This window comes from Bradysia coprophila, unplaced genomic scaffold (assembly GCF_014529535.1).
Source record: "Bradysia coprophila strain Holo2 unplaced genomic scaffold, BU_Bcop_v1 contig_197, whole genome shotgun sequence".
Taxonomy (NCBI): Eukaryota; Metazoa; Arthropoda; class Insecta; order Diptera; family Sciaridae; genus Bradysia; species Bradysia coprophila.
In genome coordinates, this window is record NW_023503460.1 from 1,105,446 (window position 1) to 1,164,161 (window position 58,716).

Here is a 58,716-nt window from a genome sequence, read left to right on the forward strand (position 1 = left end):
GAGGCAATGAGTTATAGGTCGAAACTCCGTTGACAAAAAACGACCGCAACTGAACGTCAGAGCCGACTCTTTTCAGCAGCAGGTCGAACGTCCTTTTAATGTGCGTAGGGTTCAACGAATCAGACAGGTAGCGGTGTTGTTACTGTTTGCTTCCAGAAATAATGCATATTTACTGGGAAATGTGAATCCCTTAATTCTAAACGAATGTAACGAAAACCCGAAAAAACGGATCTTGCACTGAAACTTCGACTCTTCCACTTAGCGATTTTTTACCATTCTTACAGCTTCCGTTTGTAGACATTCTAATTACTTGGAAAAGCTTCAGTGAATAATGACTATGACTCCTAAATTTGGTGTACAGCTACAGCCGTATTTGAAATTGTAAATGAAGTGAATTTTCCACCTAGTTTTGTTTGTTTTTTAATTTCTTTGCGTTCTTTTAAGGACAACGGCAACATTACGATTTTTATTGGACTAGATTTTGTTGTTTATTCATGAGCGGGCAATATTTTTTTTGTGTGCCTACACACTAACTGAGATCGAGAAAGAGACAGACAAAAAAAGTTGATGTTCTGCTGTTTCTTCAAATGTTACTTTATTTGTAATCCAAACTGTAATAATGTTATAATTAGTCACGATAAAATCGAACACGGAAAATTTGTCAAATAGAACGTTACTCTCAAACAAAGATAATTGTGTTTCAATTTCAAACGAAGCCATCTCCTTAGAAACTATTTTTTTTACAAGATTTACAGTTATTTTATGAATATTAATTTTAAAATTTTGTTTTCTTATAATTGTTATTAACTCGGTTTTTCAAATAGGTATTATGTCGTCAAATTTTAGGTTATGCCTTTTCATTTATAAAATGCTTTCCACTGCACTTTTATAGTTAGTGATCTCATCTCGGATGACCATTAGATCTTCGATAGCCAAACGATGCTTGCGACTTTTCGTGTTCTTATATCTAGCGCCGTTTATCAACTTATCGACGATGTAATGCAACCATAGAATGTTATTGAACGGTTCGAAGCGTTGCCAATCGTTTTCCAAATTACTTTTCATTAAACGATAAATGTCAAATTGATAGTCACCATGAGCCGTAAATAATTCTTGGTCATTTGACAGGTCATTATACAGGACAATCCCTTCGTAGAGCATCCGCGAGAGAGTGTAATCGATGATTGTTACTTTTATGCCTTCCGAAGGTATTTCAAACGTATTTCCATTGAACTTAAAGTTGACAAATTTTTCGTCAGTTGGAGACAGTAATATGTTACCCCAATGCAAGTCTCTATGTTCAAATTGTAATTTTTTTTCTGCAATGGCAAGGGCTAATGCCGTCTGTAAATAAACAAAAATAAAATCATTGTAATTGTTCGTAAAGAAAAGTATTAAATGTATTTTGTGCAAAGCCCATAAATTTTCCCAGTCACAAGACATTTTTGACTCAGAAAAAAGGTGCAAAAACTTTTGTGTACAGGCGGTCCCAAAACGTCACATTCTCTCACCACTGGGACGAAATAGTATATTATGTTACAATGAACGGTGCGTTTTTGTCCCAGGTGGTGAAAACGTCTAAAACAAACACCTTTTTGTTCAGCAGTGTGACAGTGTGACATATACCATTTTTGATTCAGGCTGACCAGAAAGTCACATTCCGAACAAACTTGAATTGCTGTTTACTGGCGATCACCGTGATTTCACTCATATTTTTTATGTCGTCAATCAAAGTAATTCAGTCAATGTTTCGCAAATGTTACCTCAATTCCTCATAACAAATGAAATCCTAAATTGTTTCAACGTTTAATTTGTATTTCGTACAGAAACAAAATAAAATGTAAAAAATTCCAAAATAAAATTGAATGAAACTGGGAACGAAAAGTGACATGACTGCACCTTAGACTAAGTAAGTAGTAATGGACTGGCCCTTCATACACAAATTTTGTTCGAGCGCTGAAGCGAAAGTAAATACGAAATGTGAGTACCATAAATTTAGGGTACCTGAAATTTGGCGCCAAATTTGTATTCAAATTTTGTACGTTCGATCGACGTATCAATGTGTTGATGTATGTTATACATACGTAATATCGGTTTACTTTAGCTTCAGTTTTACGTCCACGTATTGCCAGTCGATACCTACTTAGTCTAAGGACTACACAGCTGAACACGAAAAGTGACGTTTTTGGTCCGCCTGAATGAAAGCTCTGAATGAACTTTTGACATTTGATACACAGATGACAGAGTCAGTTTACTTAAGTAATTTTGTCAGTAGATAAGGTAAATTCGGTAATCTCATCAGAAAATTAGGTAAATTCGGTAATTCAATGTATTAATACGTAAAAGCTTACAAACTTTACGAAACATAATGGTTTACGCCTAACGATATTTCACTTTGTGTACGAAATCGTAATATGTTCACTTCAATTAAAGCTAATGGAACTTCATTTAGTGCAATTAATTTCTTGAAAATAGGCCTTGAATGACCTAATAAAGTTTAATTAAGTAGAAGTAAAATGGGCACACGTGTCACAATTTCAAAATATAGTCCAATTACATCCCCATAGAAGGTTGAAGAAGATCTGAATTATAAACAATTTTCCCTGTTTTGTTAAACATTTGAGACAACAACCAATCAACAGTAGCGAAACTTTCCATTTATAACAAAAACAAAGGCGAAATGAATTTTATTGATAGATGAGTGAAAATCTAGTCATGATTGAAATGAACATGCACCAGACAATCACACATCTACCAACAAAATAAATAATAATAAAAACTTAAGCTAACTGAAACGAAACATTTAAACATAACCAAAGGATAAGCACCTTCATAGTGGATGAGTGTAAATCTAGTCATACATCAAATGGCATTATGCACCAAACTTGCACACATCCACCATAAAGCTTAAAAAATAAATAAATTAATTAATAATTTTAATAAAACAACGAAAAACAAAACAAATTTAAAACAAAACAAACACGCATGGCCTGAATGAGAATTAAATGAGCTGTGGAGAACGTCATGGCCAACTGAATTTACAATTGAAGAGGGGATGGAATTTGTTTATGTATTGTCCGTTGACAAGTGGATCGCCACCGGTTTTGAGACGGTTTTGATTTTTGTTTTTTGCATGTTGCCACACATTGTTGACAAATTCAATATTTTTTTATTTATGAAGGTTACGCTGATTGCTTAGTGAAAAAGGACTTCACCTAGCACAAATTAAACGACCTTAGACATATTTGACATTGCAATGTGAGCAACATAGCGAACATTAATTTCAAAACCCCCCGAAACCCCGTGCTTCTACCTACATAAAAATCACGAACCGAACGAGCCAATCTCAATTTATAGGTGGGTGGTGCCGTCGGTACTAGGCCTTGATTGTTATTACTCTATGACACTTAAAAAAATGGTTTTCGCGAATTTCCTTTCTTGAAAATTCCTGATTTTGCTAATTCCTTGAAATTATCGAAAATTGTCCATTTTTTAGCTATTAGTTTCTAAATTCACTGCAAATTTGACAGGCTCTTCCATTTTCAACACTACACCGACCTTTCATCAACGACTTGAGAAGCTACAGTAGAGATCGGATCAAGACTTCTGACAGCACCACCAACTGACCATTCACACTAACTGAGAATGTTGGAATATACAAAAATGGAAAGAGGTGGTTGTTCCAGTTTATCTAATTGCCATTCAAGCCCACCGTGAAATCCATAAACCACCAAATTAAAACATGGAACTTCGTTGCATTAAACGCATTTCAAATTAAAATATTTAATCAAAGCGACGTACACATTCCCCAATAGGCCAAGACCAACTTAATAGACTCGAAGCGTTCAATTTTCGTCGGGTGCACAGGGCAATTCCTTCTAGACATTTAAAATCGAGCGATAAAGTTGTCGATTTAGGAATTTAATAAGTAAAACAGTTGAATCAATGAGCCTATTTCGCAACTACCCTAAATGGAGTTCAAATCCTTAACGACCAATTTTTACTCATTGCATTTCTGCATAATGTTGTTATTGAACGTCTGGATACTAACAAACATCCTGTCCATTCAGGTAACGTGCAGAATACTGACAGTTATATCCTAAAAGTGAAAAGCATACCTGTTGAAACGTTGACTTTGCCTGTAAAGCATTGGCAAATTGGAAAGCTTCCAAATCCTGTCCACCGTTTGCTAATTCGAACACGATGTATAGTTGATCATCGGTAAATATTTCCGGATGATCATTTTCCGTCTGATAATTGTCTCGGTATAACTCCCATAAATCGATCAGATGATTCGGATAACGTCCTTGAACGCATCGAACTTGAACAACTTCAGCAAAACTGCTGGTCATATATTCTTTGTCATTCCGCAATGAGCTCAACTGTAGCGCAATTACAATTTCCGATAATATTTCGTCGAATTTTTTTTGTGGCTCTCCATTGACCTCTAATGCACCCTCAATCGGTATAATTTTGAGAACAACAGCGCGTCCTGCGTCAGTTTTGTTCATAAACACTTCGCCATAAACTCCTTCACCAATTTTACGGCAATGTCGTAGGGCGCTGTAAAACAATAATAAACAATTTATCACCAGATCGTCTTGAAACTAAAGACGTTTAAAGCACTCACCCTTGAGAGTAGATATCTTCAAATTCAAGCGGTTCTGACTGACCACATTTTCTTAATATTGTATCACGTGCCTCATATGTTGATCGAAAATTAAATTCGGTCAATCGTCCGACATCGGTTGGATTGACTACGCTTGTACGACGTCGACGAGCTGCCCTTCGATCAGATGTTTCATTAAATTCGGCAAAGTTATCTCTGGACAAATTGAAGGACACGGAGTGGCGTAGCTTTTGACGATTTGATTCGTTCGATAACGAGATTTTAAGGCTATTGATCGATTCGACATCGGTTTGCTCCAATAGATAAGCTATAAAAAAACAAAGGATTAAATCATGAAAAACTAGCAGTCTCTATTGTTGCCTAGTGTAGGCTAGACTTGTTACTATAAATTAATCGCCTCGCAGTCTAAAAATGTTCATAAAATGAGGTCAAAGCAGAAAGTAGCCATTTATACTGATTCTTAACATCAATTTTGATGCGGTTTCTGTTCGCAATATTGGGATTTGCACTATCAATGAAAATATCACAGATATTGATAACGAAGGGTCATAAATTGCGACTCTGTGTTGCCTCGTTTGATAAATGAAAAAGAAGAGAATTGGGCTAACCTTGTTTTGACGACTTCGACACATAAAGTAGCGTGTTTAGAAATTTTTATTATGACTGGTAAGAATGTCGCTTGCGAAAATCCCTAGTTGATACATTGATGCTATGAAAATAAATAGATGTCGCCAATTGCGAAATGAGGTCACAACGTAATTAAGACTCGTTCGGTGGGGGCTGTCAAGTTTCAATGAGAGTTAACTTGTTCAAGGTTGCAAAGTTGGGAAATTTGTATAGTTTTTTTTTTACTTGTGAGACTTGCCTTAAGTGTAAGAAAAAAACAAGCTTTCTAAATAGAGGAAATAGTAGATTAAGACCCTGCATGGAACTTTTTATTTTACCAAGTGTGAGGTTTGCAGCCCGAGCCCAAGTGAGAAAAAGTTGGAAATTGCATTTTATCGGGTGACTTGTAACCTCGCTACGCTCTGATCACAAACAATTCATTCAACATATAACCATTCTCAACTCAGAGACGAAAAGTAAAATTTTTGTTGTTATTTTTGTTGAGAAAAACGTTGCATTCATGCAACTGGGTGATAAGTAAGTATTGCTCATGTAACGACACTTTGCCGGCGGTGCAGTTAATTACAATAACATAACAGAATCCGAGTTAAAATCTACTCAGCAAAAATAAATCGCTGAACGGTTCCGATGCACTTGCCATTGTTGTTTTAAGTTTGACCTCAGTGCAATTGCTGAACGAGTTCTACATAAATATGGTTGACAACCGATGGAGAAGCAGGTGTAATGAACAATATTATAATGCAAACGTGAGTCACAGAAATATGACACATCTTTTATCTAATTCCCAGCGAAATATTTGATAACTTCTCAGAAATAACCGATGATGTTTTTGTTTGTTTTTAAGTGTCGATACGGACTTCCCTACTTTACAACAAATTGCAACCAATTCGAGTCGCTCCAGGGTGCTCAATTCGAGTAAAATCTGTCTGCGTTTCTCACTTGGGCAATCGAAAAACGAAACTTGTTGACGTTTGTAGAAATAAAACGTCACAATTAGAGTGAAGGTCGTCGATATTTAATTTCTGGTTAAATTAATGTCGTCACAGCTATGAATACAGTAAAATTAATCATAATTGAATGATAAAACGAAACGAAAACACTTTTACGTTTTGTTTTGTGTGATACCCCATTATATGTAGTTGTATGAACATTGAAGAAATAACGAGAAAACAAATTCACGTTCGATGGAAAAGTAGGTATAAATACTTATACATAGCCGATTCAAACCGAACTTTAATAGGTTTTAAATTTATTGAGAAAAAGAAAAAGAAAGAAAACAGTAGGAGATGACATGACGTGATTTAAGTTAGTTAAACAAAATATTGAATGGGAATAATTCAAAATGTCTACCATTTACAAAGTCGAATGAAAATAAAAATTTACCTTTCTCGTTTAGAAGATATGAATGCATACAAGTTAGTTTTGCTTTGTTGTCGAATTGACTCAACACAACCAGAATAAATCACAATTAAGTACAGATATACACACGGGTGTATATAAAAAGAAACACACAGGATAGGTGTACGATTTATTCGATTTGACGATTTACTTTAACGTTACTGGATTTTCCACACTATAACACAATATATCTGGTTTTCACTATATTCCTATACACAATGTATGCTGTGAGAGAGTCAGCAATGAGTTTTACAATTACGAAATTCTCTGGTTAACAAAGAAATGACAATGAAGAAAATACGAACTACTTTCGCCAAAGATAAAATCCACAGGAAAAAAATCAAAATTTCCTCTTTTTTTCAATTAGTAGCCACTAAAATACTAGCATAGACTGTTAATTCTTAATCACAACGTATTTTCGACGTCACACACAACAATTAACTTAATATTTTGCTCGATATTCGTTAAGCGTCTATCTTGAGAAGTGATTTACAGTTCTTTGTGTATACGCTAAACACGATAAAACTTATTATATCCGTAATTCGTGTTTCACAAACTCGATGAAGAAATGTTTTATCGATTAATTTTGATTAACACAAAGTTAATTAAAGATCAAAAGAAAAAAATATTTTTTTTTTGTAAAAATAATTGTTTTATCTACGAAAAACCCAAGCCAAGCTTTCTTTGCACGACGAACTCGAATGTGAATATGAAAAAGACTTTTCGCTGGGAACGAAACAAACCGTATACGATTAGTGATGAAGTGTGACAGAGTCGAATTGTTACGATACCATACCAGTTGTGTTTATGTCACTCTATTGAACTCACTCAGACAGTGTACGATGTATAAAGTGTATGATTGAATGAGACAGACTACGATTTTGATTTTCTTTTTGACGATGAATCCATCTACCTCTTTCTGTCCATAAATATGGTCAATGCCGGACCTACACAATGAATCCACACTTGCACACTCATAATTGATAGTTTTTTTTAAATGTATAAACAACTTCCTCAAATGATACCGTGCTCGTGTAAATGGACCGCATTTGTAAATCTTTTATTCAAAACATAACTGTTTCAATTGCTACAGACATTTGAACGCCAATTACTAAATAGTTGTGTATCTTAAATAAACCTTTCATCAAATCCGTAAAGGTTATCAATACAATGCGTAATCAGATGTTCGCTACAATATTTCTAGACTTTCTTCAACAAAAACGATATTAAGTCGTCATTATTATCTTCACGTTAGGGGAAGTATATTTATCTCTTTCGATTTTTGTTGTAAAGTTTATGACCTCAAAAATAGATGACTAACTTTTTTTTTACCTACAATTCAATAGCGATGTAATAAAAAACAACTAATATATTCCATTGAAAATTTTAAACAAAGACTTAAAGCATTCACCGTTGAAACAAAGGCTATGAATGTTGAGTTTCTCAGTTTTTTTTTACATACTGTGAAAAAAGGCATGAATGTTGAACCATTAGAGCAAACGTTAAATCGACCCGCAAGTTTTTTTTCAATTTTCCGCTGAAAAATTATCAACCGGTACATTTGTTTAAAGGAAATTATATTCGAAGGAATATCTTTTACAAATATTTGCAATTGCTATTAATTCGATGAAGATATTGATAAATTGAATTATTTTTAACGCTCAACTCAACCATGAAAGAATAACGTTCGTTAATTACCCAGCCATTTGTATACTGTCAATAAAAAAATTTAACTATATCTGTATCTTGTACGAGTGATTCTAGACATTCTAGGGTCAGAAATCAGACATTTTTTTATGAAAAACGCGTGCGAAACGGGGAAGGGGTCAAAAATTACCCGTCCACCGCGTGCGTAATTTGTGAATGGCCCCTTAGGTTATGTTGTCTATGAATGAAATTTGACAATTCGTATGGCCTTGGAACAGACTCATAGATGTTTTATAGATGCTGACACTCTTAAAGCCTGTTTTATAATCAGTTTTGATTGCGTTCAGTTTCAGTGTGAATCGCTAGTCAATAATATGTTGAGCTACATTTACAAAACGTGTCTTAGACATCATGCTAAATTTCACTAATGGACACGCCACAAATAGCTTACGAAGAAAAACGGACAAAAGTGCTCACCTGACTTAACCGAAATCGAATGTCTATGATATGCCAAGAGCGAACGTCTCCATTTACCCGAACGCAATGTTAAGGAATGTAAATCTGTGTCCATCTGTTTGGTGATAGATGCTTCGTCACCTGCGTTTTCGTGTTCTGCTGAATCATATTCATTTGATTCTTTAATTGCCGGTAGATAGAGACTCTTTACTACTTTGTTGTGTTTTCTCTTCGTGACGTTGGCGCAATTTATGTTGTTACTGATATCACTTAAATGGCCTCTTGAACTTGGTTTAGAATCACTAAGTTTCGAAGTTTCGCTTTCGTTAGTTCTCGTCGATAATTCGCTATGCATCACATTTGAAGGGTCGGTTGTCTTTTTGTTATTCAGCTCATTACACTCGATCGCTGCATGAATCGTTTTTATAATAAGCGAACTGAAGTAAATATCGTTAGAATCGAGCTATTCCTACCTTCGTAATCAGCTTCTGTTAAGAATGAATTTTCGTTTGAAATGCCATCTTCGATTTGATTGGATGTTTGTGTTTCTCCATCCAGACAATTCTGTTGAGGCGATACTACGGTATGACTGAATGACGTCACAGTTGCATTGGTTTCGTTGCAAGCGTTCAGCTCAGTAGCATCTCCACAAGAAACCAACAATTGGGGTTTCTTTCTGGTGACAACAAATTGTGAGTTGATGATGGGGTCCGAGGAAGTTGCGTCATTCGCTAACCGTTTTAATTTCGAACGTTTACGCTTCGATACATTTTTACAGCTTTTGTCGTTGGAAAATGTAGGATCAATTGGATGGTTGATACTCGTATTTGCTTGATTGCTATGAGATTCTTGCCAATCATACGACACAGCACCACTATCCGTGTATTGAGACGAACTTGAATTCAAATTGCTGTTTTCGCACTCCTGCTGATTATTGAATTCCGGTTCTGTATGATTGCTGTCATTATTTTCCGGAAAGTTGTCACATGCAGAATTGTCCGAAGTCTTAACATTAATTAAATTGTGGTTGCAGCATAAATAATCCACTGGTTCCACATTGTCCGCTTTCAGTTGCATCCTTTCCACAAGCGTCCTGCGAAGACGACGTAGATATTTTATGAAACTGCCATTTCCTGCATCCGACGACATCGTTTGCACATTTATCGATGCATCAAAATTTGACGGACAATTTGAGGGAGAGGAGATGTTGCTGTCAGTTTCTAATTTGATTGCAGCACTGCTGGCGACATTGCTGGAGTGTAATTTAGAGACCTCATCCAGTGTTGCGTTTATAAATGAAGAGCTGGCTTCTGAAGAAATTTCTATGCAGCTTTCACATCGATCGTTTTCAGTTTTGCTTTGCCAAATTGATGATTTCATTGGCATTGAATCTGATAAATTACGAGTGTCCTGCAGACAATCGATCGAGTTGTGAGAGCTATGTGAACAGCTATTACTGTTTGTCCGGTCAAAATTCACTGAATCGTTGCTTGCAGACATTTGACTTGAGAAATTTACATTGTCGCTTCCCCGGTCTGACGACTTCTTCCGTAGGCATTCGAAAAACTTGCTTTCGTCTTCATCATTATTATAACAGTTGGCACCACAAGGCTGAATATTTGACATTGACATTGAATCATTGTAAGCAGATGTTTCAGCCTTATCCGACAGATTTTCAGATTTTACCAAAAGTGAAAACTCTGAACTTACAAGAGACTCTAAACCAGTTGTCGCCACGTTGTAACTTTGGAAACGTTCTTCTTCTTCCATAGATTCTACTTCACATCCATTACGATAAGGTTCCTTCCGTTTCGAAAGTTTGTCCTGTCCTGTCGTTATCAAACACATTTTGCTATCTCGTCGACTGTTCGTTTGGAAGTCTGTCCCACTGTCCTCTGATCCATACGATGCAAACAGATCGGACGACATATTTCGCGGGGTATTATTTGCTAGAGTACCAAGGGCATTGCTGAATTTGAAATTGGGCGTTGAACAAACAGTATTGATCGACTTTATCGTTTGGATCTTTGTAGTTGGGTCTGGTTCGATTGTGGACAACTCGAAGCTGCTGTCTCGATTAAAGGATGCTCTCACATTTGTTTTCAGATTTAATTGCTTACGGCGATCGCTGCAATTTATAAAGATTTTGTTTAATATTTCAGATTTTTTGCAAAATTTAACTTTAAATAAACATAAAAAACTCTGTAGGGACTTATATATAATAGCATAACAACTGAACAAAGCACTAGAACCGATTCTTGTAAACTGAGCATTGGCCTTTCCTTCTCATATATAAAATTGCGATTCAGGAGCATTACCACTACAAACGTAATTAATGATAAATTCTGACGACGACTGTGTCGAGGAAAATTATAGTCTCGTGCTTTGTTCAGTGCTAGGACCATAGAGGAATCAAGGTGGTGTCAAATTGAAGTAAAAGAAGAATGGAAGTTTTGTTGAATGTCTTAAACGTCAAATTTTCAGACTTTCATAAATACACCAATTAATAGATGATGATTTTTGTGGTGATGTTCGAAATTAGTGTTTCATAAAGTATAATTTAATTAACTCAGAGTGATCGATGCAAATAGTTGGGAAATAATGTTAGTGACAACCTACAGTGAACGACATCTCAAATGTCTCACTGTCAAATTTTTCTGAGAATTTTATAGACTGTTATGATCAGAGCGAGAAAACCGAAGACTAGGTATTATAACTTGCGTTGGGGTACTTGTCAAAGTATTTTCTTCTCTTTTAACGTGGTACGTTGAGAGCGACATACAGAAGACCAGTTTATTTTAACTTGCCTTGGGGTACTTGTCAAAATATCTTCTTCTCTTTCATCATAACACTCTATTGTGTCATTGCAAATTCACAATGACATTCTCTGAAAAAAATGACAGTGAGACATTTGAGATGTCGTTCACTGTACGGATTCAAAAAAAATAGATAAATAGAAAGTTGTTCGATACGAGCTGACAGCCGAACAGATAATTGTTTTTTTTATGATTTATCATTTCGACAACGACAACGTTATCTTGAAATTTAGAATTACCGTCCCTTCTAACTTGGCGCTGGTTGGTACTGAATCACAGTAATCTCTTTGCTCATTGGAAATATTATCGAAAAGTTTTTCAGTGAAAACAAATTCTGGATGTGAAGTATTATGGAGAAACACTGATTTTCGTACAAAACTCATAAACCATGATTATCATTCATTGATTAATGAAGCTCATCGGACGGTACCGTACGAAACGATATCGAGTAATTTATTTAGATTTACCTGATTCCTCCATTGCAGGCTAATTTTTCTGAGCAAAGAACCAAAAACCGTTTAAAATTTCAAGATTTATGTTTTGATTAATGTTTCAATTAATGGACAAAACATTTCAAATACAAAAATAATCGGGTTTATGAAATACAACAGTCCAGATTGTCGAAAGAAGACAGCACTTTGATCGCTGCACATCTTTCGGCCATATTACCACATCTACACTCACCCTCTATCGCCCAGGAACTTATCGAACGAATCTTTAAAAATTGAGTCACTCAGCGACGCATGTAAATCGGCATTCGAACGATCATCATCATCATGTTTCGATTTCTTTTTAGACTTGCGTCTTTTGCTGGCCTTTCTTCGAATTCTGTCCATCAATAAATTGGAGAAATCACAAACTGTTTTTCGTTTTTGGTTGAAAGTAGTTGAAAAAATGCACAAGGTGCAACGAATAATATATTTTGTTTATGTTTTTATTGTTTTAAATTTTGAAGTCTTGTTGCGATGTTTGTGAAGTGAGCCCTGAGCATGGTCAGCATGGTATAACTTTTTTGTTTTTGTTAGGTTGTACAAACTGTTTATACATTTCAGACAGAGAAATGGTAACAGTTAACGATTTGAAATGAATTTGTGTTCTTAGAGCACAGAGCGATCGCATGCCAAAATTTGTGTGCAAACTAAACACATCCAACTTCGCAAAGAGATGTTGTAGTTTTTCAAATATTTTCTAAGAAAACGTTACATAGAAAATGCTAATGGAAAATTGTATTATACAGTTTTAGTAACCGAGAAATAAGATACGCGGGACACACAAAACAGAATTCACCTACTATGAAATTGTCAAATTTACGAATCCATCTTCTATAAAAATGTCAAGTTTTGTGTGTGTCACTCGTGTATCTGTATCTGCGAGACCTCCCCAAAGTTTACAGATTTGGGCTATGATTAGTATGATTAGTACTAAAAATCGTCGAAGCAATCCATTGCACTGTGCTTTACTGTCATCAGTTTCGCAAACTACGCAGTTAACAATTTAAATATAGAGTTATGGTAATGTGGTAATGTTAGATATAACAGAATCAGATGAACGGTAGCCCGAAACTTCGATCCAAACGCCATCTCCTCCCTCCGTTAAAAACAAAAAATGTAATAAAAATTCGGGCCAGCTGTTGTAAGATGACAGTTCCATACCTTGACATCTCTGGAGTTGTTCTAAAGTTCGAAATTCTAACGCAGAGTCATTTTCATACAAGGCAGCAAGGTTGCGATCGCTAACGATTTTTATTAGCGACGCTAACGCTAACGCTAATTTCGAAAAATGTTAGCGTCGCTAAACTTATTCGCTAACAGAAAAAAAGTTAGCACGCTAGTAGCGGCCGCTAATAGCGATCGCTAATGTTTCGCTAAAAGATCTAGTGAATAAAACGATTTTTTAATAATAAATTTTTTAACACTTTTAATCATGCTGAACATGACGAAATCTAAATAAAATTTTTAAATATTGTTTTTGATGAACTTTGATTGATGAAAATTTATTAGATTTTATGATTACGAAGCTGCAAAGCTCCCATTTCTCAATTAACAGATATCGGCTCTCTAATTTCGAAAAACTGGAAAGTCTTTCAGAAGGGACACTACTGAGATTAACAGTATTGTATTCAATGAATAGCTGACCAATTTCAGGATGACTTTTCAAAAAACTGTCATCTGACATGCAGAAGGTCATCTACATTGCAAATCGATAATTTTTGAATCCACAAAATCTTGTATTTCCAAAGTATCTTGAAATGTCTTTAAATAATGTCTGAGCAATGTTTTTCTTTAGCCAGCAACCACTTGTCAAATAGAATAAAACTGATCCGAAAAGAATTGCCTTTGTTCACAATGTAGACAAAAGTTCGACAGTAATGTTCCGAAAATAAATGTTAAAGATTCTCTTTTTACGGGAGTTGCTATTGTGCGTAATAGCTATTTGCATCCTAGGGATGAATAATTCTAAAAACAAGCTTTCATGTGAATTTTGGTAATCCAAAGAATTGTGAATTGAAATTGGTCTACTCAAGCAAAACACGACAACCATTTTATGACAACTCATTGACATCTACAACAGTCAAGAAACTGCCATGCCAAAAATACGTCAGTTTCTCCGTTGCTTTCAACGGAATTTTGAAGTAGGTTTCATAACTTGATTTTTCAACACTTCACTTCTAGTTATGCAAATAACAATTTTAATAATTAATTTGTTCAATACCTAGAAAGTTCTATTATTCATTAGCGAAGTGATTAGCGTTCAGCGAAAATAATTTCGCTAATGTCATTCTAGCGAGCGCTAACGCTAGTAGCGACAAATTTTCAAAATCAGCGTCGCTATTAGCGGCGCTAGTAGCGTCGCTAACGACTAGCGACGCTAATGCAACCTTGCAAGGCAGCATTGAAATTTATTTTTCAGTTAATTTTTTCATCTACTCGGTCACTTGAAATTCAAATTTTGGTCACACTTACGGTGTGAATTGAATGGATTAAATGAAGTGCGTCACTCGTACTATGGCATTTATCAACTGGTAGTACATAGGTTTGTTCCGGGTAACTTTAAACAGGAAATTTGACTGGCCGAATGAACACCATTTCATCCACAGAGATCGGATTTCATACAAAAATTGATGAGGTTATGTCTCTATGGATGAGGTGACACTGTGACAGTAATTTGACAATTCGTATGGCCTTGGAACAGACCTGTATTAAAAATATCGTGCAGACGAATGTGGCAATGTGGCCAAGGTTCTGAAAGAACAGGTTAAGACACTCACAAAGGCGGGTGACACCGAAATCGATAAATGCACTCAGTACAGATTGTATAATCGTGAAATCAACTTGAAGAACATGTTTTTTAGGAAAATTCGGAATTTGGTTTTTGTTACGCTTCCTTTTTCATATAAACTTCGTAGCCGCTGGTTCTTTCAGAACCTTGAATGTGGCACGGACATTACTCAAACATCGCACTCACCACTGGTTATTGTGAGAAGAAATATTCGATTTGGATACCAACTTGAAAAAACAACAACAAAGTTTCTGTATTTCTTGTTACCATTAATATACCAAGGATACCAAGTGTAATACCGGCGCCACGGGTACCACCTATCAGACATCATTTATTTTGAATTCATTCAATTTATTCTATAATAATTCTCGACCGGACCATCGACAAATTCAAGCATCAATCGTAAAATTACTTTTTTTTGATATCGTTTCTTTTCCAACACTCTGCTAATTCCGTATCATAAACGCCATTTAACCTTTGACTAAATAATCGTATTGATTCTGATAAGGAACATTGATATAAGCTTTTTCAGTCTAAAAAAGTGGAAATCAGGCACAACATCTATTATTTTTGGATACAAATTTTAGTCGTCCACCGCCGATCAACCAATTTGCATTAATCCCAAAAAAATGGTAAATATTGAATTTAATCTTTCCGAATGTTACAATTTAGTGAAATTGATAGGAAAATTTATGCGTCGATCCGCAATAACATTCATTTGACCTTTTGTTTTGCTTGTAGATAATAAAATTGACAATATTAAAAAGTGTGAAAATTTGCTACAGTGTGATTTATTAATTTTTACGTCTTACGGCAATGTAAATGGCGCTTCACCCACATGAAATATGCGCTTATATTGCCTAATCACGTAAAGCACAGTATGTAACGTGGTTATAAATTTTTATTTTTCCCCTTCGGGTCGGGCGGTAGTATTTACTATCGTCAAAATAAAAATTGGGAACCATGGACGTAATGTACTGGTTTTCTAAAGAAGTAATACCGATCTTACGTAATAACGTATCTTTCGATTGTTTAAATCACCTATTTTTTACCTGAAATCATTGATATCACCAACAGGTCAACATGGACCTGGTGGTGTGTATACTCAAAAGGGCCTATAAGGCTAGCTAAAAAAGTTTTCTTCTCAAAAATTGTTTCCCTCGATTAATCGCAAGAAAATGATTTGGGGGCTCTTTTGGTAGACCCTTACTTCATGACCTCGATCGTCTGCAACAAAATAAATTTCACCAAACGTAGTACTACGTTTTACTCGCAATAGTTCAACGAATCGAATGAGATATAACTCAATAATATCCGGACCCCTTCTCCCAAAATGTCTGATTTTGTTCAATGTTTTGGCATTAACATTGAGCTGTAGGAACTGTGGCGTGTCATCATAATAATCCGAAATATTACTTTTCTAGTCTGAACCAATTCGTGTCGTTGTAACTGGAGCCGCCGGTCAAATCGCTTATTCTTTGCTATACATGGTTGCGAAAGGCGATGTGTTCGGTCCAGAGCAACCATTAATTTTGCATTTATTGGACAGTAAGTAGTTACGTTTTCAAGGACGTTATTAGTTAGTTATGTTGCAATCCATCTATTGATGCCACTTTCGGCTAGTATTGGTCGATAGGGTGATCTTTACTTCCATTTCAAAATTGATTTATTTATTTTAATCAAATAGTTCCTCCAATGATGGGTGTTTTGGAAGGCGTTGTAATGGAACTTGCAGACTGTGCACTACCATTACTCCGACAGGTTGTACCCACTGCTGATCCAGCTGTTGCTTTCAAAGACGTTTCTGCGGCATTCCTAGTTGGTAGTATGCCGCGCAAAGAAGGCATGGAACGCAAAGAGTTGCTTTCGGCCAATGTGAAAATATTCAAAGTGCAAGGTGAAGCTTTGGACAAACATGCAAAGAAAGACGTGAAAGTATTGGTTGTGGGCAATCCGGCGAATACGAATGCGTTCGTCTGTTCGCACTATGCACCATCAATTCCACGCGAAAACTTTACGGCTATGACTCGATTGGATCAAAATCGGGCTCGTGCACACATTGCTGTTAAGGTGAATGTTCCGGTGGAAGATGTTAAAAATGTGACCATTTGGGGCAATCATTCAGCCACACAGTTTCCAGATGTAAAACACGCTACCGCGAAAATTGGCTTAGTCGAAAAGTCAGTATACGATGCAATCAACAATCAATCTTATTTGGAAAATGAATTCGTTTCAATCATCCAGAAGCGTGGAGCCGCAGTAATTGCCGCAAGGAAAATGTCATCGGCCATGTCGGTAGGTTTAAATCAGCTTAACAAACCCAACGAACAATCGGAAATATTTAATCAATAAAATCATTGTAGGCTGCTAAGGCTGCAAGTGATCATATGAAGGATTGGTGGAACGGTACGGCTCCCGGAAACTATGTTTCAATGGGCGTTGTATCAGACGGCAGCTATGGAGTGCCAAAAGATATTGTCTTTTCATTTCCGGTCGAAATTAAAAACAAGGAATGGTCCATTGTTCAGGGCTTGGATGTGAGTGCATTCGCAAGATCGAAGTTGGACGTCACAGCCCAAGAATTACTGGAAGAAAAAGAGGAAGCAATGGCTGTGTGCTCAGCAGATTGACTAGATAAATCAAGCAAATTGTAATTTCTTTTTCTTTTTCTTTTTCGATTCAATGTGTTGACAATATAGTGACTTTTCCATAGAAAAATCGAAATAACGCAGGTAGTTTACACAATAAAAAGGATTCCAGTTTGTTTGAAAATTTAGTTTGCCCGCAAATTCACAAATTTATTTCTCTTGAATTTGTAAATTTTTTTTTCTCGTTTATTTGATAAATATTGGGCGAGGTTAATCATAATTTGGATAATGCTTGGCATTAACATACAGAGATTTTTATCATTCGTTTAAATAAAAGTAAATATTGCATTTAAAAATGTTTGTGTTTAAAGTATGGTTTTGACTCAACAGAAAGTACTCCGTGTGAGAGCCGTGAGAAAGCTAGCTGTCAAGGAAACAAAGCAAAAATTAAAAAAAATCTATTTCGTCTCTCAGACCTAAGAGTAATTATACTATTATAGTATAATTACTCTAAGTCTCAGACGGAGTACTTTTTTGCAAGTGGAAATTAAGCTTAACTTCCTTTTGACTGTAGGGAGATGCGGGAAAAGACAATAAAAAGCATTAGATTCAATTTGGTGCAAAAAGGCCGCGTCGCAACCTAAGAGTAATTATATCCAACAGTTCATGATCTTTTTGGTCCAACGTTCGTCTGTCCTTCTTGCAATATGACCCGCCCAGCTCCATTTCAGAGATGCTATTCTTTCCATGACATCAACGACCCCTGGTTTGTTGTCGAATCCATTGATTTGTCATTCTGTCTCTGAGTGTTATTCCAAGCATACTCCGTTCCATGGCTCTTTGTGTCACTCTCAATTTAACTTCGGATGCTTTCGTTAAAGTTAACGTTTCCGCTCCATAAGTGAGCACTGGAAGGACACAAGTGTCGAAAACTTTGCGTTTCAGACTATTATTCATTTTTTTGAAAATTAGTCTGAGTTTTCCGAACGCTGCCCATGCAAGACCAATCCTACGTCTTATTTCTGCAGTTTGGTTGTCCAGACCTAACTTCAGTTTATGTCCTAGACTCGTTCAGGGGCGGATCCAGCTTTTGCTCTGACCCAGGCGGATAGAAGAAAAAAGTTTCTGACCCAGGCGCCTTTTGTTTGAACTAAAATTTTCTATGTAAAAATCTTCTTCTGACCCCCGGCAACCGCCTCGACCGCACATAGGTGGATCCGCGCCTGGACTCGTTCAATGACAGTGTCACCAATTTTGATTTCTCTATCGTCCCCGATGTTGGTCATGACTTTTGTTTTCGATAAGTTCATCTTGAGGCTAACTTTGCTTGCCTCTTCACTTAACTGTTGTAGCATAAGCTGAGCCTGACCTAGATTCGCTGCTATCGGTACAATGTCATCAGCAAAGCGGAGATTGCTTAATCCATTTAATCCATTAAATCCATTTAATCCATTTAATCCAAAAAAAATTTTTAGTTTTACCGAAATAATTAGGCTACCCACCTAAAAAATTTGTAAACTAATTACGAAAATTAGATCTGCACGATCTCCAGGGCGTTTAAGTACTCGTGAGGTATAGAAAAAAAATTTTTGGTAAAAATAGTATTAAATTTATTTAATCCATTTATTCCGCTTTACACCAAAAACTTCTAAAAGTGGAATTTTACGCTTTTTAACGTTGTAGTACGTCGTTCAATCAAAATCAACCATTTTTAAGACTTTTAAAGTATTTGGTAAAATTAAGTTTTTCCTATTTAATCCATTTAATCCAATTTTTATTCCATTTAATCCATTAAATCCATTTAATACCATTTAATACCATTTAATCCATTTAATCCATTTAATCTAGAAGTGAGTGACCCCTCGACTTCTGCCTATTTTCTTGACTATCACTTTAGTATTTCGGAACCGATTTTTGAAATTTTTGTTTCCTTCCAATAAAGGAATCGATGGAGAATCAAATTCTTGAGGTCTGGTTCACAGATCAAAGAAATTGATCTAATGTTATGGAATGTTCACGATCGAGTATTTACCTTAATTGTTGATTGCCCATAGTTATAGTAGTTCTGGACCGATTTTCAAAAACTTTATTCCCATCTGCGAAGAATGCAAAAAAATGCCTATGTAACTTAACCGCACATCTTGGTGAGGGTCAGGTCACCTGACTCGGCATTTATTTTAAACGGGTCACCAATTTTGGCGTATGCATATTTAAGTCATCAAATTAACATCAGAATGAATAAATTTCTGTTTTACAAGAGCGTTAAAAATGACGAATATTTTTGGGCTGTTTGCTCACTTCCTGTGGTATTATCTTCTAACCTTTGATTTTATTGTTTCGTTTTGCAGTCGCTTTGAACTCATTGCACGGCGTTTGTGCTTATGCTTATGTACCTATTTATGGCCTTCTTTAGAGAATGAAGTTTGAAAGTTGATAGACTTAAATTTCCAAATACACAAAAGTTTTTACTCTTTAGTCAAGAACCAAAAACAATGATATCACCCAACAAAACCAACAAGTTTGTCATATGTGTGTGCCACACACTGTGTATTGGGTAATCTCCCCAAAGCTGGTGCGTTGGATGAATATATTTCCCTAAAATTGTTAGCTAAGTGTCGCCCTTGGGCCCTCTATGATCTGGCAATTACATAAAGAACTGTTATGATTTTCTCTTGTTCCCTCCGTGTGTGTGTGTGCGAAACAAAAGAAAAACATAAAAGGTAAAAAATACGAATTTTAACTTTATTTTAAGCGAAATTAAAAACTAAAATACAATTAAAATTTATTGCTATTGTTGCTGAAAGTACCCAAGTCATTTAATTCTCGAATTGCTTCTGTCGCAAAACGTGTAAAACTATCGGTCATATTATCCTGGTCCATTTGATTAGTATTGTCTGCTCTAGGTGGTTCAGTTGTGGCATTCGACGCGTAATGACCATCCAAAAATGATAGGGAAAGTGTCGACAATTCACCCGAATTAATATGAGTAAATTGTTGATTGTCCATATCCAAAAGTAAACTTAATGCCGCATTTGGTTCGTACGTTGAAGACGTTGGCTCATCATTATTTACAGTCGGACTGGACTTCATTGGAGGAATTATCGGTGGAATGTTGAAAGAATTTGGATTGAACTGTTGGGACGTTGTTTGATTCGACTGGATAAACTGTGGTATCACTGAATGTGTTACAAATTGCGTGATATTTGGTGTAATGTTGTATGATGTTTGGTTTAGTATGGCTGGTGTGGCCGGCGATAGTGGTTGTGGTGAGGGGGATATTGTGTTGGCATATCGGTGGTAGGGCGAAAGAGAATTTTCCATTGGTTCTTTCTTTATCTTTGGATCGGTGATGTTTGGTAAGCCCAGGCCTAATTCTGGTGGTAGTTGAAAAATTATTATCTTTGAAAAGAATAACATGTGAATGGGTTAGTTAGTTAGAAAGCATTAATTTCATTTTTTTTTGCAAACGAACATGAAATTTAACGATAAAACTACAAGCATGTAAAATTTTGAGATTTACATGTAATGCTCCTGTTATGGATTGGGGGGTCTGAATAACCAATTATTAATTACTTGCTGCGCTACAACCAGGCACCATAACTGAACAGAACACGCACATGATCAACTAGTTTATATTTCGAAAAATAAACGTTACGTCAAGCCTTGACTATTTCCCTTATATAAGGATAATCTACTATTTCCTAACGCATGCTAAAATGTTTTTTAGTGTGCGTTAGGTACACCGTTTTTTCTCAAGACGTCGGAAATAATCGACGAGGTCTCGACATCTTTACACTAGCTAGGAAAAAATATTTAACACAATATAGTTGTATGAAAAGCAGCTGTCACTAAGTACTGCCACTATATCTCAATTTTACAGCGTTGATCGTGAATTAGTATGCGGGAATTTCATAAAAAATTGGTTGCGTTCTTGTGATATGGAAAGTAATTATGGAGTAACACTGTTAGTGGTATTCAGTAGCAAAAAATTATTACGTATAATTTATCCGTGCATGCTACATTTATTGGGCATCATGTTACTGTCAACGTTCTATATATAGAAGAAGACAAAATGAAAATAACGACAATCATGACGGCCATGATGTTAATTTCAAGGCTGTAAACTTCAAGGCTGTATACTTTGGGGAGGTCACGCAGATCGCCATTTTATTAGATACGCGGGAACACACCTTTTCCATACAAATAAATTCACCAAAATTGAATTTGTATGGCGTGGTGAATTGTTTGTATGAAACGTGGTGTATAACCCGCGTATCTGCATCTGCGTGACCTGCCCAAAGTATACAGCCTTGGTAAACTTTGGGGAGGTGACGCAGACCGCCATTTTATTAGATACGCGTGAACCACGTCTGATGATTTTACATACAAAAAAATTCACCACATCGTCACGGCGATGACAATCATCACAGTAGGTGAATTTTTGTGTGAAATCCGCCATGATATCATCAAGTGTGGTGTGTAACCCGCGTATCTGTATCTGCGTGACCTCCCCAAAGTTTACAGCCTTGGTTAATTTCACAGCAAAATCACTTTCTTATTATTTTTAGGCTCATAGAGAAATATAGTTACGGAAGTACTCATGCAATCGACACTTAACATAAAGTAAGAGCAAATTTTATTCAAAGAACGTAGTAGAAGGTGATAGAAGGGGGATATCGAACAAGCAATGCGAGATCAACACTTCGAGACATTTTTGACATTGGACTAGATAAATCGGTATACGCAAGGTTATACATGAGGAGGTTACGCAGATCGCCATATTCTCACTGGAAGGCTCAATATCTAGATTGCCTGCCGTTTTAATTCGCCTAACGTAAATAATTTCTCGAGTTGTTGATCTGGCCTTTCTTGTTCGGTATTCACCTTTCATCAGTTATTTAAGTTCTTTGATATAAGCCTACCATTATATTAGTACGGAGACCACAGGCCACCGAACTAAGTGATGTGCAACTCAACGAGTCTACGCTTTAAATAGAATTTATCTACTGTAAGTTGAAAATATTCATAATTTTTAGCATGAATCTAGTTAGCAAAGACAGTAATTTTACACACTTAAATTTCCGTGCGCATAAGTTTATGTATTAGTTAGATGCCTTATGCATATAACCAATATACGAGTATTTGCGCACGCAATTGACAGAATCCTACTACGATCATGTGTAGCAGGATTTTGTGTTGATGTGTTTTGCTTGAAAATTATGAATTACAACTAACAGTAGATAAAATGTTGTTGCTAATACGTTAGTAAATGGGGGTTTTGCGCATACGATGTGTTACCGAACTCGCTCCGCTCGTATCGGCAAACTCACATCTAGTGCGCAAAACGGTCCCATTCACTAACTTATTAACAAAATAGCTATACAGAAATAGTATCTTATACCACAACGACTATAATCGCGTAGTGAATGATCCGAGAGATGAAGCTCGACGTCTATTTGTGTTCCTTGAATGTAAATTAGCGATTTGGCCCTTGTGTTATCGAGTAAATCTCATCCAATTTTGCCAGATTTAGTTTTTTATGGAAGGTAATTGAATACCGAAAAGAACGTGGCGAAAAAAGTTTCAAATTTGGGCCCTTGGACTAAGGCCGCTACTTGGCCCTAAGTGTTTTTTGCACATAAATCAAGTAAATCTCATCCGATTTTGCTAGTTTTTGTTTCATTTGAGAGATAATTGAATACCCAATAGAAAGTTGGCAAAAAGTTTTGGGTTTCTAAAATAATATCGTAAATTGTTGGTTTTATTTGAGAGGTCGTACGGGATTTCGTAATTGCGCTATGCGCAATTTTAAAAATGAACACTTTCAGTAAATTTGACAATGCCCAACTTGACTTGCATTTTGGTAACAGACGGATTAGAGGGTTGTAGACGTCTTAGGGTTCCGGGCGTATTACGGCTACGGACGTATTATGGTTACGGACGAAATAGGATTACGGGTCGTACGGGGCTAAGTCGCAGCAAACGCTCCGACTGTTCTGATGCCTTGTTTTAAATGTACCAGACGAAAAATTAGTATATTATGATACTGTACTGATGAGCACAAACGGAAATTTCGAAGACTTTCAGTGATTTTCTATGCAATTATAGGTAAGGTAAAATATCGCGGTTCGTGTTGAGCATCTTTAGTATGTGAAAAAGTGAATCTAAATCAAATAATTTAGTGGAATATCTAATTTTTCTAATTAATTTCAATGTTTTTAGAAGTGAATCAGTAGAATCTAATCAAAACTGAATGTGTTTTCATATTTTAAATAGCCCGATATGTTGACACAAGAGGCAGTAACTTTTTCGCATGAATTTTCGTGATCTTTGGATTAACATAAGAACTTGGGAATTAAGTACTAGCAATATTAATGTTTACTTTTATGAATTATTTATGTCAAATTATGTGTAATAAATACGGATCGCGATTCGACACGGAAAATATCGCAATTCGACAATATTTGTTGTGGCTCCGCCTCCACGATTTCATCGGAAAATTTTAGTTCCTTTGCATTTGTAGCATTTTCCATACCAATTTTTTTGTGCAACAACTTCACATTGATTCATTCCCATGAAATGTAACAGCAGTGAAGTTTGTTCATGAAAAAATAATTCAGTGACAAAACGTACTATAAAATGTAATAGCTGAGTGAAAAACCTATTACATTTCAGTATTAATTTCAAAACAACCTTTTCCTAATACACCTAATGAAATTATTTTAGATTTTTTTTCTATTTCCAACGTTATTCAATCCACAAATACAATCCAATACAATCCATATGAAATCACATTGAAACATAACTCGATTACACATCCACTTATGCGCGCGAGACAGCAGTATCAGTATGAATGTGCGTAACATGTACGAAGTACGTTCATGGTATGCACGAAGTCTTATATGTGGATTGAGAAACTGTGGAATGTAAGTAAAGGGAATAAAAAATTCCTAAGCTAAAATTGATTACTGTACCAATACTGCAACGCAATAAAATTAAAATAGCAAATGAAACAACATTTATTGTAACTTTGTATTTTAATCCGGTTTCCTTCTTCACAAATATATAAATATTATTTAAACTGTTTTTTATTGAACTTTTTTCATCAAAAATTCTCTTACATAACAATTCTTTTGCTTTAATTTAAGGGTGAAAGCAGCTAACAAAATTTCAAAAAAATATCTGTAATCATGATGGCGATTGTCAATTAATTATATATTTGTTTCGTACAAGTTTTTAATTTTATAGAATAACAAAACTTAAATAAATGTTATACTTAAACGTATCGTTAAGCAGAAATGATCGGATGACTAGAATTAATGAAACTTAATAAAAAAAAAATAATTGAAAACATACTATCGTTGCAGTTATAACAACCACAGGTATTTTGTAAACTTGTACAATCCACAAAAATTCGAGTTTTTTTTTGTTATAAAAGTTTCACTTTAACAAGGCATACTGGGACTATATAATACATAATAAATGATTTAATAATAATGATTTTTTTTTTCACACTAATAATGCGCTCTCATCATCTACATTATGTATACTATTATGTACTAGCATACATTTCACATCAATGGGACATATATGACGGAACAGATGTTTCTCATGTGAAATTTGCTGGTCTGAGCAGAAGACGAGTCTGGCAAACACAAGACGCACCATTTTGTTCATCTGTTCCTTTGACGTGTAGTTTATTTTACTCAAAAATGAGAGGTACAGTCGATTTTACTTGACGGTCGGTGGTGAAACTCTACCTCAATTTTTGAGTTAAAGGAGCCAAGATATTACGTATGATGGAACTGGTGTTATTGTGATTCTACCGATCACGGCTTCGTCTCGTATCGGCAGTCTTCACAAAAGAAGTGAAATTCTATTATTTGTCGCGTTGATCAGCAATGTATTATTAAACCGATAGATTGAAATATACTAGTACAATAACTTTGTGTGGTGCGCTTAGCAACCACTCAGTCACTGTGAAATTTAGGTCGAAACATTATCTGACACAATGGGTTCCGTCCAGGTCAAATATATGCACACTGGTTTCTTATATCAGAAAAGGTTAATATAAAGAATATTGTTGATATTATCGATAAATTGCCTTTTAACTGGACTAAAATCAACGAACTTTTACAGAAACATAGAATATTAATTAATATATATTACACACTTGTCACGAAGAAGTTGAGGCTTGCCGAGATTGATAGTGACAAGTGTGTACTCTATTTTATTACATAAGCGAAAACGAGACAAGAACATAGACCTGAAGTGTAATTTTCGAATTAAACTTCTAGTTAAGTAATTTTGACATCCGAACACCGCGCGTATGTGATAATAGATTTTACTTTACTAGTGAGGTAATGTGGCCTTTCCCTCACTAGTGAAGACCTTTTCCCTCACTAGTGAAGACCTTTTCCCTCGCTCGTAAAGTAAAACGCCATACTTTACACGTGAAATAATTTGATATCTCGTATCACGATGAGTAAAAGTACCTCGGGCTGAAGCCCTCGGATACTTTTACTCATCTGGATACGAGATATCAAATTACTTCACTGGTATAGTAATGTACTATTATCGCATACGCGGTGTGATTCCCCGAAAAAATTATTCACCTAGGATATATAAACAAACATTATACTTCTGTAAATTGTCAAAGTGTCATTCGCATATCTTGTTGTCTCGTTTTCGCTTATGCGATAAAAAAAATATGCACGTATGACAAGCCGTCTCGGCAAGCCTCGACCGCTTTTTCATACGTGCATAATATTTATTATCACATACACGCGGTGTTCGGATGTCAAAATTACTTCACTAGACGTTTAATTCAAACATTACACTTCAGGTCTATGTTGTTGTCTCGTTTTCGCTTATGTGATAAAATAGAGTACACACTTGTCACTATCAGTCTCGGCAAGCCTCGACTTCTTCGTGACAAGTGTGTAATATATAAAATTCTAGTGTAAAAAATGTTGCATTCAGAGGCAGAGAAATTTCACGCACGGGTGTGTTAGTAATAAAACTGTGTGAGACTAATAAAGTACTTCGCACTCGATGTCATAGATAACTATTATGACATCGAGTGTTACACTCGTGAGCCTAACAAAGTACTTTGCACCGAAATACATACAACGTTTTATGCCACATAGTCATCTAAATTTTGCATGTTATGATTCTGAGTGGCATTACACTCGTAATAATGTTTAAATTGCTTTTGGTCAGAAATTCGTGTAACTGTCAACTTCTGGCACATCTAGCTCTTATCTAACTTGACGGAAATTTTGTGTTTTTTTTCAAGTTAGAGATTTCTTATATTAGCACCGAGTGTCCCAGAAGTTGACAGCTAATCTCTAAAATTTCTCCAGTTTTGAAATTTTTGAAGAGCTACAACAACAAAACCACATTGAAATTTTATTGGTTCTAATTTTGCAGTCGCATAAGAAGCTTAGTCTAAAGAATTAATGAATGAATGAGATGTAAACCATTACCAAGATATTCAAAATGTCTTAAGAGATCACCGACACCAGTTGTTCAATGAAAAAATTCTTCAGAAATGGCGACATAGAGATAAATTTTGGATTTAAATATTTAAACTTACGACCATCTTGATGTTGTTGACTTTGGGTTCGCATATGGTTAAATAAATTCGATTCATTTCCAATTTTTAATCGTTTACGTTTCAGCTCGACGGTGTCTACAAAATATAGTTCCACGTTTTAATTATGAACAAGTAAGTATAATCTGCAGCATTAGACACTAAATTTTTAAATAGTAAGCCAGCATTATTCGTTCAATTCGACTTGCGAATCATAATGCCGTAAAATTAGGAAAAATTGCTAGCTAATCGTCTGGCTACTTCACTCTGAGTCAAAATTTCACCAGCTTCTACCGGGGCATAATAACAAGATTGCTCATCAAATTCACTTTCGGTAGCATGTGGTGCGATTGATGTATATAAAGCATAATGTTCGGCTTCAGTTAAATCGACACTCGGATCTAATTGCACACCGAATTCACCTTCACATAAGTTCTTTAGACTTTGGCGATCGGCAATAGCAATTAGTTCCATATTACCGTCCTGTAAAGGCAAGTCTGCTAGTTGCAGAGCGCTCACTGTTTTACGATCGAGATTATTACTGAGAGTTGCTGTACTCGCTCGCTCGTACGCCTCTGTACCCGGCAAAGCTAGTAACGTTCCACTTCCTGTTTTCATTGGAATCGAATTTAAACTGTCTCCTTTCAATGGTATGTGAATGATATTGGCGGTCAAGTTCGGCCGTTTACCAGAGACACTACTGACACTTCGTCCGACTGGTTTACTGTGAGCTTTCTTCGTCGGCATTTGTAGCGACTTTATCGACGATCGATTGGGATCGTTTAGGTTGAAATTACTGAGACTTGGATCGGGTGATATATCCGTCGTGTTTTGGGTCACATTAACATTTTCATTTACATCGCTCCGACTCTTGCGTCGCGAAAATAATTTGGAAAAAAATCCTGGCTTTTTGTGCTGCTTGGGCAGCGTATTCGAATTTACATTCGAAGAAGGTGTGGGTGGAAGTCGTTTGTTTAAAGGAGATTGATCAGGAGTTTTCATTATTATTATTTTGGAAGGAGTAGATTTTTGCGACGGGCTCTTCGGTGACGATGACACATTCGATTCGATATCATGTCTCTGAAAATTGTCGTGAATCATTTCATTTTCATTGTTGGGATTTGATTTTTTTACTCTCTTTGGGGGTAGAGGGGGTAATTTTTCGTCATCTAATGTGGGACTTTCTCGTTTAAGTGGACCTACATCGATTATCGGAGCAAGTGGTGTAACAATTTGAGGCTCAACTGCATCATAATGCATATTGTTAAAATTATAATTGACTGGGGGTGAAGGCGGAAGTAAGTCAATAATTGGAACCGGATTTTTGAAAGCAATTTGTAAACTAGTGTAAGTAGCTGCATCATCAAATAATTCGTCAAAATCCATGCTCGCTTCATCAGTTGCTTTTGGCAGCGACAGTTCGAAGCCATTCGTTTCTTGTTCGCTTTGTCCATTGTCGATTTTGAGCTGATGGTCCGTATAAATTTCGTCAAGTTCGGCTACCTGATCTAAAAGTTCATTCAATGTTTTGTCATCGTCGGTCGTATTTTCAGTTTTGAATAAATGCTCGTCATCCTGATCGAATTCAGTTTTTTGAATCCATTCAGTCGTTTTGTCAGTATTCTGATGTAAAGTTTCGTGTTGCTCTTCAGGTGCTTCATCCATTGGTTTCTCTTCTAGTGATTTGTAATCCTCAATCGGTGTATCTAAGTCTATAATTTCTGGCTTATTCTCGCCGTTGGACGAGAGGATTGACTTATTTTCATCTAGCAACCGACTTAGTAGATCGAAATTGCTTTTCTGATTTTGACCCTTACGCGTAGTCCATATAGAACGCCTACCTGAGTCCAACGGAAGATAGTCGAAAGGCAATGGTTCACTAGTTACTCCATCAGATGGTCTTTTCAGTTGAACGTAACACTGTCAATATAAAAAATAAATTTAGCATCGTAACTCAATATAATATGGTCAAATTATCGAAATACCCTGACTGGTTGATCAATGTCGATGGATTTATACCTCGGCGTCCTAAACCATATTGCTACTTGTTTATGAACATTGGTGTGCTGAAAGTCGCCATATCCCTCCCAAACAATATTATCGTCGATTTCTTCAAAAAACCGCACCGAAATATCTTCTTTGGCAACCTTAAACGCATTTTATGAAGACTCAATGATAAATATGTATATCAACAACGGTACATAAACAGACACACTAACCTTTTCGCAAAGAAGTATCATCTCTTTGCCGCCAGCAACAGTACAGGATGCATCACTAAGTTTACAAATTACTAAATCGGACATGGCCTTCTTATCGAATATTGGGTCAGATACAACGGGTGACAAAGGTACTGTGAATCGTCCTCGCTGTTCACTTTCAAGGAATACTTGAAAGCATAGTCGAACTGCATTTAAGTCAATGCTTGATGGCTGAGATCGATGATTGAAACCAGCTGTAAGTTATTTTAGTTTTCAACTTTCCGTAATAACTACACACTTTCTTAATCGATATTATAGTAGATGGTACTCACTTCTATAAGGATCGACTCTTATTTCTTCTCGCACTCTTAAAGCCTCGTCAATGTCCCGTTTCTTCACACATTGTATGCCCAAATTGCTAAACGTAACACTCATTGTGTCGCTATTAATTTCCACTGTACACACTCCCTTTTTGCACCCCTCCTTACCGACAAGATTGTGCGGGTGTGGTCGATATGGTGGGTCCTTTGTGACGCAACTCACTACAAACATCATTTATTGTTCATAAGACAAATTGTAAGAGTCAACCAACGGCGTCAATTTCCTTACCTACAACTACTGCTCTTCCGCGATATCCAACGACCTGGATGCTAGGAAAGGTTTTATTTTCTGGTGAGCTCAACACACCTGGAATCGATCCGGCCGATCGACCCTCACATTCATATCGAAAGCGGAGCGCCTTCGATGCGGGTTGCTCTGTGATTTTGACGAAAGCACTTCTTCGATAACTGTTGATACTGTTACTACTATTCGCTGCGTTGCTGGTGTTTGCATTTGATTGTGGTTGAGGATGGATTTGTGATGCTTGCATTGTGACATCGGCAACGTTATTGAACATGGCTTGTGCTTGTGGATCGGTTGTTTGTATAACTTCAACTAGAATTGGAACAAGAAAATTGTTATTCAACTAACTAATTTCACATTACTGCATTTATTACTAGATTTTTCGTGAAATTTCAATTAGAAAATCAATTAACTGTAAGTAGAAAAAACCACAATCAAGAAAATCGAACTAAAAATTTTGGAATAATTTTCTTCTGCTTTGAGATTGTGTTTATTTCGGTGAGGCTGAGTTACTATTTCTTTTCGTACACCGACAGAAGTCTATTTATAAATTATTTTGCGTTTTGCGTAACACGGTTTTCAGACTTGATTTTCATTCTTTTTTCATTTTTTTAATGGTTTATTTTCACTATTGGATCTACAATATTAATTCCCGCTAGCTCTGTTATAATATAAGACGAGCTACTGTTCGTCAATGACTGCATGCATAATTTGTTTATTTATTGGAAAATTGTAACTGAAAATGAGACGGTATTTCTGACGTTGTTAAGCTGCTATTTTTAGCTTTAATAAATAATGACCGGAAATAGTCACAAGTATAAGTTTCTCGGGCGACCCCATAGTAACTCAATAGCGAAATATTGAATTTTTGGAAGCTCGACTTAAATACAGACCATAGAGAGATAGGTACGCTTAAAAATTAAAATTAAATCCATCGCAGCGTTTAACTCGTACCGTTCGAGAAATTCTCATATTAGAGTGCGTCAAAATTCATTTGTTCCACTGACTACCCCAAAATTCAAATTCTGAATTCAGCGTGACTGTTATCATCAAAGTGAGTTATGTTAATTTGAAATTACTTTGATGGTAAAAAACTCATCTCTTGATTTAGTTGTTCGAAACGTTCAGGTCCAGATAGTCACTACATTTTTTTCACTATTGCTTTCCTTTTATGATATTGTGAATAGTTTGTCATTGTCGACAACTTAAGTAATAGCTTTTCAATTTTAGAAATGTACTCTCGCTTTTCACTGATAAAATTCAGACACACGTAATTCAAAGTCGCAATCATTCGACTTACAAAAAAATTCGATCGATTTCGGTAATATGTCCTCAGCTGGTAAGACATACATTTTATATTAACAATGTTTCACAAAGTCGAAAATAAATCCCATAGAAAAAGTAGTTGTCCGCTCAAAATCTACATTTAAACTAACTGGAAGTAATAATGGCTGAAATAAACATTAACCGAATGTTCAAAGTAAACATATCAACGACTAACGTATTGTTATATGATTTATTTTTTTCACTTTGATATCGAAATGCCAACTTTTCATTTATTTAGACAAAAATGATTTTCAACTTCAATCCAATGGGTCATTTTCATTTATTTTAAGTAATAGGACTTCTATTAGTTATCAGTGCCTTCAGCTTTTTGCCGCTAAGGGCAATTTTTAAATGCACGTCAAATGTATATGGGTAATTCCAGCTAATTTGTGACTGTTCGAAATATTTTCACCAATTGAAACGCGATTTCGGCAAACTTTTTTTCCTTGAAAGCTGTTGACCAGACGCGTCGTTTAAGCCCCATATTACGTCGTTGGCCAAAAATCTCGGGGAGATACAACCATAAAAATGTATGCTTGTTTTCAGAAATTTTTTGAAAATTCTAGTTTATTTCACGAAACCTGAACCGATTTCACTAAACTTTTTTTTTGCTGAAAGCTATTGACAAGACGCGTAGTTTGACACCAATATGAGGTTATTGTAAAATGCGGTCTCGGGGAGACATGACCAAAAAGTGTTTGTTTGTATTCGACATTCCGAGATATTCTCAATAAATCTCAAATGATTGTTGTAAATTTGTTTTCCTGTAGATGTGGACCATATAATTCCACAATTGCTCCAAATGACACGAAATTAAATTTTTTGAAGATTTTTGGTTCATTCTGCTTCGAAGTAAGGTAAAATCACTTCGACCCAAACGTTGCCAAAATTACATTTTTAGACCCGTACGAAGTACTGGGGTCTTATGGGTTTACGCATACGTTTGTAACACGTCGAATTGGACTCCCTGAGTAAGGGGAAACCTATTGTGGTTGTCTAGAGATGCCAAATCCGCGAAAAAAAATGTCCGTCTGTCCGTCTGTCCGTCTGTCTGCACGATAACTTGAGTAAAACGCATCCGATTTTGAAAATTCTTTTTTTTCCCGTTTGGTAATGTCAAAAGACAGGCTAAGTTCGAAGATGAGTGATTTTGGATCGACCCCTCCCGAGCTGTGGCCCAATAAGTGCTTTACGGTTTTTCGAAGATATCTCCGGACATTTAAACGTTAAACTTGTAAGTGATACGTCAAATAAAAGGTATTTACAATACCGATCGACAAAAAAAAAGTTTATGGAAATCGGATGACCGACTCGTGAGTTAGACCCCTTGGTGTGGAACAGGCACAGGGCGGCAAGCAGTTTTTGCTTGTAGGTCGGCCACATTTGAACATATTTCGTCTGTTTTAGATTTATTAGATAGGTATTGACCGTACCAATCAGGGAAAAATTTTTTTATGAAATTATGTTCTCCGGAGCGTGAGCTAGGTCTCTTGGAGTGAGCTCTTATCTGGCTACTCGGAAGTACAGTGAACGTGGTGTATTTTGACAATATCTCGAGTAAATTTTGACCGAATTTCATGAATTTTTTTTTGTTTGAAAGGTATTAACTAGGGGGGTCCAGAATCGTATGGGAAAATAAAAGTTTCGAGAAAGTTGGCGGACCCCGGGGAAAACGAGCCTATATGACCCACTGATAAAAAATATATATGGGGCCGATGCGATCCGAGTTGGTTTATGGGTCGCGCAATGACGAAATATGTGAAAAACCACGAAAATGAGGGTTAATGAAAAATTGAACGTAACTAACAGATGCTGAGGTCACTTCTTAAGGTGAGTTGGATTATTTCACTTCAGAATAATCCAAAGAGACCGATTTAATGATTTGTAAGTGCATTCGCAGCTCCCAAGTCAGTCATAAATTCGTAATCTGTTCACTCAGTCTTTGGGTTCTTCCAAAACATTTATGGGATGTGCATCGGATATATTCATGTCTAACGAGAGCTTATGGCATAAGCTTTCATTGCAAAAAGAAATTTTTTCGAAAACAATTTTTTGAAGCTATATAGAAATCGATTTTGGTGCAAAAATGTCAGGATCGTGAACTCAGGCAATTTTCAAATGACTGTTACGTCCAGACACCAACTTGAAACTTATTGTGTGTGGGCTCGTTAGAAAGCCACTGTCATTACCTTTACAACGACACCTAACACTTAATTTAAATAGTTACCTCGCCTGACTTTGTATTACTTGGAAATTATAAGTCGATTTTTGTCTATATCGATATTGTTAGGTGTGCCCAGACGATATAAAAATTCCAAAAAGTGGAACCAACGCATTTTTGTTGCTTTTGCATCTAATCTAAGTTGTCTGGACCAAAAAAGTTTGATATTGTCGTTAAAAAAAATTTCTCATACAAAGTAATGCAAAAAATGTATGGAAAATTTCAGTGTTTTTCACACATTTCGTCCTTGAGCGACCCATAAACCAACTCGGATCGCATCGGCCCCATATACAATTTTTATCAGGAGGCCATAAAGGTTTATTTTCCCAGGGGTCCGCCAACTTCCTCGACACTTTTATTTTTTGGACCCCCCTAGTATTAACGAATGTAAAGCGTCGGTACTATTTCCGGTCTCCTAACAAAATGGCTGCCGGCGGCCATATTGGATTTTAGTAAAATAGAAATATCTTGGGAAAAATGATACTTAGAGAGTTTCTGTTAATATGGAAATAATTTGTTATGTGTGTGGGGTTTCAGGGATTCCATATACGGACATCTATATATACCTATATACAGCTATATTGAGCTATATACAGGCATATAGAGCTATATACAGGCATATAGAGCTATATAATAGCATATATTTATCTGTGAAATGTTTATTTATAGTGAAATATAGTTAAATATAGCGGTATATAGCTGTTTAAATAGGAATTTATGAAATTTGTCTTCGTACGGGGCTGTCTATATTGCCTCTTATCACTTTTTTAGACATATCTCCCCAAAATTTTGGGTTACCAACCTCATATTGGGCTTAAACTGCGCGTCTTGACCATAGCTTTCAGGGAAAAAAAAGTTTACCGAAATCAGTTTTTATTTGGTGAAAATATTTCGAAAAGTCACAAACGTGTAACGCAACTAACCGCCGACTTTTGCGATCACACAAGTCAGACTTCGCAGGCTAAAAATTCCAATTCTTGTTGGTATGAAAGCACTATGTCTCCTGAGTATTAGAAAATTTATAGACTGATTTGTTACCGCAAAACATAGCCAGCACAATTAACTTTATGACTCACAGATAACGAAATTTGTAACGCAACTAACCATGGAATTACCCATATATGTGTATTAGTACATTACGTTCGAGGTTCCCCTTCGGATCCGGCCATAACATCGTCAAAATAAAAATTTGGAGCTTCGAACGCCCCTGGAAAGAATGGTTTGCAATTTATATTTGCCACAAAATTCTCAGATAAATTTATTTGTCACAATTATATTTTATTATTTGCCACAAATATATTTTTAAATAATTCGGCATAAATAATTGAATATTTGGGACAAATAAAATGAAAGCAATTTTATTTTGCTTTTACCTTATTTAATTTATTTATACCGATACATTTAAAAATATATTTGTGGCAAATAATTAAATATATTTGGGACAAATATTTATATATTTGCTACAATTTTTTTCACTATTAAATATTTAATTTTTTTCCCTTGCATATTCCTTCTATATCGCCGCAAGTGTACCAACTTAACATTTCTCTGTTTGATCTATAATTGAATATTATAGTGAAACAAATCGCCATCATATCGTACGCGATCTCAGGACTCCGCTAAAGTAATTAGCTAGTCTATGTAACATAGATGCAGGACAAGTGTATGAAAAATGTCTTAAGATTTAAGCGTAAAACAAAGACTATTGAATTGCTTCAAAGTCTAAGATTGATGAGTGTGCGTGAGTCAATAGTTTATACGATGTTATTCAGGACATTCGATATTTGTAACGTTGCGCATTGGCAACGGACCATTAGAATATCATATGAGTGAGTGTTACATAGAAAGCGTAGTGAAACTGAAACAAAGAGGCTTTTTTTAGCGTTACGGGCTGAGCCTACATACATAACGCTCAGTGACGAGGACAACTATGAGTAAATCATCAGAAAATCTCCTTTTTACATTTTAATTCAACATCTGAGGAAATTACTGAGGAAATCTCATTTTGTAAATTTCAGAAATTGTTAAAAGAACATGGAATTAGCGACAGGATTAATTCCTAAATGTTTAATGTAATTGTGGTAAGTTATTTGAATGGAAATTATTCTAAATAAATTATCCATTGATTCATTCATCTGCCGAGCGTTAGGACTTAGAAATCATGATATGATCACTCACTACAGCTTCTAGCTAGCATGAACATAGAAAATATTCGGAAGTTGATGAAATCACAGTAGGCACTGCGTCTATCTCATAAAAATAGATGACACTAACGCCTCCAAGTCAATTCAGTCCGATATTGGTCCGATAGAAAAACGAATTTCTTTAACAGCTCTCGCAGTTTCAAAATAAGGGATTACTCGTGGATTATTTTACAAACTCAAGAGCCATTACTACCTTGTTTACTTGAGATGAAATGTTACGTCTAGATTAGAATAATAACTTGAAATTCCCATAAGTTATAATATCTTAATAAACTAATCAAATTCAAACATTATCAATTTATTACTCATTGTCACATACGTAATATGAAGTAAATTTCATTTTTTGTCTGCTACATAAGTAGTCAATGATTGATACTTAAAGTTTTCCGCGATTAAACGTGGATATTGATTGAATTTAACTGATATCGATTTTTCATAGCTACTACGATTAAGTAGGAATTCCCGGCGATAATGCACAATTGAAACTGAAAGTAGATTATCGAAGAGCATTGAAATTCCCATGTCTTCCATCAACTTGACAAAAGAAATGATTTCAGTGTAAAAAACACTACAAAAATCAATTACATTTTCTGCCAAAACAATGACTGCCATTACATGTGTGTATTACACAATTTTGAACAGAGTGTTCCCGTTTCAACATTTAACATATTTTTTTAGCAGTTTACGCTGCGTAAAATTGTGGTATGCTATTGCACTGCCAGTGGTCAAAATTTTGATCTATCAATTGTAGTTTATTTTACTTAAAATCTCAGTCATGAAGAACTTTACGTAACGTTTTTTCGATACTAATTCATCGTTTTTAAAACTGAACTATTGAAGAATACTTACTGACATCACTTATGTTTATTTGAGAGTTTTCATCGGAACCATGGCTTGTTACAACGTTTTCTAAAAAGAAATACAAAAATGTTAGTGTCGTGGTTGAATATTGCCCAATCATCTAAATAATCTTCAAACTTAATTTGCAGCCTCGTACGAAGTACTGGGGGCTCTGAAGATTGATATGCGTTTGTAACACATGCACTTTAGCAGTGTATGAACTCGTATGATATACCCAGTGCGAACGTAGCCCTAGAAGCCGTTTACTGCCTCTTTAAAAGCCTACACTTTTTTCTAAACCCACAATTCACGGTGAGCTTGAAAAAAGTCTAAATAAAAATGTCGTTGCATACGAAATTTTTTTATCTAGGACCATGCGACGAGTTTATATCAAGTATTAACAAAAAAAGTTAACGGTATTTTTTTGAGAAAAGTCAATTTGAAAATATTGTCAGCTCTACTGAAACTTTTTGACTTGTGAAAGTCAATGTCAATATGTTTTGATGTCACATCCATCACTTGATAGCCTCAAGTCTTACCTTTACAACGACACCTCATTTGCTCAAAATGTTATTAAATTGATCAAAAAAGTAACTTTTTTTACTCTATTTTCCTTGGATTTGCGTTTATTTTTGTAAAATACGTTAAATATGTTTGATTATATCCATTACTATTGTTTACCAGTTTACGATTGAGCAATTCTCAGTGGAAGTGCTCAAACTCCTAAAACATTTTGTCGAATATTGTGACGCCAATCTGGTTTTAAACCGTTAGTGTATACATGTAGGTGATGGGAGCCTTTACAATCACATAAGCGCGCAAAAAACAGTGTTTAGAACGAGCGTGGTAAATTTCTGCCATGGATAGAAGACCAATTGATACTTCCACCTTTCCACCTGGCATAATGTTTGTAAAATGGGTCTTTGTAGTCCATCCCTTTATTTTAAAACAAAATAAACACATTTTTTCGCGATTCTCCTCGTGAGAATCTATTTTCCTCAGTACACTTCTATACATGGCAGAAATTTACCACGCTCGTTCTACGCTCGTCGCATGGTCCTAGATAATTATCCATAAAAAGATTTCGTATGCAACGACTTTTTTATTTAGACTTTTTTCAAGCTCACCGTGAATTATGATTGTCGATCAGTGAATTTTTTTGCTGATTTTGCTAATGTCTTTTTTACTTAAGCCTTCAGTCTTGGGTCTTGAAAATTTTTTGAAGTTGACAGTGTAAAGTGGTAAAAATGTAATAGTCAAACCACTAACACCTGAGTATATATATATAATGCCAAAAAAAAAATCTATCACCTAAGACAATATCAGTTGTTTTGGAAGTTCGCACAGGTTTCCGTCACATTTAAGGAAATTCTCCGATTACAATGAATGAATTTTCTTAAGGAATAGTATTATACTTTCGCAAAAAAAATACACATTCATGTTGCCAGATAACAACATTCTTTGGTTGATAGCCAAGTGGATTTTGTAAATGACATCATTTTCAACTGTAAAAATGATTTTTCCATCTCAATCGAAAATTCGTCGTATTCTAATGAGTCACTAGTAAACGTCTCATTTAAAAATACCAACGAATTGACAATTTGCCCTCGTGCGTGAATATCAGCAGTATTACTATACGCACCCAGTTCGGGCAAAAGTATATCATGTTGCACAGAGACGATTTTTGTAGCACAAGTGCAAAGTTTCGAACGTGTGCTACAATCAACTTGTGCGACAATAATATAAGATCATCGATACATGAGAAGGACAATCGAAGCTTGCCGATATAGATCAGTGTCAAATAGCGGTTTCTTCTCTCAAAAAGTGTCAAATGAGTTGTCAATTTCACAAAGCTAACCTCAAAAGATGTTTCGTTCACAGAGCCGCCCCTTGAAATGTATGACAATTTGTGTGGCGTCTCACAACCCAATACTTTTTTTGTTCGATTTGAGGTTAGCTTTGTGAAATTGACAACTTATTTGACAGCTCAAACGACATTGACAATGATCTATTGCCTCTCATGTTTGTCATATGAGCGAAAACGAGACAACAACAGTTGCACTTGTTAATAATTACCGATTTATCCAATTAAACAACCGATTTATCCGTCTAGATAAATAACTGTGACTGTGACTTCGACAACCTAATAAACTTACAATGACAATAATATAGAAAATATACTGAGATGACATGACACTATTAAAACTGTCTAGTTATTTAAATTGTGTGGCTCTAAAGCCGCTGCTTTGTGTTCAAAAACGTTTTGGTGTCGATGGTTCGAAATCTGGTCAACGCAAGATAGATCAGTGCAAATAACTGTTCTTCTCTCAAAATAGTGTCAAATGAGTTGTCAATTTCACAAAGCTAACCTCAAACAATGACAGCTACATATAAATTTTTGTAACATTGTGGTTAGCTTTGTGAAAATGACAGCTTATTTGACATCTCAAACGACAATGATCTATTGACGTTGCTGATAATAGGTTCTGTAACGTGCGAAAAAAGAGTTCGTATTTCACTGTGTATACGCTGTGGCCATAAACAACACCCTCGAAATACAACTTGCATAGTACATTACTGTCTTGCGGTGACATTTTTTGTGGTAGGTTGTATTTCGAGCTGAAGGCAAGGAATGCATCCCACACGCCGAAACAAAAAAAAAATCCCAATAAGACTTAGTGTCATCAAAGCTGCACGACTAAGATCATCTTAGTAAGATGGGTCATGTGATCCGCATGAACGATGTTAGAGTGGCAAAGAAAGTTATTGTGAGCCAATACGACGGCATTAGGTCCAGAGGCCGCCCAAAGAAAAGGTGTATTGACTGCGTGGAAGAGGACCTACGTGAGCTGGGTATTCGCAATTGGAAAGTTGTTGCCGATGATCGCCAAAGATGGCAAAATGCTGTTGTGGAGTCAGCCACAGCTTGGGTTAGAAATGGCTGTTAAGTAAGTAAGTAATAAGACGGTATGGTACTTTGCTGGCTTGCGATCAAAGAATAAGAAAAACTGGCTTTGAGCGAGACGGTAATGAGTCGTTTTCTGATGGCCGCAAGACAACGAAATTATGAGAAATGCACATTTGATCGACCAATCGAGAAAAAAATGACGAATCTGAAAAACAGATGCTGGGTGGTGTGTTTGGTTTTGAATTGGTGTTCAGTGTAAACTAGCAAAATTTGTTATATATTTAGAACGAATTGGCGGTGTATGTAATAAAATAATCGATATTTGAACGAGAGTTTTATATTATTTTAATATATGTAAGAGATCCGAATATATTCACAAAGAACACAGTGGTCAGAGTTTGAAAAGCTTTTGAAGTTTATTTTTAGATAAATTATAGAATACGTACCAAGCAATACCAGTATTTCAACTGGTTTGTTTTTCAATGAGGCTTACACATTTATTAAATCGACCTTTCCAAAATAGAGTACAATTAGGATTACAATTTTCATTAATGCTCCATTTCCGATAAACTAAGAATACAAAAAGACTATAAATAGTGATCCCGTTGTCAGGTGGTTGAAAGTGTCTAAGGCGAGGTCTAAGGTCTTTAGCCGAGATCACCACTTTTAGGCAATGTGCCATAGACACGTTTTCTTAAGAATTGTCTCGACTCAGCTGGAACAAAAATATTACTTTGATATTTGATCCAGACACATATGAGCAAATCAAAGCAAAGAACAAAGTATTTGTTTATTACCTAATAGGCAGATAGAAGCACAAGTTAATACAAAATGAAACTGGTTGATAGTCGTGTTTTAAGTAAAAAAATAATCGCATTTCTATAAAGATTTGTTGTGAGGTGTCATTTTCTCGCTTTCTCGCGATAGGATGAAAATTTGTACAGATATCACGACAGCAGGTATATGTTTGGGTATATATAATGTATATAAGCATAGCATCTGAACCAAGCTCTAGAACAGATTTTCCAAGAGGGGTCTGCGTATGCAACCCTTCTATGCTGTCATTATAAATGATCAGAGTTGCCGGTTCACTATATTTTGGACACACATGCTCTAGTTGTTGACAGTATTTTGATTTCGATAAATAAATGTTTCATCGAATTGTTTATTGACCTATTTTCATTAAATAATAATATTTGACCATTATTTGTGCGAATTTCTATTAATCTGTTTGAAGTGACCTACTTGTCCACGTTTTAAAGTGAACTAAAATTTTTTAATTTGTGTCACTTTGGAGGCTCTCATTAAATTTGTACTTGTGGCGGTTCAAAAAATGTTGTTTATTTTGTTGCAGATCATATTAGAGAGGCCAGATTTCCGTTAAAAAAATCTGTTCTAGTCAAAGCACCTAGCAGGGTAATAGAAAAAAATAAAGTAGTACTTTAATCGAAGTATGCGAATATTTCAATACCTTTTTTTTCTTAATGTCATTGCAAAATTACCATTAAGGCTGCTAATGGTATTATTGGTATCAAAATACTACTCTACTTGACGTGCAAAAACCTCTGTTACCCTGCTAGGTGCTTTGGTTCTAGTGCTTGGTTCAGTGCTATGATATAAGGTTTATTTAAAGACGAATCATTTGTAACGAACAAAAGAGCCGTAATTTCGCTCTGTGACATCGTTGTACCAAAAACGAAAAAGCAAAGATGAGGAAGACGTTTCATTATTTATTAATATATTCAAATATTACCGTCATACAATGAAAATTTTATTAACACATATTGCAATGCGATACACGGATACACTCACCCCGAACGCGAAAAATTATGGAGAAAATATCGAAAATCAATGAAAATCAAGAAAGTAAGCCTTTTGTGAATATGCAGCATCCAATAAGCAGACGAAAGTAAAGCCTGTGACAGGTGAAGCTTGCGTACCCACTTATCATTTCTCTGTATTAAGTAGTAGAATTGTCGGGATAGCTCAAATAATCACATTGTTTTTGCCAAACTTGTAAAAAAGTTTGTATTGTCTTCAAAAAGACACTTTTTTGGTAATTAGTTGCTGATTGTTCTGAATCACAATTCGGCAGATAAAGATACGGTCAACAACTCTATTTTTTTCAATGCAATAGGACTCTATATAAAAATTTTTTATTTATGTTGTACCAAGCTGGATGTTGTGGAGCTTCGGTACTTTTTACTCGACCGTGAAATGTAAAATTAAGTTGTGATCTTTGCTCGATTTATCGGTCATGTCAAACGTAAACAAATTTATTGCGAGACGTTTCGCAGCTTATTGCTGCATCATCAGTCTTTATTATCTAAAACATACAAAACAACCATTCTTAAGAAACTGAGCGAGATGCTTATTTACAAATTTACAGGTCAAAACTTACAAGAACATTTGCTTATTTAGTAAACACCGATCCACCGACCAGTTTTGCCATTATACTACTCTGACACTTATAAACAAAAGCTAGATGACTGGCCAAAACATAAACAAAAACGAAAGCTCTCTTATCAAGTGGATGGCACTTCTACAGATGGAATCAAACTTTTATACACTGCACTGATATTATCTGTGTCTCTTCTGAAATTCATAGTCGGATTCGTCAAAATTTGTAATGAGTCCAGAACTCTACGTTTCGTGCAGTTGCGTTCAATATTTAAAATCTGCATTTTGTCCGTGTCTGGCACATGACCAGCTTCATAGAAGTGATGCACCAGAGCTGTCGTGTTGTTCAAATCGCCAGTTTGATTAAACGTTTTGATGTCATCCACATGTTGACCCAATCTCAGCCTCGCTTTGTGACTCGTGTTACCAACATATTCCAGATCACAAGTGGCTCTTCGGCCATCACCTAGGCACGGAATGCTATACACCACTTCGTATTGATCAACTGTTGCAGTTTTTTGTTTTAGTTTAGAAAATATGGAACGGTTCGTGACAATCGGCTTATAGCCCAGTTTAAAATCATCGACACCTTTGCATAATATGTTGCTTATGTTGATCGAGCAACGTTCGCCGAATTGCATGCCTTTGTAATGGACCGGGTTTTGAGCTGGATCTTGAGTTCGATCGTGAGCTGGACTTTTTGCTGGTCTGTTTTTCAATATCCAGTACCTTCTGATTCTACGACTGATTAACATTAACATTAACATTAACATCCGACTATGAATTTCAGAAGAGACACAGATAATATCAGTGCAGTGTATAAAAGTTTGATTCCATCTGTAGAAGTGCCATCCACTTGATAAGAGAGCTTTCGTTTTTGTTTATGTTTTGGCCAGTCATCTAGCTTTTGTTTATAAGTGTCAGAGTAGTAAATGTTCTTGTAAGTTTTGACCTGTAAATTTGTAAATAAGCATCTCGCTCAGTTTCTTAAGAATGGTTGTTTTGTATGTTTTAGATAATAAAGACTGATGATGCAGCAATAAGCTGCGAAACGTCTCGCAATAAATTTGTTTACGTTTGACATGACCGATAAATCGAGCAAAGATCACAACTTAATAAAAAATTTTGAAATGTGTTGTTGATAATGTAAGCTATTGTACACAAAACAAGCAATAACCAACATTTAAATATCTAAATTTAAGTATTATCTATCAACAATCACTTGGCTCTGAAATCTAGATTATCAGACATTTTCTTTGTGCCACTCTTGTATAGCTAACATGGTATTTAAATTTTTCAATTAAAACTCGTTCATTCTAAAAAATAAATTTCACTGTTTCCTAAGAGTTTGAAAAGTTATTGATACTCCCAATCAATTAAGTTTTTCCAGTCTATGATATTTTAGCACAAAACTTACAAACTAGCGAATTCAGATTTTGCGCCAAAATATCATAGACTGGAAAGACTGACTCTGGGAACAGACTGAGAAGCACTGACTCTGGGAACATCGATTAAATTTAAAATTATTTAAAAACAAATTAAATTGTGTTTTCTAAAGATTAACACACCATAATTCGCTTTAGCAGCATGAAGTTTTTATTTTACAGATTAAAACAGTTTTTGAATACCTCATTTTTATTGAAATTCACAGATTCAGTGTAGTTATCGGTTATTATTCGAACATACTCCATAAATCGTGAATAGGTTAGATTTAAATTGACTAGTTACAAATATTTGGTAAAAGTATAGCTACAAAATGAAGAGGGCTGGTTTAAGAAGCTACGTCTCCAAATCACCTATTGTTGCAAACTCTTCCCGTTTCAGTTGCAGCCATTTTGAATTTTAAAATATGGTAAAATAAAGCAGGAAGGCTTTCATTGCTTTAATAAAGGAAGTACATCTCTAGACAACCTAAATTCTTAGATATTTTCCACTTCTGGCTTTATGGTTTCTGATTTAATTTAAGAAAGCTTCCGCATATACGGGAACATGAACGACATTGGTCCAGCACGTAGCTTGGCAACAGAATTCTTCATAGTTATGTAGTCATTCTTGCGAGACATGTTCGGTACATATTGCTTAAGTTCCGAGGAAAGATTTACCTATTCAGTAATAAGAATTAATTGATCCAAGCATCAAGCTTTTCAACTTTCATCGTTATACGGCAGTCTAATTAGAGAACAGCTTTATTATTTGAAACCAAAAGGTTGTTGGACTTGTGGAAAGAAATATTTGATTTTATACGATATATTTTCCTGGTTTTCCTGTACCATGTTGAATAATATTTGATCAACTAATAACCTTTCTAGCAAACAAACTAGGAAAATCAGGGTGATAACACTGTACAGTGTATGCTGTCATAGAAAATTTTACTCTTTTAAAAATAAATTAAATGAATTACCAAAAAAAAAATTAACAAAAATTAAACAAATTTAATGATTTTTATCAAGTTGAATTTTCACACAATTTGTAATGAAAATGTTTAACAAAGTTGGTGTCACCCACCTTCGTAGGTGTCTTAACCTGTTCTTTCAGAACCTTGAATAATACGTCTCCTGTCACCGTTTCTATGTTCGAAAATGAATAATTTGTGATTGTGATGTCTTTCTTTTGTGTCTCCGTCATTTGGTGTGCAAAAATGAAACAAAGTTAAAAATTGGTATTTTTCGTGTGATGTCGATATTGCCTTAAAAAAAACGCGGCACGGCAACTCCATTACAACAAATTCAGTGTCTGGTTTGTCAAAATAAGGTGGTATTTTGAATGCGTCAAAACGAAGTTTGGTTGCTAGTGAGGCGTATTGGATCAACTCGACTCAACTATAAGTTGTGCGACATTTCACCCCGGGTTTGCAAGGGTAGTTTTCACCAGGTGCACCTTATTTCCGTCGAGTGGCCATAAAAACTCGTTAGAGTGGAGCCGGACAAGCCGCCAGGGACAGTTTTTTCGGATGGCTAGGGCTTCGCCGGACCAATATCGAGACATTGGAAATTCACTTATCGAGTCGAATTAGTAATTTTCATGTGGAAAGCAAAATATTGCACCTAGTGAAAACTTGTGACTATTGCTACAAAAATCGACTTTGTGTAACACTGCGCACGGCTCAACATATTACACACAAAAAGCGTCATTTCCACATGCAATGTACTAGTGCTATGATAGCAAAGCAAGCTATACTGTTTTTAGAATGTCGACATTCATTTATTAATTCTAGTGTTACGACTACTTTCTTGTATTAAAACAGGAAATAATTTATCATATTGTAATATTGCTCTTAAAACAATGCATACAAAACAAAAATATGAACAATAAATATATTTTTACAAATACCTATATTATCCTGATCCATCATGGTGTTTTAAAGTCTTTGCGAAGAAAATGTTATTTCATCGGCAAGTTAGTGTACAAAATGTCGTAATACACTCGTGTGTGTTATAACTGGTTTAACAACTTCTGTTACTATATCCGAAGTCAAAGTAAATAGTCTAATATTTAAATAAACGATCAGATCTCACTCAATTTAAATTGTTTGTATATACTTTTAGAATATGAAAATCGCTCATTTTAAAAACGATTTTTGGGATTTTTTTTTTCTTAGACCGCCACCAAAAACACAAAACAAAAACAGAGATGTACAACGGTAAATGAATTTATGGTCTTATAATTGCATTATAGTTTCATTTTTTGTGACAACAATGTAACTTTTCGTATTTAGTTTCCTGACGTTCAATCTGCAAAAAATATTAAACTTCTTTAAGTAAATTATTCGCAAACTAAAGTCATTTGTTTTTTGGCGCAGATTAAACAAAATGCAAGGATGCAATAGAGTCCGTTAACACAATTGTGGTCCGCAGCCTCAACTGTGAAAACTGTGCTAATTTCATATAGGTTGTTCCAGTTCGTTATAACACAACTGTGGTCCGCAGCATCAACTGTTCGAGAACTGTGATAACTTCATATTAAAACAATTTGTGCACACAGCCTTAGCTGTGCGGGAACTGTTCGAACTGGAACCCTCCATTTTCAAAAAGCAGATCTTTTAATTTTGCAAAATGTTCGTGTTGCTTATGTTTATACTTTGTTTTGTTTAATGACTTTTCTGACAACGCACACATTCTATACATTTCAGGGAAATTCAACATTCTTCACTTCTGGGTCCCACTTTTGTACGAAAAATGACATCTACCAAAAATTGAAAATAGGGACACTGGTAGGAAACAACACGGTTTTGGAAAATCAGAAACGTCTCCACGTCATGGTGACAGTTCAAAAGACGGTATAGAAGGGCGGTATTTCGATTAACAACAACGCCATCCACGACTTTCAGCTTACTTTTATATCAGCGAAAATTGGTATTTTACAGAGCCATAGGGTCATGTAGAGTCGTGTTTTACATCTAATATGGGCAGACGACAATATAACATTAAATTCAACTGTGGATAAAATATCCCAACGAACTATAATCTCGCTATTTTTTACATGCTCCAAATGTAAATTTACACGAGCTTTCAAACATCCGCTTTCCGTCCATAATGACATTTTGTAAATGTATAGATCGCGTAATGTTAATGTAACCAAATTCGTGGCGTGACGTCAATAAAAGTATAAATCTCTCCTTCATTACGTCACATTAAATATTCGCCTCGCGAACTGAAAGTGTTCGTGATCTTTTCTTGAAATTCCCTGAGTCATGAGTCATAAATGCACGTTTGGTGAATTTTTGCTTCTCATTAATTGAGAAACGAAAAACACTCACTTTTAATGTGAGACTGATCAATTATTTTGTAGAGGTACTCTAGTCGACAGAACGTTGTGTCCAAGCAACTAATATCAAATGATATTGAATGGTTTGTAATCAGATAAAAGTACTTCTAACAGATTTTTTCCGATTGAATAGCAATTTGCAGTGATTTATAGAGAGTTTCTATATCAAACATTAAACATAAATTAGAATGCAAGCAACTGCGACGATTACAGGTACATCTGCATTTTGTACACATTCGTGTAGAATAAATAGTCGAGAGACAAGATGCGTATGAAAGAAATATTAGATCATAATGTGTGGATGTACGGTAATGTGTACACGTCGTATACTAAAGCAGAAAATGTTTTTTTTTTCTCAAAAGATATGTGGTCAATGCGTACGTGTTATTCGTCATTATCGTAGATAAGGACATTCACAGAGAATGAAGATAAATTTGTCGTGGTCGATATAAATTGATAAGTAATTAATAGAACATTACCACTAACCGTGGTTTTTACGAGTTGTGCATGAGAAGCGCAAGTTGAAAGTCATGCTTTACCAAGGTATGGGTCAATTTTCAGAAATAATCAAAAACGTTGTGTGCAATTCGGAACTTATTTCGATAAGTAAACGCAACACAGTATAAACATCAACGTATTGTATCTATAATGCTATCAAATGTTCAACTCACTTTGAAATTTTGTTGGCTTAACCATTAACTAAATTTTGTGAAAGTAAGACGATCAATGAAGCATTCGAACAAATAATCATTAATTACAACAAGATAGTTGAACCAACCATTTTTCTCTAAATCAATTGACATTCGAAACTAATTATAATTTCTCCACAAAAATGTGTAAAATAATTTAAAATTTGTTAAAATCACATTACTTGAATATTTTCTTGAAATTATTCGACGAATCACAAAACAAAAACTTCGATCTTTGCGAACTCATTCAAATATTATATTTCATACACTGAGCGTATCAGTATGCAGTTGAGACTAAAAACACATACCTCGAACGAAACTGATTCTATATATTTTCTCTGCTAAAGTTGTTGAGAAAACTGGTCGGATGTATTTAACATTCAGTTTAGTGCTGTCGTTGATTAGTTCTGAGTGTTCAATTCCAGAGTATGTGTAAATTCGAAAACGTGTAACAAGAAAAATATCTATGTTTGGTGTATGTATAGTACCATACACATAGCTATATGAAAACAAAACAATTTCGCTATCTATGCATTAATACACATGTTATTACAATACACACAGTCACAAAATCCGAAAATAATCACTTTTGATATGATGTGAGGATGAGGTTAATTCATTTTTATTTTTGTATTTATTTTTGGATTGACTTTTGTCCTCTTTTTCCTTCAGTAATTAATTTTTATTCACTGAAAACTGTATTACCATTAAAATGTTTAGGCTGTTAAAAACGTATTTAAATGAACTGAACACGTTTAACACGACTGTAATACCAATAACTACAAATGCATGTAGGAATCGACCCTCTTCATTTATCAGTGTGTAAATAATTATTTGATTTTAAATTATTTAATTGATTTTATGAGGTGGATTGGTATGTGTAATATGTATTTACTGAGTGAATATATATTATTTTACGCTTTACTTATTACAGGTGTATATTTTGGAAGAAACCTTCGGAGAATATTGTCGGTCAATCAAGCGGGCGATGTTTTATCAAAACGATATTTATTTGATTCGTAATTGTAGGAGCGTTCACCACTTTTTTTTTTACATTTTAAAGCGTGTCAAAAATTACGTTATAAGTCAATTTGAGTTTTGGATTAATAAAGAGACCTTGGTTGAATTATCAAAATTTTGTTTTTTGAATTACTTCCTCACAAGAATGTTTCTACGGATTTATATTTTCGATATTCGTTATTCGTTACATTTATATTAGTCACGGTGATAGTCCAGTGAGCGTTCTTCTGCACATAATATGCATTTAATGTGTCCATTCATAAATTACACTTTATTAGATGGGGTGTCTGGCAGAAGCTCTAATTCGCTTCGCTCGTACGGAAAACTTGGGTTTAGTGCTGAAAAAATCAACATTACAATATTTGTAACACAACATGCTTTTATAATATTGATCGGAAGTGTATCCAGTGTATGTAATGTTTTAAATTTTGATTTGTTACAGGGGCTTTAGGCATGAATTTGCTGGTCCACTCATACAAAACAAAACTGCTCATGTGGCTTTATACATTTTAACAAAAAGCACGCACGTGCGTATGAGGTTCTCATCCGCATTAACACTTTTGTTTGTTTTGGTGGACCAGTTGAAAAACTGCTGCAGCAAATTGGTCTATACATTTCACTGACGTCCCCTGTATCTTTAATAGTTGCGTAAATTGTATGTATTTAGAAACTAATAAACTGTAACCTGGAAAATATTTGCACAGTACAATATGGTAGACGAAAAATACGGTTCAATTCAAAGTATTTATGCAAAAAGAATGTATATTGCAAATTCGCAAAATCACACAGGACCCGGCTAATCAGGACCACACATGTCGAATTTGTATTTGGAAATTATATTTAATAATTAGGTAATTTTGATACAAAGTAACACAGATGTAACACTATTAATGTTACGAAAATGTGGTAAATGAGTAATCTCAAAGTTGGGTCCCGTATTTTTTTTATGATACGCTTCTCTTTAAGATTACAAACCGCTATATGTCACATGTGACTCACAAACATTTTAATAACAATAATTCGATTGGATTTGTAATTTAATATTGGAATGTTGGAAAATTCCTCAAATTTCCCCATTCCACTACTCTAAATTAAAATCGTCTTAAAAAAAAAGTAAAATGTGCAGCATTGAAATGTACATAATGCTGTTAGAACAACTTCATTCAAGAAAAAAAAACCCAATCGACCAACCAAATCTTATTTTTGGCAAGTCATTTATTGGCCTCATAAGTAACTATGACCAAATAAACTCGTCAATAAACCAGATCTTGATATATTTTTTTTAAATCTTGATTAGTTACTGTTCAGCACAATTTTTTATCTTACTTTTTTATTGACAAATTCAGTGAATTAATTAAGCGATTTGTACTTTAAGGTGATTTTATTTCTCATACACAAATTGATGTACAAAACACTTTAAACAGAGAAACAAAAACACAACTTATCAGTCATCTTTTAACTTAAAGGTTTACGAAATCCAATCCACCGCAATTTATCAATTCTAACGAAATTTGTATATTTCTCTAATACACATATTTTGTGCCTTATTCAATAGAAACAAACAAACAAAACTATTTAAAATTCAATTATTGTAATCCGTACGCACAGGTAAATATAATAAATTTTTAACGGTCAAACATTTTCTTTACGCACCATTCAGAATTTAAATAAAAAACTGTTCTATCGAAGCTTTTCTTCTATGCGGACAAAATCGTGTCAACTTTAACCGATGATTAAAAGCTTTCTGCTGTGATCGTCTATAACGAACAGATAGAAACGAGGCACTAGCAAGAAAATTATTTGAGGTTTTTTCGCGCATATTTTTTGTGAGAAAATTAAAATACCTACAGTCAACCATGTATATGAATTGTTATTGGACAGTGGTGTAGTATTTTCGTAGTATTGTCGATTTATGTATAATATCTACATTAATAAACATTTTACTGTACCGGTTACGTTGTAATACAGTCTTTACCCAAATCCATTATGCTTTAGAGTCAATCAAAGAACGCAAGTAGTATGTGGATTATCGATCAAAATTATTGAAATAGTTCTGTTGAATTCCCGTGTATACGTTTGAACAACACGAACCAACTACACCTTTGACAATTACACAGCACATTGCTTTCTGAAAAATCCCCGAAAATCTAATTGGCGATTGGTCACATGTAGCGTCACACAGGTTTGGCAGTGTGGTTGTTCGTTCATATATAATATAATTACATATTTATAGATTGTAGAATTTATTTTATACACTTTGATGAGTATAATGGACTGAAATTTAAAGTTCTCAATAGCACATACATATATCGTGGACAATCTAATCTTTAAATTTTCGTATATTATACCATGAGTATACCAAAGTTGCAAATTTGTTGAAATGGCACCATATTCGATTTACATATGGTTTTCAGCACTAATTGTAATTTGTAGTTCGGACGTTTATGTATTATCTTATTATATGAGAACTGTCAGCTTCGTAGGTCGAGTGTGACAATACACATCAAGTAATAATATGCCTAAAGTACTTTACGTGTTACGGCATGTTTCATTTTCATTTACATTGCCTAATCACGTAAAGCATTGTACTTACGAGGTTCCAAGTTGTTATTTGACAAGTTGGAACCTCGGAAGTAATATACTATTACACATTTCCTCCAGTGGTATAATGTCAGGTCGCTTGTGTCAATCCGCTTGCTTACGTTTTTCGAACTTTTCAGTTATCGGACATTGACCTGGTATTGACCTCTGCTTCTCCCTTGGATCAAAAAAAGTCACACATAAACTCTTCAACTTTGTATCCCTAGCTACATAATAGTATCTTCGTACCACGGCAGGAAATTACGATTTTTTCAGCACCAATTCTAAGTTAGGACGTGTGCTGAAAAAATCCATTTCTTGTCGAGTTTTCGTGTAAATTAAAGTTGATCCGAGGTGAAGCCGAGTTATGTAATGGATTTTATATGCTGAGGGCTTTGAAAGAAGTGCTTGAAACATGAAAAGTAGAGTTTTCGATGCATGTAGCATCTAAAAACTTTTTTTTAGTCTGTGACATAAATAACTAACTATTCTCAACTCAGTAACGAAAAATAGATTTTTCGTTGGGAAATCAAAATGAAAACAATTGCGTAATGTTAGTTAGGGGCCATTCAAATAGTGCGAACGCACTTAAGGGGGGAGGGGGGTCTGAAATTGGAACTTTTTATATGGAAAATCGCGTGCGAAACGGGGGGGAGGGGGTCAAAAAATGACCGCACACTGCGTGCGCACTTTATGAATGGCCCCTTACCTTTCCAGTGGCAATGATAATAATTTGTGTGAGCTGCTACCGATGTGATTGAAACTACTGACGTGTTTTCACTAAGCTTGTTGAAAATAAAAGTTGAGTAATTTTTGTCCCGATGATCGAAAGAACTGGCTGGGTCAATCTTGAACATACGACCAATACAACAGAATAATATACATCATCCATTCCCAACTCCCCATCACCGCTATAGCCATCATAATGGCTACGATTCGCTATGTTGCTGTCAGCTAATGCACAATTTTTTCTTAGATTCAATTTTGCGTCGTAGAGTTCCTTAATTTTAGAAATCACTGTTGATCTCTTGGTCTATCCTTTTCTTAACTTTCATCAGGTTAGATGCTTCGATGCTGGTTCCTCGATTTTTCAATGAATCCGGATTAACCAAAGTGCCACCAAAATATCTATTTAATTTAGAACCACTTAAAAATCAATATCAAAACCATTTTAAATTAACATATTCCATCAAACGTTCAATAAAATGAATCAACACAACAACTTAGTATTATGAAAGGTGATTCACTACCCCAACCAAAAGACTTTTCGAAGAAAATATTTACATTGATGCATGTTATATACGTGTATGGTTAGTGCGTGTTTGTATGCTACTATCGTATCGGAAAATCCATTCCCCCACAAAGTTCACCCGAAAATTACTCTCAATGTCAAACCCTTTCCAACGCATTTTTTAAGCTTCAGTTACTCTGTTATATACAGCAATATAATGCTTTCATCGGAGAGTGTTCAAAAACATAACAATTTCTTTTAACTGTGCGAAAGTTTCCTCATCTGTTTCAACTTAAAACGAATTTCAAATTAACGGCCAGTTAATTTTTATTTGGATCTGAAATTCAAATGTGAGTGGACCACTGGCGTTAAAAAAATATGTTTTTCTTCCTTAATACAAAATATATCACTTTTTGAACGTTGTCTTCACTCGACAATAAACTGGTCTTCGCGCAGGCGTCGCCTTCGATTGGGTTATATTTTCGTTTCATTCAAAAATTCAAGAAAAAAAAAGAAAATCGTGGAAGCAATTTCAACGAATTTTCTTGGAAACGGTGCGTGAATCAGACTAGCACAACATTACAACACTTGCTGACATGGGGAGTTTATTATGATAGGTATGGGGTTCGCCGTAGTTTGCTTGTATGTTCAATTTCAACTAAAGAAGTATAGTATTTTGATTTGAAAGTAGATTGTGCGGTTAATTTTGTAGGTCATTGTTATATCGGTTCGATATCGTCAGATTGAGAAAGAAATTAGATTTGAGATGAAACATTTAGAAATTTTCTAAGTTCTAGTATAGTTTATGGGCGACCTGTGCCAAAGTGAGGTCCGGAGCATGTTAGGGGCCATTCACAAATTACGCACGCGGTTGACGGTTAATTTTTGACCGCCCCCCGTTTCGCACGCGTTTTTCATATAAAAATGTCTGATTTCTGACCCCCTCCCCCTTGGGTGAGTGCATAATTTGTGAATGGCCCCTTAAAGTGTTTTTCGGTTGAGTTTATTACCACGATGAAGAAAAGTTAGGGTTCTAGGCTGAGACCCTGGACAATTTTTTTCACACTTTTCACTGAATATCAGTAGAACCAGAAAAGATAAAAATTTAGTTTCTTCGGCAAAAAAGTAGAGTTTTGAATTCTGAACAACGTTACCAAATACAAAAAGTTTGTGGAAAATACAGGGTGGGCCGAATCAATAAAGTCAAAATTTTGAGTTTTTGAAGAAAATGATCCATTTTTAGATGTCCACCAGAAAATTAGTAAGTCTACGAAAGAAAGTAGAAAAAAACAAGAAGGAATTTGAAGCTGCACAATAAATTCGTTACAAATTGAATTGAGTCTGCTTGCATACATTTATCATAACTCCGGCACCCTTGTTGAAGCAACAAACTTTGATGCTGTTTTCCCCGCCATTTCTAATCCAATTTTCCAAAAAAAATGAGGTGTCATTCGAAAGCTACATTCGAGCACTTCTAATGATGGCCAGCTTGGACCATCCCGGACAGTCGTTTTTGCCAGTTACTGGGGACAGGTGTTCAACCGATACTTCTGAGTGGTGGATAAACGTAAATTTTGTTCGAACCTTGGTTTTTTAAAACAAACTGCTTTTTGTTTTTTTGTTTCTTTAGCTTTTAAACAAAAAAAACATGTAGATTCTTTGTGTTCTGTTTTTTGGTTTTTATTTGGCTTTTTTATTTTTCTTTCTGTTTTTTGTTCTTTTCGACTTATTTTTTAATTTTTATAGTGTCCTAGAACTCGAACTCTTTCTAGACTTGATTACCAAAAGGAAGGTAATATTTGGTCACTTCATAAACAAAATCCGTTTTTTTTCATTCTGTTCTAAAACCAGTAAATGGTAAGGTGACATATGTGGTAACGTCGGACTTTTCAGACAATTGACAATTGATAATATTTTTAGAAAAAGTTAAATATATTTATTGCATTGAGGTGAATATATTATTCACGGCGATTCTGCAGAGTATTTTTAAGAAGTTAAACTGGAGTAAAATGGGAATAAAGATAAATGGAGAGTACCTGAGCAATTCTCGTAGGTAATGAGCAGCAATTGTAAATTAAAGATTGGTATCGGAATTGCTCAAGTTTCATTTAATGGTCACCAAATATTTCGACTGTAGTTCACAGTCATTATCAATGGTTGTTGACTGGAATTTAAAAAAAAAAATTTTTAGTTACAAAAGTTAGCCTAAACTTACATAAACATCATCATCATACCATATCATATCATATCAATTATGGCGGTTGATTAAAAACAATAATCTATGAATCTTTCAATTGCATACATCTTGAATTATCGTACTAATTACAACGGGTTCAACATTTCAACTAAGCATGGACACACACTAAAATAACTTATGAGACTTGTACTTCAGTCAAACTAATTATCACAGGCAGGCGTTACGTCGGGTATCATCACTGCTTATCGGTACATGCAATACGTGGTTGTAGACATTCGAGAGGTATTCCTGAGCAATCTCCGCTTCGCTGATGACATTGTACCGATAGCAGCGAATCTAGGTCAGGCTCAGCTTATGCTACAACAGTTAAGTGAAGAGGCAAGCAAAGTTGGCCTCAAGATGAACTTATCGAAAACAAAAGTCATGACCAACATCGGGGACGATAGAGAAATCAAAATTGGTGACACTGTCATTGAACGAGTCGACAGCTATCTAGGACACAAACTGAAGTTAGGTCTGGACAACCAAACTGCAGAAATAAGACGTAGGATTGGTCTTGCATGGGGCAGCGTTCGGAAAACTCAGACTAATTTTCAAAAGCAAAATGAATAATAGTCTGAAACGAAAAGTTTTCGACACTTGTGTCCTTCCAGTGCTCACTTATGGAGCGGAAACGTTAACTTTAACGAAAGCATCCGAAGATAAATTGAGAGTGACACAAAGAGCCATGGAACGGAGTATGCTTGGAATAACACTCAGAGACAGAATGACGAATCAATGGATTCGACAACAAACCAGGGTCGTTGATGTCATGGAAAGAATAGCATCTCTGAAATGGAGCTGGGCGGGACATATTGCAAGAAGGACAGACGAACGTTGGACCAAAAAGATCATGAACTGGCGACCATATAAGAGACGAGCTATAGGTAGACCACCAGAGAGATGGACAAACGGAATTAAGAATATTGCAGGTACAAACTGGCAGCAAATGGCAATGGATCGTACGAAATGGAAAGAAGTTGGAGAGGCCTACATCCAGCAGTGGATAGAAACAGGCTAAAAAAGAAGAAAGAAGAAGAATATATCAACATTAAACACTGTTTTTCAGAGTATTATACCGAACATTAATTCTGACACAGTTGGCGATATGCCTGATGTCAATATTATTTACCTAGAGTTCATAAGCCTACATTATTTCTATAAGTTGGTCGTTTCCGCCAATACAATAATAGTATATTATGATAGTGGAGAATACTGCACGCATAATATTCTCTTTTATATTACATACACAGACACTCGTGGCAATCGTGTTTTGTGTAATATGCACGAGTGTATAACGCTGGCAATATTCCGCGGTATCATAATAAACTAATATTGATGATTACAATTTTTTTACATCCATTATTAAATCACAAGAGAAACATTAAATTGCCGAAATCAACAACTGTTCATTAAGACCTACCACAATTTTGCAAAATTCATTATTATTTAGATCAACAAAATCTGCTATAAAAACGTTCGAAGTTGGTTTTTCGTCCCGTTCAAATTTTCCTGGTTTCTGCGTTTTAATCCAAGCAAATAAACCTTTGCGAACTTTTTCTGCACATGCACGACGAAGAGACATAAAAAATCTGGATGGCAAAAAATAAGTAAGCACAGATTGCAGTCAATTATAACTGGTTTTAACTAGTAAAAAGACATTACCTTGGTACTATGAAGTCAACTGGAGGTGTCACAACACATTGAGTTACAAATCCACACTCTGGCGATCGATTTTCCAAAGAAGTTTCCAGGTATTTTTGTAGTTTAGATATTTTAATTTGATTTGGCCACGGAGTTGAAACTTGTAATCAGTTGCTTCTCCAAAATGTCAAAATCATTGTCGGAAAAATTGTAAAAATGTTGACAATCTAGTACAACAAATTCACCACGGTGACTCTCAAGGAATTGTTGGATTTCTGCTAATGGCTTATTTATTTCCTCACAATACAAACCATGAACAAAATAAAAAAAATTGTCTTTACTATTGAGACAGATTCGTAGATCAAAATATCTGAAAAGAAAAGACAGTGAAAAAGGTATGATTCTGACAGGTGCAGCAATTAGCCAGTGTTTTACCTGATTCCACAATTTAATTGCTGGGTTGTGGTTAATTTTTGTGTCATAGCCCACCGTCTAACTACACACGGTATTACTTTGTATAATCTATCAATTATAGGTGTGGCATCAGGAGCAACAGATGGCCTTCCTTTGGAAATACCGTAGGACATTGAGTCATGACTTCCTGAAGAATGAACGTCTTCAATATCGATTCCGTTGAACATGTAAGAATTTTGTTTTAATTACCTGGTATCGCTAAATATTTTATTGGTGTTGATCTAACCCCTTCGGGCAGTTTTGTCATCCAATTCTCCAGATCGTCGACGAAATTTGCCATTGTTGATATTCTGAAATAGAGTATTACAGAAATTTTAATAAAAACTGTCCAAAACTGTAACAAAGTCACGACCAAGGCCTCACACAGTTCAATCTGTCCATTAGTCAATCCCATGTCACAATTAAGGGTCAGCCCCTAATATTTTGGTTTAATTGACAACGGAAAGCCCTTGAAACTATAGACAGTGAGATGAGAAAGACATATTTGCAAATATAATCGTTGTTTAGATGCACTGCCAACTGCCGCTGTATTCTAATGATGACCCACTCCAATTTGATTCGAACGAACTCCCGTTACTGTCGTTACTGTCAAAAGTGTTGATTGTTTGTTTGATTTTCTTTGTGAATATCTTGAGCATGTCGGAATGAGGATTAGAAAATAATTGATCATTGCAATGTCGAATGATTTTTCAGATTATGTATGATACAAGTGATGTCATTAGATTCTTTTACTCAACTGTATTTATATGATATATCAAATTATGGCACCTGTGTTTTCATTTATACTATCGAAACAATAAAACATTTATTTAAAAAAATAGAAAAACATTGTTTACTGTTTTCATTTACCTTCCAATTTAAAAATCAACAAAGAAAACAGATTCTGTATATGAAGACGTGTTTGTGCATTTTTTGACTTTCCAATTGTCAATACTCAGACCTGCGCAAACAACGACGAATATGCAGGTCTAGTAGTTTTTCTGTCATGAACCGACTACTTTAGATTTTTCAGTTATATCGCTTAACTATGCAGACCACCTTTGCATTTCACCCTTTGTAGCAAATCGCTAATACATAAAGCGATCAACGTCAAAACATCTACAAACATCTACAAAAAAAATTCTATTATTTACTGCTCTAACAGAGATGATAGACAAGACAAAGGCGTATGCTGTTGGGGGAGGTAACGTTAATTACCATTATATTTAAACTAATTTTTATTTACACTATTTGGAGGAGACGTGAAAGTAAAGTGGACGATTGGATTGAAATCTAATTTTGATTCGTATGGGACTGTTATAGTCTCCTCTATTATTTTGGCCATATTTAGAATAACGTTCACTTTTTCTTACTGTCACAATAAGTGCCAGACGTTTTGAATGTTTTATCCTTTGTGAAAAAAAACGTCTCCGTTTTGTCTTTGTACGTGGCGGATGTGCAGAACTAGTGGCTGAACAAATAAACGGAGAATATATTTCACTGCTTCTTTATATAAGAATTGGACGATTTAACACTGCACATGATCATAGGCAAATGCTTTTGCTTTGCACTTACCGTTATCATTTTTTTTACATTCATATGATAATTTGTAGCTTTTTCGTTTCTTGTCTAAATCTTCCATTTCGATTCGATGGATTGCGGCTTCTATCGAGGGGCTAACAACTATTTTTTCCATCTAATTTTTTTTTCTTGATTTTTCTGATTTTTTCTTGATTATTTTGATTTCTTCTTGATTTTTTGTGATTTTTCTAGATTTTTTGTAATTTTTCTAGATTTTTTGTGATTTTTCTAGATTTTTTGTGATTTTTCTAGATTTTTTGTCGGCTTCTCGGTCAATTTTCATTTTCAAAAATTCGATTTTTTTTATAATGTCTCATTTAGTGGCCTTTGGGTGAACGCTAAGGCTCGCTCCAACATCATTCACACCATTGCATGTACCAACTTCGAATTGATTTTGTACCGTTTCCGCAGAATTCACATTATTTCGCAGAACCATTTAGTAGCTATATGTTTTTGTTTCTTTAGGAAGCCCACTTTCTCGTGAGTCCCTAAACATAGTCTTTTTCCATTGAGCTCATTTTTACCTCGAAGGACCATAAATATCTGGCTCGAAGGACGATTGTTGAGTTGTTAACTCGTTGAGTTGTAGTTTCAAACTTCTTCTTCTTCTTTTTCAGCCTGTTTCTATCCACTGCTGGATGTAGGCCTCTCCAACTTCTTTCCATTTCGTACGATCCATTGCCATTTGCTGCCAGTTTGTACCTGCAATATTCTTAATTCCGTTTGTCCATCTCTCTGGTGGTCTACCTATAGCTCGTCTT

At 35.2% G+C, this 58,716-nt stretch overlaps 4 protein-coding genes and 2 long non-coding RNA genes across 18 annotated transcripts; 3 read left to right on the forward strand and 3 right to left on the reverse strand.

Moving 5' to 3' along the window:
• Positions 1 to 568: 568 nt before the first annotated feature.
• On the reverse strand, positions 569 to 12,487 carry LOC119075303 (putative uncharacterized protein DDB_G0277255). 2 transcript variants are annotated; one of them, XM_037181715.1, is made up of 7 exons: positions 12,259 to 12,486; positions 10,047 to 10,886; positions 9,232 to 10,004; positions 8,780 to 9,166; positions 4,631 to 4,937; positions 4,119 to 4,563; positions 569 to 1,344 (listed from the first exon to the last, which is right to left on the reverse strand). In XM_037181715.1, the coding sequence occupies exons 1-7, from the start codon at positions 12,408 to 12,410 to the stop codon at positions 862 to 864; spliced, it is 3,387 nt and encodes a 1,128-aa protein (XP_037037610.1). In that variant the 5' UTR covers positions 12,411 to 12,486; the 3' UTR covers positions 569 to 861. The 2 variants fall into 2 exon arrangements, with proteins under 2 accessions (XP_037037610.1, XP_037037609.1); XM_037181714.1 differs by having other exon boundaries at positions 9,232 to 10,886; positions 12,259 to 12,487.
• LOC119075304 lies at positions 2,385 to 13,382 on the forward strand. The gene is made up of 3 exons (XR_005087365.1): positions 2,385 to 2,397; positions 12,563 to 12,566; positions 13,293 to 13,382. It is a non-coding gene; the product is annotated as an uncharacterized LOC119075304 (long non-coding RNA).
• Positions 13,383 to 15,136: 1,754 nt separating this feature from the next.
• On the forward strand, positions 15,137 to 17,797 carry LOC119075292 (malate dehydrogenase, cytoplasmic). Of its 2 annotated transcripts, none has more exons than XM_037181704.1 (4): positions 15,137 to 15,485; positions 16,278 to 16,401; positions 16,541 to 17,148; positions 17,217 to 17,617. In XM_037181704.1, exons 1-4 carry the CDS (start codon positions 15,483 to 15,485, stop codon positions 17,481 to 17,483), a joined length of 1,002 nt encoding a protein of 333 aa, XP_037037599.1. In that variant the 5' UTR covers positions 15,137 to 15,482; the 3' UTR covers positions 17,484 to 17,617. The 2 variants fall into 2 exon arrangements, with proteins under 2 accessions (XP_037037599.1, XP_037037598.1); XM_037181703.1 differs by having other exon boundaries at positions 15,183 to 15,493; positions 16,277 to 16,401; positions 17,217 to 17,797.
• A 2,365-nt stretch (positions 17,798 to 20,162) lies between these two features.
• Positions 20,163 to 50,319, reverse strand: LOC119075291 (embryonic polarity protein dorsal). Of its 11 annotated transcripts, none has more exons than XM_037181702.1 (9): positions 47,193 to 47,501; positions 36,459 to 36,518; positions 29,844 to 30,170; positions 29,567 to 29,776; positions 29,256 to 29,488; positions 29,022 to 29,183; positions 28,878 to 28,956; positions 27,040 to 27,135; positions 20,163 to 20,815 (listed from the first exon to the last, which is right to left on the reverse strand). In XM_037181702.1, the coding sequence occupies exons 1-9, from the start codon at positions 47,215 to 47,217 to the stop codon at positions 20,217 to 20,219; spliced, it is 1,791 nt and encodes a 596-aa protein (XP_037037597.1). In that variant the 5' UTR covers positions 47,218 to 47,501; the 3' UTR covers positions 20,163 to 20,216. The 11 variants fall into 11 exon arrangements, with proteins under 11 accessions (XP_037037597.1, XP_037037588.1, XP_037037589.1 ...); XM_037181693.1 differs by lacking the exon at positions 47,193 to 47,501 and adding exons at positions 45,088 to 45,488; positions 47,519 to 47,886 and having other exon boundaries at positions 20,763 to 20,815; positions 27,040 to 28,956; XM_037181694.1 differs by adding an exon at positions 45,088 to 45,488 and having other exon boundaries at positions 20,763 to 20,815; positions 27,040 to 28,956; positions 47,193 to 47,343.
• LOC119075294 lies at positions 21,840 to 33,870 on the forward strand. Its single transcript, XR_005087361.1, has 3 exons — positions 21,840 to 21,970; positions 24,030 to 24,031; positions 33,859 to 33,870. It is a non-coding gene; the product is annotated as an uncharacterized LOC119075294 (long non-coding RNA).
• Positions 50,320 to 55,254: 4,935 nt separating the features above from the next.
• LOC119075293 (PI-PLC X domain-containing protein 2) lies at positions 55,255 to 57,300 on the reverse strand. The gene is given in 7 exon segments (XM_037181705.1): positions 55,255 to 55,869; positions 55,943 to 56,077; positions 56,079 to 56,291; positions 56,357 to 56,522; positions 56,585 to 56,685; positions 56,761 to 57,024; positions 57,133 to 57,300. Coding segments are annotated over 6 exon segments (852 nt in total). The 5' UTR covers positions 56,790 to 57,024; positions 57,133 to 57,300; the 3' UTR covers positions 55,255 to 55,661.
• Positions 57,301 to 58,716: the final 1,416 nt, after the last annotated feature.

Bases quoted from the DNA above. Each gene is read 5' to 3' on its own strand.
- LOC119075291 (XM_037181691.1), bottom strand. From the start codon at position 47,324: ATGTCAATTGATTTAGAGAAAAATG. The intron at 29,489-29,566 runs GTGAGTACCATC...AATAACTTACAG, and splicing joins AAGAGTCGATCCTTATAGAA to CTGGTTTCAATCATCGATCT. The intron at 29,184-29,255 runs GTTAGTGTGTCT...AATGCGTTTAAG, and splicing joins TGATACTTCTTTGCGAAAAG to GTTGCCAAAGAAGATATTTC.
- LOC119075303 (XM_037181714.1), bottom strand. From the start codon at position 12,410: ATGGACAGAATTCGAAGAAAGGCCAGCAAAAGACGCAAGTCTAAAAAG. The intron at 9,167-9,231 runs GTAGGAATAGCT...CGATTCATGCAG, and splicing joins AACAGAAGCTGATTACGAAG to CGATCGAGTGTAATGAGCTG. The intron at 4,938-8,779 runs GTGAGCACTTTT...GTTTTTTTATAG, and splicing joins TTCGATTTCGGTTAAGTCAG to CTTATCTATTGGAGCAAACC.
- LOC119075292 (XM_037181703.1), top strand. The intron at 16,402-16,540 runs GTAAGTAGTTAC...TTAATCAAATAG, and splicing joins AATTTTGCATTTATTGGACA to TTCCTCCAATGATGGGTGTT. The intron at 17,149-17,216 runs GTAGGTTTAAAT...AAATCATTGTAG, and splicing joins AAATGTCATCGGCCATGTCG to GCTGCTAAGGCTGCAAGTGA.